This window comes from Lepisma saccharinum, chromosome 28 (assembly GCF_977018435.1).
Source record: "Lepisma saccharinum chromosome 28, izLepSacc3.1, whole genome shotgun sequence".
In the NCBI taxonomy this organism is placed as follows: Eukaryota; Metazoa; Arthropoda; class Insecta; order Zygentoma; family Lepismatidae; genus Lepisma; species Lepisma saccharinum.
This window is the reverse complement of record NC_139256.1, coordinates 7,405,667-7,477,755: the sequence shown is the minus strand read 5'-3', so window position 1 is coordinate 7,477,755 and position 72,089 is coordinate 7,405,667.

Sequence of the window (72,089 nt, the reverse complement as noted above, 5' to 3'; positions counted from 1 at the left end):
CTCTCGATTCGCTTTGTTAAGGTTGGCAAACGTGCGACGGTTGGGAGGGAAGGACTGCAACTCGTAACTTTCGATTTGTTCCATGATGGCTATTTATTATATGTTAATCTCCACGACGGCAGTGGTCGCGGCTCCTGCAAAATCAACCACCTCCCTCTTTTTGTTTGTCACTGCTAATTCTATGTTGTCTATGCGATTACGATATACAGGAAAGTATATCGGTGGGGAGGGTGTGTAGATAATTGGCTCCATGAACTCAGAGTTTGGTTTGAACGTAACGATAATACCTGTCTGCTTGTGACTCCCTGGGATGCCGTTAGAGGATTTGGTGATCATATCTTGATTATTTTTTTACAGAGCAGTTCGGGTAGGTAGTTATTTATAGACCCCACCCCAATTTTTTTGTTGTGTGTTCATGGCGATGGTCGTACCTAATGCGGCGGCCCGTTCGCCCAGCGAGACGTCTCTGCTGACGAGTCTCCCGAAAGCTGCGTGCTCTAACTTTCTGTCAGCACCATGACGTACATCGAGATCGGTATTGGTATTGTAGGCAATATCGTGATCCTTGCATGCAGCATCCAGGGGATTCACACCCTTGTCGCCTCTTTTTAGTCGCTGTTCGAGTTTGGTACCGGGACCGCGGTACTGGTAACCTGGCAAGTGCATCTTGAAGGGTAGCTTGTTGATGATGTCGTTCACGAGACCTCGACCTTCGGCCACGTTCCAAAATTTCGGAGGTAGGGTGTTGATGATTTTGATGAGGTACCCTATGCCTTTGTCGTCATTCACAATGAAGTTGGCAAGCTTGGAGCTAACCATGTCCACAATTCCTACCTTCTCGTTGCAAAAGTTGCTGTTGCCTGCATTCTCCTCTCCTGCAATAACCAACAACCTGTCTATGAGCTTGCGCACGTCGTCAACCCACACAAACTCTTTGGGCAGGTTGTTGTAGAGTTTGACGCCGCTGCCTGTTTTGACCTGGTTCCATATCGGCTTGATGAGGTTCTTGTATTTTTTCGCCGCTGCTAGATTTGACGCGATTCTGCGTAGCGTCGTTGTTTTGGTACAAGGCATCCGTCATGATCAAAATTTCCTTGTAACTTTGGTAATCTTCGTCTGTGTAATCTCTTGGCTGCTTTTTTTTGGTGATGAGTTCCCACAGTCCAACCGTACCGGGATACCTGTTCCAGCTGTTTTTCTCACCCAAATTGACTTTCACGTTGTCACCCTCGAACCTGACTTTCGATTTTCCGATTTTCCAAACCACGCCCTCGTTGAGTTCCATGGTTGGGTACAATCCGAAAACCTCGTCTTTCTCGAACTAAACTCAACGACCTGTTGATTAATCAATTTTCGGAACGTTGCTCTTCTTGCTGGAACAGTGACGATTTCGGATTCGCGACGATCGACATGACGAGGAAACCCAACGACGGAAAATACAGAAACAAAATTAACGACTTTCTAAACGTTGCAACGTTGTTATTTTTCAGGAGAAAAATTCAAGCCAGTTCGACAACTGCAAGATTAAGAACATTTACCTCAAAAATAGCAGGAACGAAGTTTTCCCACGTGAGAACTACAACCTAAACATCGCAGAAGAGGACTACCTGAAACTGTACGAGGCGTACACAGCTTACAAACGAGTGACTTCAGGTAACGTGGACGTGTACTACAATCCAAACGAGTTCATAGCTCGCAGACCCATGTTCATCATCAACGCATCTAAAAGAAAGCAGGTGGTTGTTAACGATCGCACCAACATCAAGATTGTGTGCGAGTTCCACGATGCCTTGCCTGCCGACACTCTGTGTAGCGTCATCCTCATCGCGGAGAAAACTTTTGTGTATGATGTCAGGAACGAGCGAGTAACCGAACAGTTTTAAGAAAAAAAATATATACTGACCAAAAATCCTTTGTTAATCTGCAACGCTGTGTCCAGGATGTACTGCAAGAAGTAGAGGTTGATAATAAAACATCTTCTTACAATATATATACGCACTGCCTGTCAACACCTTGTTTTGTGGTGAATCTGAAAATATAATAAAATTAAATCATGCTTGAGCGCGCAATATTGATACGGCCTAGTGAGTTGGCAACATTAGTAGACCCAAATGGAGAATTCTGCGACCGAAAATGAGGCTCGGTGAGGCTCGCCTTAATAGTTTGCTCTTGTAAGGCATAAGCCTTATTTTCTCGCAGTGTTGCCAACATCTTACTCGAAAAAATCACCAAGGTTTCTCTCCACGTTCCACTACATAGGATATCCTCGGGCAAGACATCGTGAAACTCGCAGACGATCTTGATGTTGGTTCGATCGTTGACCACAACCTTCTTTCTCTTAGATGTGTTGATGACGGTCATGGGTCTCCATGCTTTGAATTCGCTGGGCGTGTAGTACATGTCCACGCTTCCCTCGGTCACGCGTTTGTAAGCCGAGAACGCTTCGTAAAGTTTGAGGTAATCGTTTTTTTTTGGTCACGTCGAGGTTGTAATTCTCGTGCGGGAACACTTCGTTTCTACTGTTCTTCGGATAAACATTCTTGATCTTGCAGTCGTCAAACTTGCTGGAATCTTTTTCCTGATTTTTGTCCCTCCCAGTCTGAAAAAGCACTACGATGAAATCTGGCATGTCGAACTGTATGTTGTTGAACTGCGTCGCATCAGTGCATCAGTGCATCGTTGTTGTTGGCAGCTCTTCGAAACATGATTCTCAGTCCTCTCTTCCACATAATCTCCTTGTAGTCCGAGAAGAATCCCGGAAGCAAACGCATGGGAAAGAGCACCGTGTGACTTCTCGTCGATATTTTGGTTCCCGCTTCGAATCCCCCGGCCTGGTAGTACGCTGCGTCTGTTTTGGATAATTTCAACGTTCCCACTGCCGTCGACGTGATGCCTGGATAATCTATTCTGTCGATGACGGTGTTGTGTTTCCTCACCTCCACCTGCGAGAACAGGTGAGGCACAAAGTTGTCCACAAGTATCAAGTTTGCTGCTGCGGGAAACGCGTCTCCACTTTCTTTCTTCACCACATCGAATTGAAGGTAGAGGTCCGCTCTGTGAGGATAAACAAACCCGTCGCCTACGTCCACGTCGTATTCGATCTCTCTGTTCGCTTCGTTCAAATTTCCAAACATAGGTTCTATTCATATTTTTACTGATGTATAGACATACATGATGAATCAGCAAACATATTTTTTCTAAGTCTTGCCGTTTCCAAAATAACCTTATTTCCACTCACCATTTTCGATTTCCGAGCATAGGTTCTATTCATATTTTATTCACGTATAGGCGAACGTGATGAATCCGAAAACAGATTTCTCCTAAGTCTTACCGTTTCCAAGATAACCCCACTTCCGGTTGCTATTTTCGATTTCCGAACATAGATTCTATTCATACTTTTTCTCACATATAGGTGTACATGACGAATCTGCAAACAGATTCTTGCTAAGTCTTACTGTTTCCAAAATAACCCTATTTCCGGTCGCTATTTTGGATTTCCGAGCATAGGTACTATTCATACATTTACTCACGTATAGGCGTACGTGATGAATCCCCAAACAGATTTCTCCTAAGTTTTACCGTTTCCAAGATAACCCCACTTCCGGTCGCTATTTTGGATTTCCGAGCATAGGTTCTATTCATACTTTTTCTCACATATAGGCGTACGTGATGAATCTGCAAACAGATTTCTCCTAAGTCTTACCGTTTCCAAGATAACGCTACTTCCGGTCGCCATTTTGGATTTCCGAACATAGGTTCTATTCATACTTTTTCTCACGTATAGGTGTACATGATGAATCACCAAACAGATTTCTCCTAAGTGTTACTGTTTCCAAGATAACCCCACTTCCGGTCGCTATTTTGAATTTCCGAACATAGGTTCTATTCATATTTTTTCTCACATATAGGTGTACATGACGAATCCGCAAACAGATTTCTCCTAAGTCTTACTGTTTCCAAGATAATACCACTTCCGGTCGCTATTTTGGATTTCCGAGCATAGGTTCTATTTATACTTTTACTCACATATAGACGTACGTGATGAAACCACAAACAGATTTCTCCTAAGTTTTACTGTTTCCAAGATAACCCCACTTCCGGTCGTCATTTTGGATTTCCGAACATAGGTTCTATCATACTTTTTCTCACGTATAGGTGTACGTGATGAATCAGCAAACAGATTTTTCCTAAGTTTTACTGTTTCCTAGATAACCCCACTTCCGGTCGCCATTTTGGATTTCCGAACATAGGTTCTATTCATACTTTTTCTCACATATAGGCGTACGTGATGAATCCGCAAACAAATTTCTCCTAAGTCTTACCGTTTCCAAGATAACACCACTTCCGGTCGCCATTTTGGATTTCCGAACATAGGTTCTATTCATACTTTTTCTCACATATAGGTGTACATGATGAAACCACAAACAGATTTCTCCTAAGTTTTACTGTTTCCAAAATAACCCCACTTCCGGTCGCCATTTTGGATTTCTGAGCATAGGTTCTATTCATACTTTTTCTCACATATAGGCGTACGTGATGAATCCGCAAACAGATTTTTTGCTAAGTCATAAATTGGAGGGTTCTATGACAACCTATATTAATTCTCGTAAGAGAACAGAACGTGTCCTACGGGGCAAGTTAAGAGGGCATGTGCATGGCCAAAGTAGCAGCTGGCCTCTCTCTTTTCAACATGAACTTGGGAGTGGCGCAAATTCCACGCCGGAACAGGCGTTCTGCCCGGCACGGAAGTTGATGTTTATCGCAGCGTTACAAATCCAGCCAGTTGTACGGAAGCTAATCTTCACGTGTATTTTTCACGAGACACGCTAAACGCCACGTGCATACGCAAGATCATGGCCTTGCGTAAAAAATCAAAAAATTAAAAAAAACAATAAGACTTTACCGCCAGGCAAACTGCTCGAAATAGACGCCAAACAGAACACAGCTAAATTGATGATGAATAGCATGTATGGTCAGATGTACGAATTTAAAAACATTCCAGAAGAGATTCGCCCGCACGTCAATCAATTCTACGTTCGAAGGCCGTACGGGAAAACCTTTACGTTTTTGGTTGGGCACCACGCCAGGGGGGGGGGGGCCAGGAATCCTAAAAAACAACAATTATTATTATTTTGTCTGTTTGCTTGCGTCACAATACACGCGCACGCGTGTGTGTGTGTGTGTGTGGCACATCGTTCCCCCGAGAGAGGTTTACAAAAGTTACGATATACAAACATTGGCCCCCGGGAGTTGGAAAATTACGATATGGCGCATTCGCTCATTACTGTTGCCAGCCATAAATCTCTTTCTCTTTTCATCTTACAGCAACGTTGGCATCTCTATTTTTTTAGTTGTAAGTAAATTGCCAACACACTCTAGTTAATAATGCTACATATTATACGCACACACGCACGCACATACTATATTACCATCCACCCATATCTCTCTTTTACGGCAGTACATATTTGTTGCCGGCTCTCTTTGTTTAGTATATGTAGGTTGGCAAAAATTGCTTTATGCACTGTAAGGCAAGCCTCAAGCAAGGTTGCCAGCTCCTTGCTTTAGGTTAGGTTAGACCAAAAAAGCTGTAGGTAGGCTGTCGGTTGTTTAACTCTTCCCCCTCTCTCTCTCCTCTCTCTTTTTTGTAAAAAGCTATGGCAAAAATACCAGTAGGTTGGCAACCTTGCTTTATGCACTGTAAGGCAAGTCTTAAGTAAACTTGCCAGCTCCTTGCTTTAGGCTAGGTTAGACCTGGTTAGGTTAGGTTAGGTTAGGTTAGGTTAGGTTAGGTTAGGTTAGAGTGGGTTAGGTTAGGTTAGGTTAGGTTAGAGTAGGTTAGGTTAGGTTAGGTTAGGTTAGGTTAGGTTAGGTTAGAGTGGGTTAGGTTAGGTTAGGTTAGGTTGGGTGTTGGCAGCTGTCGGTTGTTTAACTCTTCCCTCTCTCTCTCCTCTCTCTCTCTCTCTCTCTCCTCTCTCTCTCACCTCTTTCTCTCCTCTCTCTTTTTTGTAAAAGGCCATGGCAAAAATACCAGTAGGTTGGCAATTTTGCTTTATGCACTGTAAAACAAGCCTCAAGCAAGATTGCCAGCTTCTTGCTTTAGGTTAGGTTAGACCAAGACAAAAACCTTGGTGATTTTTTTCAAGTGAGGAGTTAACAACACTGCGAGTCCCATTTTCGGTTGCAGAACTCTCAAGCAAGATTGCCAGCTCCTTGCTTTAGGTTAGGTTAGACCAAAAAAAACCTTGGTGATTTTTTCGAGTAAGAAGTTGGCAACACTGCGAGCCCCCTGAGCCCCACTTACGGTTTGTGAACTCTCAAGCAAAATTGCCAACTCCTTGCTGTTTTAGGTTAGGTTAGACCAAAAAACCTTGGTGATTTTTTCGAGTGAGGAGCTGGCAACACTGCGAGCCCCCTGAGCCCCAAATGATGTTCTTCAACCGGCCCACTTCATCTACTCTTGCTATCAACTTTTTGGTACAAATTCACATCCTACTTCTAGTTTTGTGCTTACTAAGAATAATGACAATGTTAGTAATGTACATAATAATCCGCATTGTCATCTGGATCAAAGCGTTAATTCTCCTTGTATGTGGTGTGATTTTAACCCACAAATATCAGAACCTAACCCACAAAATGATTGTGTTAGTAATATCTATCGTGATGCAAGTGTACCATGTTCAGTTTCGAACAATCACGTTGATCCTCATTCTTCTGTAAATGGTTCGAGATTGCATAACTGTAGTAACACAGGGCTAAACGGAGCAAATCATATTTGCTATAATCGACCGTATAGTTTGAGAGGAAGAAGTGATCATCCTATAACTAGAAATACATGCAATGGAGAAGGAAATGCAAGAAGTGGACGTTTAAAATTAAGTGAATTATCTCAATTGCCTAAGTTCTCGGGAAAGATAGAACAACAATCAGCGAGAGAATATATTGAGCAGCTGGATAACATATTAAATGTTGTAGGAGTGCCAACAGAAATGAAACTGCAAAGTATCCAACAATGCTTCACTGGGAGAGCTGGTTATTGGTTTCGGACTCATAAATATTACTTTAATTCTTATGATCAGTTTGTACAAGAATTCATTAATCAGTTTGCTTCTTTGGAAGTTATCCAATCACAACTCTCCGTATTGAGGAATCGCAAATACGATCCCAGTGTACATGGCAGTTTAGAGACTTTTGCTTTAAAAACTCACTCTAGTTATTGCAATTTGGTTGAAAATCCTCAAGATATAGATGTTGTGCAGTTAATACTTAGCCAATTACCTGATAATATTGCCAATCACATTACTTGTCACGAAATTCATTCAGTAGATCAACTAACTAGCATGTTAAGAAGATTAGATGTAATAAAATTTAGTAGAAAGGGGCTTGTTGTTCTTCCTAATGAAGACAACGAACGTGAAAATATTCCAAAGGTTTTTAAGAACTTGGAACAAAATAGAGGCAAGTTAAATGTGCGGCAAGTTAATGTTCGACGTTCGAAGACCACTAGTGTTTGTACTCAGACTCCAACTAGTGGTGAGGTAGAAGCCAATGCTGGTATCAATCAAGGTTACGAAAATCGGCAGGGAAACAATCTTCGAGGTCGATATTTCAACAATTTTAGGCGAACCTCTAATAATTATGGACATCATGGAAATTTTACTGCACGAAACAATTATAATAGCTTCAGATCTAGAAATGGAGGACAATTCCGAAATAATTACAGGCAAAATAATTCTCGTTCACCTACAGGACAATTTAATGATGAAAATTTGCTCAATCAATCGCGATTCTATTACATGAATGAAAATCGCAGTGCTAATAATAATACAATGCCATATCAGCGTTTTCCTGCAAATTCAAATTCATTAAATTCTCAACCTGAAGCAGCAAGTTTGGTATCACAAATTAATTCTGATTCTACAAGAATGGCAAATCGTGAACAAAATATTTCGCGAATAGATCAAGTACAAGGATCAATACAGCAACAAATTCCTAACTCTGCCTCTTTAAATTAGTTGCGCAGAAGGAAGTGCCTCAGTCCCTCTGCTGTCCTGTTAAGAGGCAACGTTCAATTGATGATAGTGTTAGTGAAGAAGATCGTATTAATGTTGTAAATAATGCGAGTTCATCTTTCAAAGCGTTTGAAATAAACTTTCTGTTAGAATGGTTCGACGATGAACCCGACTGGACTTTTAATGAGGATGGTGTTCCTATTCCTGTAACGGAAGTTCCAATCATTCATGGACTCATATGTAAATTACCTATTACTTGTATAATAGACTCTGGAAGTCAAGCAAATGTTTTAAATTACGAAGTTTGGTGCAAAATAACATCATTGATTGGTAATCTTAGATTAGACAAGGTTGAAGATATCAGATTGTCTGGATTTGTTGGAAGTAAAAGGTGCAAGATTGCTGGTTGCAAAACGATAAGCCTTCAAATTGATGATGAATATTTTCCTATGGAATTCTTTATTATAAAGGAACTTAACGCTGATGTTATTTTGGGAGTTCCATTCTTACGAAAGTATAAGGCTATAGTAGATCTCAGGTCACAGCACATAAGTTTAGTAAGTTCTTCAGGTAAGGAAATTTGTGCTTCATTAACTAATGAAGATTCTAATTTGTTACACTCTAAATGTGATGAATATTGTAGCTCTACGATTAAGAATGAACCTCAATCCAAAACAAATAAATTGAAGTGTTGTGGATTGTTAAATTATGTGCCTGTATCAGATATCGAATACATGCCTTCTAAGAGCGACATTTACAATAAAGTGTTTGAAATTAACGACATAAATGAAGTACAAAAACAAGATTTACTTTCACTTTTATGTAAGTATCATAACCAATTTTCCGATAGACCAAGACATGCAAATGTAGAGGTATATAAGATACAATTGGACATAGAAATACCTGTATCTACTGCACCATATCCCATTCCGATTTCTAGAAGAAAACCTTTGGAAGAAGAACTTGCTAAATGGGAAAGTTGGGGCATAATTTACCAACAATCTTCGCCATATTTAAATCCTTTGCACATAGTCCCGAAACAGGGGGGTCTGTGGAGGCCAGTTGTGGATTTTAGGAATTTAAATAAGCATGTTATTAGTCCGCAAGTTAGAGTGGAACCAATCAATGAAATGTTGCAACGCTTTTTAGGAGCGCAGTATTTTTCTTCTATTGACTTATCTTGTGGATATTTTCAGATCCCGTTAAGTCCGGATTCATATATTTATACTGCTTTTTCATATCGTGGAAGACAGTATCTTTTTAGATATCTTCCTTTTGGTATAAAGTCTGCAGTTTCTGTTTTCCAAGACAGAATGAATAAGATATTCACAAGGGAATTTAATGATTACGTTGTTTGCTACTTGGATGACCTCTTGATCTTCAGTAAAACTTGGCAGGAACATTTACGGCATATAGAAGCTGTAATTCAGAAACTCAAGGAGGCTAATATGTCAATTAAGTTTTCGAAGTGCAAATTTTCATGTAAGGAAATTTCTTTTCTTGGCCATATAGTTTCTGGAAGCCAAATTAAAGTTGATCCAAGCAAGAATTCTGCAATAATAAATTTTCCGACACCTAATAACAAAAGAGCTCTTCGTAAATTCCTTGGCTTGGTCAACTGGAGACGAAAATTTATAAATAAATTTGCAGAGACTGCTCAGCCTCTTTATGAACTTCTGAAATCTGATGTTCCTTGGATGTGGAAGGAATTGCATTCAAAGGTATTTGAGAAGTTACGTGAGTTAGTTATATCTCCCAAGGGTTTAGCACAACCTGATTTTTCAAAACCTTTCAACATAAATGTAGATGGCTCGAAGAAGGGGATCGGTGCGGTTTTATGGCAAAATGGCGACACTTCAGGAGAGGATCTCAAAATTATACAATATGCAAGCAGAGTTCTTCGCGGTAATGAGGTGACTTATAGTACGCACGAGATCGAATGTTTGGCAATTCTTTTTGCTTTTGAAAAATTTTATATATATGTTGCTGGAACCAAAGTTCATTTGTATACTGATCACAAATCATTATCATGGCTGGAGTCTGCGAAGTCATTAAATCAGAGACTCAACAGATGGTCCTTAAAACTACAAGGATTTGATTATTCCGTGCATCATATACCTGGAACTTGCAACCAAGCTGCCGATACTCTTAGTAGGTATCCTGATTTATCTACAGGCGTTCCTCTCATCAATGAATTATACATTAATTATTTGAATCTAGATATTGTTGATGAGGACACAGTTGACTTATGGAAGGAGAGTCAAAGACTGGATCAATACTGTTCTGAAATTATATGTCATTTAAAGGAAGGCAATACTCCGAAAGGATCCAAAGAGATTTACACATTCCATGACGGTCTTCTGTTTCTGAAGCACTTTCCAGACGATAAGTGGAAATTGGTAGTTCCAAGGGAGTTGGTACCTAAAATTTTACATCGGCTTCACGATAAGCAAGGACATTTTGGATATTTTAAGGTTCATAATAAATGCAAAGATTATTTTTATTGGCCAAAAATGAAAGATACTATTAAGGAATATCTCAGAAACTGCTTAACATGTGCAAAGACTAAGCAGGCAGTCTTAAAAATTGATAAAGAACTTTTGCATGTACATACTACAACCCCTCACAGTATGCTTTCTATAGACCTTATTGGGCCTTTAACGAAGTCACAAGGTCACAGCTTTATTTTAACAATTGTGGACGTTATGTCGAAATTTATAATGGCTTACCCTTTGAGAAAAGCTACAACCAAGGAAATTATAAATAAGTTCCAACTGCAATATTTTTATCATTATCCACTTTCTAAAGTAATTTTGTCTGACAATGGATCTCAATTTCGATCAGTTGAATGGAAGAGTTTTGTAGAATCGAATGGAATAAAACATGTTACAACATCAGTGTATTCACCTTTCGCCAACCCAATTGAGCGATACAATAAGGAAATAATCAGGCTACTAAGACTATACACAAAGGATAATCATCAGCAGTGGTTTAAACACTTAAGTGTAATCATTGGACTTTTAAACAGTTCGGTATCTGAGGTTACAGGATTTACGCCGAATGAATTGTTTCTTCATGATAATGTCAAGAATACAGTATTTCATCAAATTAATTGGCCATCTGAACTGGAGAAGGTGACATGGCAGAATAAATGTCTAATGGCAAAAACAAGAATGAAGAAAAGGGCCATAACCAAAACGAAGAGAGATGATGGAAGGAGTATCACAATCGCAGTCAACGATATTGTTCTTGTTAAAAACCACGAGAAGAGCAGCTTTCTTAATAAGAAAATTCACAAATTTCTGGATTTATGGTTAGGTCCTTACTTAGTTAAAAATGTTAAGAACAATTATGTGGAACTTATGTCTCTAGATGGGAAGAAATCTGTAAATAAGCAAAATTTGTCTAATGTAAAGAAGTTTAATTGTTCAGCCGATAGGAAAACAGAGTTGCTTAAATTTGCTTAAATAATTCTTGAATGTAGTTAGGTTAAGGTAACTACGGACACTTCTACAATGAAAAATGTTGGATATTTGCATATTCAAGAATATTGTCTTTAGTTTAATGTACTGAATGCATGCAACTAAAACAAAATGAATATATCAGTCAAGTTTGATTCACGGAGATCATAGTGAACTGAATTAATATTGTTTGAAAAAAAAATATATTTAGAAAAATGCAATGTTCACAAGTTTGTAACTAAATGTAAAATTTTCGATATTTACAGAACTTAAATAAGTCGAAAATTTTCACCCGGAAGGGGTGCGTATTGTGACTGACCAAAAGATGTTCATTTATTTCATTTATATTTATTGTTTAATTTTGTGTTTAAAATGCATTATGATATTTATGTTGTTATTAATTACTATTTTGTTATGTTCCAAAACGTTGTTGAATTAATAAGATGTATAATTAATTATTGATAATGTGAAATTACGATGTATAAATTTCTATACATATTTTGAGCATAGCAACGAAAAAACAAAAGACAGTAGATCAATAAGTAAAAAATATATTAAAAGTATATATAGTGACGTCCGAGTTTTCTTTGAATTTAACAAACTGTAAGTAGATTTGGATAAAGATAAATACTAGGATGTTTCGTTGAAGTGTGTGTGAAAGACTTGCTTCAAAGGCCAAGACGAAGATGGAGGGACAACGTTGAGATGGACCTAAAGGAAATCGGTAGGGATGAAAAAGAGTATATAGATCTTGCTCAAGATAGGGACAGATGGAAGACCTGTGTTGCTGCAACCATGAACCTTCGGGTTTAAGAAGGCTAGAGAGTTAGTTAGTTAGTTGGAGTTAACAAGAAAACATTAATTATGTTTTGTAGTTTCGAGGAACACTAATTTAATTGTAATATACTTTTATGAATAGCAGATAGAATAGTGCAATATGGTTTCAACACATGGGTAGAAGCATAAAAGCGATATATCAAGAAAGACGGTGTGATCCGGTCACTATGAAACCTGCTCACCACACAAAGGGTCCCCGGTTCGATTCTCACTGATTTTTTAAGGATAGAATGCCAACTAATGCAAGCTTGTAAAATTTTTCTTGCATATTTGATGACAAATGTATTTATTTTTAATAGAAATTGCAAATTGTTTTAAACTGCTCAATACAAAACTACTTTAATAAAGTTGAAACCATAAAATGAAACATGAATAAAGTAAACGTAATAATAAAAATTGGAAATAGTGTATTATTTAAATCTAGTGTTTGCATAGAATTGATGTAACTAACATATATTATTTTCTTGTGAATCATAGGTTTAGTGAGGAAGCTATGCTTTTAAAGCTTGCCTCTAAATCCATAAACAGACGCAAACGTTAATGTTGTAATTGTTAGTAGCCTCGTGGGAAGCTGTCATTTCATAAAGTGCTGTCTCTTGAAATTTTCCATTTATATTTCTTCAGTTTGTAATAAAATAATAATTGATTTATGTTGTTTTATACCTTGAAAAATTATGTAGTTTTAGGCGTTGTATACATGCAGTGAGCGAATAAGATATCGACTTTGTATCACTACACTCATCATTCCCTATTCACATACAAACGTTTCTTAAAAATGTAATGAATATCATAAATATCTTAGTTTAAAAAAACTTAAGGTGGGAATGATGTGTTAAGTCTCAAATTTGACCTCAAAATATTTAATTTTTGAAGTTTTTCTTGCAACGCCACCATCAACTGAGCATGTATTTTCTGGACATGCTGATTCATATTAGACGTTAAACAAATCTGTTAATCTTGCATCGCATTTATTGAGTGTCTGCATTGTGTACTTACATTGTTCCCAGCACGTGAAAGCAGACACGAAGGAAGCGGGTTTGATTCGTACGAACTCCTGGATGAACTCCACAGTCAGATCACTCTCAGCATTTGAAGGGAGCAACGCACATAGCAGAACTGCGAGAGACACGCAGAAGACCATTTTGAAAAAAAATTCTCCAAACCTCACAACAGTTTATATACAGATGGCACCTTGTATTAAGAAATCCATAACGAGTTCGTGTATTAGAGGACCTTAGATTAGAATGGGAACCGCTGTTCTTAGGGACCATTACACCATTAAGCATTTCCTTTGTGCATGAACTTGGCGTGATGATGTGATTATGGAAAATTACAGGTTCCTTGTCTTCAACTGCTGCAAAATACGTGTCGCATTTACGGTGTTGAGAAAATATTTACTTGCCATGGAAGTAAGATAAATTTTGCATGAGTCAGCGGGTGTTTTCACTTGAAGAACAAAAACCTTTGCGTCAAAGGTTGTAGTTTAGAAAATGGCCCTGACGAAAATGCTGCATATGCTGTTTGTGAAAGAATCCTCTTTTCTGGAAGCTCATAATAAAGTTATTGTGGGTGTTCCATGAAAGCCAACACATTTCTGTATGCAAGCCAAATGTATGAAGTCTTCATTTAGGAAAAGTTGACCCGTGTAACTAAAACGTTCGTCTAATCTTCCAAATAAGGTTGTTCTTTGATATTTCATATACTGAGTTACATTTTAATATTTTCTGTATAATTTCTGTTGTATGGAAGGCGCGGATAGTAGCTCTAATTTCTCCTTCTCGAGAAACTCCTACAACAAAGAACTGAAATACAAAATGTAAGACTACCTACATCTAAGAAAAACAAAAGAGCAAATAAATATTTTGTGAACAGGGCTTTCTGTAACGAAGAATTTTAACAGCGACGTCTATCTAAATTTATTCATTTAAGAGATATGACCGTAAACTAAACTGAAGCACAAAATCCAATATGGCGGATGTATATTTCAAAATGGCAGCTGTGTTTTTTTTACTTTGCATTGATTAATGAGGAAGCCTTGAACTTTTAAATTCAAGCGTCTGCCTCAGCACAATAGTGTACTAAAAGCTCAAACAACATACGGTGTTAATCACGGATCCTGTAGCTTTCTTCAACCCCTCGCTGTTTTAAGGCCATCCAAGCCGTGACGAGTCTCCTCGCTTCCCCGCTAGATGTCCTTCACTTCATCCGCCTTGTTGCAGCCAATCTAATTAAGAAGGGAGGAATACGACATTTCTTGCATTCAATCTGCCTTCAGGCTCTTCGTTCTTAAGCCGGATTTCCTGTCGGTTAACCTACGATTCCTGCGTGACGGATCCTTTGTAATGAAATTAGTGTCTCGTCCGACGGCACTCGCAAATACCCATGCCTCCGGCAGTTGCCACGGCCACTCTCCAGTTCTTAATGCGACTTCAGAAGTAGTGTTCAATATATTTCTAACAGGAACGCGCACTGAACTTTCGTTTGTCTCATTTATTGAAAGCACATTTAGAGTTAATGAATGAAATTTGGTGCTGGTTGGATGTAGATGTGCTCAAACCCAACAAGAACCCCTGAATTCAACATTCATATGACTGACGCTGCAATCATAAGCGTAACTTGGGACCTAACTTTGGGGGCCAGAACAGAAAATATTTTTATCCCATAAGAATCATGTTCAGAACAGTTTTGTTAAATAACAATTACATTTGCGAAATCATAAAAAATACTCTTTATTACTTTGCTCCTCATATCACAGGACGGGACACAATGGTTCGGATCCCACTTTAAACTGTAGGTCTAGTCCCGATCAGCACCTGAAAATTTTGGGGGTGGGGGTGGGAAAGTGCCCCACTTGCCCCCGCCAAATAAGGGCTATGACTGCAATTATAGTGGTTGAATAGAAATGTATATAAATTTATTTAACTAAATTCATAAAATTCGAGTTGAGCATAAAGGCATTTTTTACAATACATGGCTCTTTGTCTACAATAGGAAAGATTTATGTTGCAATGTCTTCGAGATTTAACCAATTCTTTGTAATATCACCAAACAGATTTTCTAATTTGTTGTATCTGGCTATTCATTTATTTTTTTTTGTGGAATAAAAAGTGCCATTTCAAATAACTTTTAAAAGCTTATAGTGTTGAAAAAATGGAGAATTAAGCACTTAACGACATTTTTTAAAAAGTTTGGAATCATTTCCCCAAGTCTCGATAGCGACGGAATTTTTTTTCTCCGATACCAGTACCAACTTTTCTGGATCCCTCACACCGCTATCAATCGCAATTACATGATTTTCGATCTTGGATTTAGAGGCACAATCTTCACTGTACGATATACAGTATGCAATATTCTTATTCGTACACGGATTTTCAAAGAAAATGCTTTAATATCTGAAAGGAAATACACTCTTTTGAAATTGTTTCTTTACAATTCAATAACTAATATCATTAGGTACATAAAATCTCACCCAAATTCTGTATAACCAATGACAATAATAAATTAAATGAAACTGAAAGAGAAACATGCCATTTTTTGTACAACTTTTCTATTCGTACACTTAATACTATAAAATAAAAAAGTATATTCAGAGCAAATTGACTGACAGTTCTAATACTTTGATGCGTATCCTTTGACTTTAATTACTGCTTGACACCTGTTCTTCATAGAATTAACCAGTTTCCGACATGTTTCAGAGCTTATTTTATTCCACTCGGCTTGCATAACAGTTTCCAACTCTTGTTTGGACTTGACGCCTGCTTTATGGACTCGCCTCTTCAAAATTGCCCATAAATGCTCAATAGGATTAAAGTCTGGACTTTGAGCTGGTGTTTGTAGTAGTTTGGGCACATTCCATATTAGCCAATTCATGTTAACTCGCGCCTTATGCTTACTGTCATTGTCTTGTTGGAATCTGTAGATAGGCGGCATGTCTACTCTGCTTTACATTGTTCTTCTATGTCCAAATAGACATATGCATCCATGATACCATAAATAAACTGGATGGTACCAACACCTTTGGACGACATTCAGCCCCAAATCATTAATGACCCACCACCGTTTTAACTGTTGGAACTGTGTTGATGTGATCATTGTCTATATTTGATTTTCTCCAGACCTTATTTATTCCATCTGACACGTATATATTAATCTTGGACTCATCTGACCATATGACACTATCCCAAAATTCCTGGTCCTTGTGGATGTGCTCTTTGGCGAATGAAAGTCTATTCCTGCGATTCACCTTATTTACATACGGTCTCTTTCGTGGTATTCTGCCATGATATCCATGCTTCCACAAGGCACGTCGGACAGTTTGATCGGACATCATGTTGCCAGCAACATTTTCTACTAACGGTCGTAACTGAGGACCATTTAGTCGGGGGTTTTCTCGCACTCTTTTTAAAGTAAAGCATTCATCACGTTTATTCAACCGTCTATCATTTGGTTTTCTCGGCACATTCTGTGTTGAACCTTCCTCTCTAAATTTGTTTATTATGTATTGCACTGTGGAGTGTGATTTATTGACTGTTTGTCCAATTTTTCTTAACGAATAACCTCTAAGGGCCAAATTTATAATAACATTCTTCAGATCGGGACTAAGTTCCTTCACCTTGCCCATTTCGAACACGCTGATAGATAGACGATAGGCCTACAACAATACTTACGCCAGCATTCCGCTTGACGGGGAGCGCGCCTGCATGTTCAAACTTGTTACGAAGTTGCAAATTGCACGAAATCGCCCGAATAGCGGTGGCGCTGTATGCGAAGAAGATTGAAACTCTTGCCTGTACGAATAACAATGCTGCATGAAACAGAGTGTTTTTCTCTTTTCACACAAATTATATGCTCTGTTTATACACTTTCAACATACATTTCTATTGACATTTGTTGGTGAAACCTTCATTAACATTAATTTCCAGGTACATATGAAAATGATTATATTTACTAGTAGATATGACACGCCCAGGCCAGGATTCGAACCCGGGACCCCAGGCGTCGTAGCGCGATGTGCTAACTACTCCGCCATAGGGGCCGGCTACTACAGAAGAACAAGAATTCAAATTCAAAATGCGAATAGAAGATTTTCAAAACACAATTTATTGAGCACTTGCTTGCTTTCAAAATGTTTATTTTCAAAAGATTCAATTCAAGTAAAACATTTTGGTGAAGTTTCTATGTCGTATATGCGAAAAATTAAATTACACACTGTAATGATCCTGAGAGATCATACTGATTAGTAACACTAATCTTTATTTACTCTGTGTAATATGTAACCATTGTTATTATGGTCAAAGTTATTTTATTTACTTGTTCAATGTTACATGTGTTAATAAATGTTTTCATAATTGTGTCATATTCTGTTTATCAGTAGTAATTTCTTATTATACTGTTAATAAGACCCTACGTGGTCGCAAGGAATTTACAATATTAATCTTGTAATTGTACGTATATTAACGTTTAGCACACGTTTAATACAGGGTGTCCCACGAACGGCGCAACTGGGAATTAAGAGTGACGTTACTTTGTAACCGAAACCTGTACATACATAAGTCATACACCAAATGTTAGCCCTGTCCAAGTAGATATTTTTAAACATAGAAACAACAAACGGGGTGCAGTGTTGTTCATGCAGTGTTGCCAAATGTAAGTGAAAGTGTAAATTTATTTTTCCTCAAAGCATGGAAAATTGCATGTCAAACATTCGTACGGAAATTTGGACGTCAATTTCCACCATCTATAGTTCAGAGAAGAAAACGGATCGTTTTCGCGTATAGCCAATCCTGAAATGCCTCGTAAAGGCGTACCGGTCCAAATGGGTGTTTTAATAAAATTATGAGGTACAGTGGCAACACTGTTGATGTTTGAAGGCAACAAAAGGTGTGTTTAGTGATGGTCTATGACATGGAAATACTGGAAACAGGAAAAAAGGAAAATTTTCATTTTCTTTTTTTCCTGTTTCCAGTATTTCCATGTCATAGACCATCACTAAATTTTCATTTTCTTTTTTCCTGTTTCCAGTATTTCCATGTCATAGACCATCACTAAACACACCTTTTGTTGCCTTCAAACATCAACAGTGTTGCCACTGTACCTCATAATTTTATTAAAACACCCATTTGGACCGGTACGCCTTTACGAGGCATTTCAGGATTGGCTATACGCGAAAACGATCCGTTTTCTTCTCTGAACTATAGATGGCGAAATAGTCCACCTATCCAAGGTGGAAATTGACGTCCAAATTTCCGTACGAATGTTAGACATGCAATTTTCCATGCTTTGAGGAAAAATAAATTTACACTTTCACTTACATTTGGCAACACTGCATGAACAACACTGCACCCCGTTTGTTGTTTCTATGTTTAAAAATATCTACTTGGACAGGGCTAACATTTGCTGTATTACTTATGTATGTACAGGTTTCGGTTACAAAGTAACGTCACTCTTAATTCCCAGTTGCGCCGTTCGTGGGACACCCTGTATTATAAAAGGTATTTATCCTTTTTGCCTTGAGCAAGTAGTTTAATCTACTGCCGTAGAGATGGCATTGCCTGCTATCGCACGGTTCCACGTAGTTCGCGTGAACTGCGGTAGAGGCGCTACTCTGAACCGAGGCTATATAACCGACCGCACAGCAGAAAAATCTCAGTAGACTTCCAGCGTAACTGAGGATCAGTTAGTTCGTATGAACTTTCCAGCCTGATCATTACCAGTGCGTAGTTAGAGATCGGTTAGTTCATTGAACTCTCCAGCCTAATTATTGCCTATTTTTGTGGGAGCAGGAAAAGGTTTGTTATCGATTTTGCCTTGACTCATCTCATTCAACAGGTCGCTAGGTGTCGTGGCTTGCCGCGAGTTGATAGCTTCCTGGAGATGAGGCCTTGCTCGTAGAAGAGGTTTATTATCGAAAAATCTCAGTAGTTAGAGATCGGTTAGTTCATTGAAGTCTCCAGCCTAATTATTTCCTATTTTTGTGGGAACAGGAAAAGGTTTATTATCCATTTTGCATTGACTCATCTCACTCAAAAGGTCGCTAGGTGCCGTGGCTTATGCGAGTTGATAGCTTCCTGGAGATGAGGTCTTGCTCGAAAAGGTATTATCCATTTTCTTCAGTTGGCTTTCAGGTCTGCTCACGATAAGATCTCTCTTAAGAACTGACCTGGACGAAAAGTTGCACTCCGCCCACAGGCGAGAGGGCTTGGACTCTGCCCATGGGTAAGAGAACCCACTTCCCCTTCGGGGGAGAGAAGTTACCACTCCGCTTACGAGCGAGAGAGAAACAAACTCCACTTTAGGGTGAGAGGACCCACTCCGCTTTGCGAGAGGTTTCCTCCACTATCAACCAGCGGTACCCCGCCTGGGGGTTGAGGCGTTGGGTTACTAGGCAACCGCTCATGAGGTTTACCGTCCTGTACCCCGTTGTCGTTAACACTGGGCGTTAAAGAAACGGTAATTGTAATTACAGGCGTTGTCGTTTACTGCTTAAACTGCTGGTCTTTATTAGGCCGTATACGACAAGGGTAGGGGTGTAGCTTTGACTGTAAAATTACAGGTCAGATAAAGTACGACGGTTATCGTGAGGGTGACTTTAATAGATGCCCTTGTTCCTCAAAAGTCTACAGTTCCCTGTAAAAAGCCTGCAGCTACAGAAGACAACGCAAGTTAAAGACTGCACATTCCTAACGTGTGTTGGAGTTACAGTTACGACTGCAGAGGGCAGCAGCCGCAGTGTTCCTGTTCCCAATTTACGGCAGTTTTCAGAAGCCATTTTCCCCATTGTGTTGCAGTAGATTAGCCAAGTGAATGTAATATCCTACACGGGCGTGTGCTAAACTTACACCGTTTACAGTTGCTATAAGTGTATCCAACTGCGGTTATTAAACTTTCTCTAACTTTAGACAGTGTAATTTTTCCCGAACCCTGCGTTAAATAGTCTCATGACACCGCTGGAGAAAAGTTAGTAAGATGGGCAAAACTTTGCAGTGCGTTTGGACCTACTGATTGATTGTTGCCAAAATAGTTGGGTTGCGTCTCGGCAGACGTACTCGTGTAGGTGTAGTAGGCACACGGAGAACGTTGCAACGCGTATTTTGAACAAATGATTTTTGTAATAAATTTGTAACCATTTATTAATATCCACATTAGTTTTTCTTAATTTCCTGGAGGTATGCTTTAAAATACCAGTGTCAATACACATCAATTTTTTGCTTCAAAGGTTCTAAAATCACCGACAATTATAATTCCACATATAATTTATTTTATGTAGTATTTTATTAAAATTGTACACTAGCCTCACTTAGCAGTTTCTTCTTTACACATCGTATTTGCAAAAGATGCAATTCAACCTACATGACTGGAGTACAATAATGTCATGATTTCTATGCCTTACTGTAATATAATTTTAATTCTAATTCATGGAGATGAAAAAGCTTCTAACCACGTGTAGTGAAAAATATATGTATCAATATATATTACTTAAAACGCACCATATTACTAAAGTCGTTGACTATGTGCGAATGCTTACATATTTTGGAAAAATTTCTAATTGATAACCATAAGTTTTTTTTTTATTTACCATTTATTTGACCTATTTTATCTACTAAATCTAATCTTTAAATTGAAGAAGTTTATTTACTTGGACATTTATATCCTTTCGGTATCCTTATTTAATATGCTTGTCCATGTCAAACCAATATATATTGATGTGTGACTCGATTTGGGGATCTTGAGTCACAAGGGATGTAACTAATTATGCAAGAGGTTTCCATTTTACAATGTTGATTTGCCTATTCTGTCAAGGAAAAGAAAGAAGAGGAATGACAGCTGATTTCTCACACTTACCTAGATCCGACCGTGTTGTTAATCCATGAAAAGTCCTTGGTTCGAGGTGCAACTTAATGAAGCGTCTCGCACCTTAAGTTATACGCGCCCCGAACTTTCACGATCCCGCGCTCACTGTATAACTTTTACAGATTCGGCTCTGCATCACTCTTCAATATACAGGGTGTACCAAAAGTCCCATTACCCCCTCTTTGAATTGTAGACAAACCTGCAAAAATGTTATTTTAACAGCATGGGTATGATGAGAGGATGATATACCATTAAATCAGACCAATGGCCACCATTTACTCTGTGTGCACACCGCCATTTTCATGGCACAGTATTATTCGCCTCCAGGTGCGATGTGAAATCCTCTGTAACTTGGCTGGCGTGAAGGAAGCAAACGCACTGCGAACAGCTTCTTGGAAGTTCCCCAGTTGTCTGATAACGATTATGTGCGACTTTCTGTTTGATGTGCCCCCATAGCGCATTATCACAAGATGTCAGATTTGGACTTCGGGGTGGCCATTTTAAAGGTGCTGGTAAATTTGACGATCCTCGTCCAATCCGTTTGTCTCTGAACACATCATTGAGGAATTCTCTTAAAATGGCCACCCCGAAATCCAGATCTGACATCTTATGTTACGGAGAATTTCACATCGCACCTGGAGGCAAATAATACTGTGCCATGAAAATGGCGGTGTGCACACAGATCCTCTGGAGTAAATAGTGATCATTGGTCTGATTTAATGGTATACCATCCTCTCATCATACGCATGCTGTTAAAATAACATTTTGCAGGTTTGTCTACAATTCAAAGGTGGGGTAATGGGACTTTTGGTACACCCTGTATATACACAAGACCTACCTTGGTTTCCATATTTCAAAGCATCATTTATTTAATTTGTATATTTGTATGTATTCAGTACTAATACAACACTATTGATCATTGAATTGAATATTTATTTATGTTCCTCCAATATTTATGTTTAGTGATGATAAAATATTTACCTAATTAATTGTTTTTAGAATAATCAATTTCATTTATGAATTCATTCATGAAATACAACATGTGTAATAGATGAAGTTGATATATTTGTCTAATTATTTGCTTATTCATTTAGCATTATCAATAACGCAAAGCACATTGCAACATTTTGTGAAGGCTTATGCAGATAGGGCCCTACACACTCTGAATCTCGGCTAATTTGGAGGTGGTGTGTTTCTTGTAAGTCACTTCCTTCTTCACAATTTTATCATATATCACAATACTAGGAATTTATTCAACATCTATGTAGGCTACATGTCCTTGTTCCATCATGAACTTTATATTCAATTGAAATATGCCTTTCGAATGTTTGCTGATGTTACTAAAGCTTCTAAAATAATATTAAAAAACAAGTTTTATAGAAAAACGACCTAATCAATCGGCAACGTTGTGTACTTGTACGACTAAAAATATATTGAATGCATGAAACTCGGGTAAATGAGACTAATGCTAATGTCACGTGTGCGTCACACAAACCGTTAAACGTTCAAGCTATTACAAACTGCCATATATACCGGCTACTTCATTAGTTACAACTGTAATGTCATGTTTCGTCAGATTTTTTTAAAAATAATAAAATACATTTTGTCATTTATATGTTTCTCCAATATGTAATATAGGCAATGTGCAACTCAAGATTTTCAAGTCCTAACAGTTGAGATATATAGTGAAAAATACAGCAATTATAATGCAGTACTGTAAACCGACCATCACTCCCATGTATGATGTTTGTTTGCTCTTTTTTGTCTGAATTCTCAGGAGACATTTAGTCTGTTAACATTGAGGGGTTTGAATTGTTAGGAGACATTTTAATATAGTCTTCTATCATTGATGGGTTTGAATTGTTAGGAGATATTTTAATATAGTCTGTTAACACTGATGGGTTTGAATTGTTAGGAGACATTTTAATATAGTCTGCTAGTATTGATGGGTTTGAATTGTTAGGATATATTTTAATATAGTCTGTTAACACTGATGGGTTTGAATAGTCAAGACGCATTTTAATATAGTCTGTTATCATTGATAGGTTTGAATTGTCAGGAGAGATTTTAATATAGCCTGCTGACATTGATGGGTTTCATTGTCCTTGGCATTTTCCATGCCTGTCATAACTTGATGAAGATGTTTACTACGTTCGTCATAGCAGTACCTCAATTTTTGCAGAAAATGTTGAGATGTGAGAGCAAGAAATGGAATCTTTAAGTACATATCTCGTTCTATTGAATTTCATCATAATAATTTTGCACACACAGTACTACTTCTTTCTGATTTCCACTAGTTCAGTCTTCTTGTTTGAGGAAGATTGTTCGTTACCGTCCTGAAAGCTTGACATGTTACTTAAGCAAATCAGGTTGCTGGAAATATGATGTGCTTGTATCTTCACGTTCCTAAAGTCTAGAAACGAATTTAGAATACATGAAATTCCCCTTACCTTTAAATTGGGTAGAATTGCTAATGCGCACCCTAGTGAGGTCCAAAGTGAATTAGACACCCTCCTCCAGTCTGGGAAAAGGGTGTGGGGTACATTTACCCCCGCGTTCGAAGGTCCAGGGAAGAAGAGGCCAAAGAGGAGGATAGACGATTCTTATAGCCTGACAAGTTAAGTCCCGATATGCGCAGATCACTGCGGAGCACTTCGTCTTACGTCATCCTCCCCACCACTCTTCTACTCACTGGTCTGGCGTTGAGAGTACCAGTGGTGCCAACTCAGCAAAATTAAGCTAAAACAAATATGACAAACAATTTTCACTGTTTAGCGTGACGGTGCATGCAGGCTCCTATCAGTTGGTTCATTTTATTTAATCCGGCCTTTGAGAATGCGTGCGGTGCGCCGATCGTAAACTGTAGTATTACGCACGTGCGTTAAGGTTTATAACGAAGAGAAACTACAGGGCGAATGACTTCATTTTCTGAATGCGACATCGAGCAGTGTCCACTTTTTTTTTTTGTTATATATTTTTTTAAACCGAGTGGGGTGGTGGTTCGTTTGTTTATCGTACAACAATCATCACGAGAAGGCAATCTGATAACACGCTTTTGCCTGTGTTCTTTTCTAAAGCATTGAAATGTTCATGCTCTTTACTCTTGACTGCAAGATTCTTACTTTGAAAGAGATGGACTTATGGACGAGCGTGTAGATGAACTGATAATTAGACTTGGTGAAGCCGATTCAAACACGGACACAGATTCATCGGTAGACACAGACTCGGATGAGTGGGAGAGTGAAACTGATGAAGGAGAGCTGGAAAACATTTAGAAGGTAAGCTCAGTTCTATCGTTTATATATTTTTCATTTATCTATCGTTTTATTTCATACATTTCTTATGCTGGTAAGAAATATCCCTAATATAAGTTAATTCATTTAAGGTTTAAAGGGAAAATATCAAAATGTATTTAGAATTTAGCGCAATCAATAGGTAGCGTAGGTGACGGGATACTAATTCATGCCTTTCACATTCAAATTTCGTTGAAAATTCTCGGAGGATTCAGCTCCCTCCAGTTTGTAACACTGCGAATGAACGTCGCCGCAGACAATGGAGTGGGGAAATGTGATGTGAGGTGCGCAAACAATGGATTGCAGCGTCTTGTTTTTAAACTTGTCAAGTTATAGCAGAGTTAACTTGTTTCCTGTTTCAGACTCTTCACAGGACTACTCAGATATCTCCATTTCGGTAAACAACTAAACGGTTGAAATTTGATTGTAGACATATTAAATGCTGGGCTAGTACGATATAAATTATCTTGATTCGTCCGTCTGTCCTTCCGAGTGGAAATGAATGTTGCTAGCTGAATATAAAAGCTAGTACAGTTGGGAGCTGAGAAGACTGCGAGACTGAGGAATGCGAAACTGACCTGCCTGTTGTCGCCGTGTGCAGCCAGCTCGTCTTCCTTTCAGTGGCAGCGGCATAAATAAAAAAGGCATGGTACGAAAACGCATTGCAAATGAATGGAACATATTACATAGTAACATGTGAAAGCAATACTAATAATGGAGTAAAACTTCACAAATCAAAGCAATCTGCATCCAACGTGACTAAGAAAGTAAGGGTGTGTGCGGGCTTTTTTGTGTATTTCCTAGCTTCTTGTTAATGCTTTTTTCCTGGACATGGATCAATTAATTTTAGCTTATGCCGGATAGTACAGGTTCTCCCTCGTTTGTATTTACATTTTGGTATGTAGCATCGCTTTTCTGCAACTTTCGGATTATGGAACATGAAGTTCTAATGTCTCGGCCACAGAGATTTATCCACCAACTACGCCCTAACACCCCACACAATTTTTATAAAAGGACAAATTTATGGTCATTTTGGCTCTAAGTATACCTTTTCACACACATAAACACAAACTTACACCCCTCAAATAAAAAAATAAAATCTGAATAAACCTTTGCTCAACCCCCGAGCCGGCTTTCCCGCTTTTCGTTGGATGTTAATTCTATTGATAGTTAACCTTCAGCGACCCAGTTTACTAGATATAGTATGCTCTATACATATACATTTACTTATACACACACGCCAGAAAATTCATTCGATTTTTAAAACAAATTTATTTCCGAAAACACGGAAGAAGTGTGAATTCCTATGCCGTTGCTGGTCTTTGAGATGTCCCGTGGCTGACATCATCCGTGGAGGTTCACGAATGGTTCCGAACTTTTCCGAACGCCAGACTGCACCTCACACTGTAAGTCCCAATTCCATTATCAGATTCTCACCCTTTCCTACAGGGACTTCTGCATGTCTGGCAACACTGAAAAATTGAACACCAAGTCGAAGCTTCCCTCACCACACTTCCTCTCCGTTCACCCCCGAACCTCACACCGCACTGGCAGTCTTCTCAGCTCCCAACTGTACCTGCATCATTCTTTTGAAAAGAACCATCATTTTTTTATATTCTTCTAGGATTCTTTATTAAATGAAGGACTCGGGTATGAATCGTGGTAAGTGACAAAATGCAGGTTTCGAGATATTGAAAGTTCATGTTTTTTTTTAAAAAAAAAATCTGATTACAGCATATATGATTCACTTGTATGTTTACTATCATACACATACAAACATGATATTTCATCCGAATTATTTTTTTTTCTGTGGTACTATATGAGATTTGTTTGAGGGTTGTTCAAGAAATTGTTGTAGTTACCATGCTTTACATGCAACGATATTATCAAAATGAGTGATCAGATACAGCTTTATTCAAGCTAACTTGTGAAGTCAGTTCAATAATAACATTTCGACATTAGACTTTTTATAGCAACCATAGCAATTTGTAACACAAAAATGAAAGCCTTTAATAATAATAATTTTATTCAATAAACAATAACCTGAGCTACTTGTTGTAACAAGTTTTTGCTTTCCTATGTCTATGACTGAACTGAACACCATTAGAAAAGTAGATTTCATCGTTCTATTACGTTAGTACTTAAAAAAATAAGTTCTAAATGCTTGTGATTAAAAATAACTTCCTTATATCTATATGGAGATCAATATTTTTTTAAAAAATGTTTATATATGAGCGGTTTTTCATCTTCACATATCTACTTCACACACACAGAGGCTCTATGTATATTACCTCAGCATGCCAAGCAGAATGCGATTCACAAGCCTCTCTTGATACAAATCTGTGTTACGTAGACTATCCAAATTGCATACAATGGCAATATTAGATTTTTTGTGATTCAATTAGCAATTTATACATAAAATAAGGATGGCCTCTTTTTCTTCGAAAAATTGAAAATCTAAAAATCATTTTTTCGAAAATGAAAAATGGAAGTACGAATTTTTTTTTGAAAAGTGAAAAACGATTTTTTTCGAAAAATGAAAAACGAAAAACGATTTTTTTTCGAAAAACGAAAAACCGAAAAAAATCATTTTCGAAAATCGAAAATCAATTTTTTTTCGAAAAGACCATCCCTAGTTTAAATTTCTATCTTCAAGATAACAATTACCGCCCCCGTGGTGGAGCGGTTCGGAAATCGCGCAACGAAGCCAGGGGTCCCGGGTTCGAACCTCGGCCTGGGCATGGATGTTTTTGAGTGCTTATTCATCAATTTCATCATATCATCACTCATCTCCATCTTCGCAAAAAAAGCCAAAAGTGACACAAGACGCGAAGTAAAATAAAGCAAATCAAAAGACACAATTATGACCTTGTAACTTTCTGTTGTTTTTATTTTAACTTGACATGTTTGTAAAGAATGATTTCATATGTACACAAGGCTTAAGTTTTTAATAGTTTTCACTGATATTTACATCATATGGATTAAAATAGTTATAATTTCGAACCAAGAAGAAGACATATTTGCAATATCAACAATCATAAATACGAAAGTTAATTAAATTACAAATACGTTATTAGGTCCACCATAAAAATATTATAACTTTTAAAATGCGCATTACAGAATTATGAAAGAAATATGTTACAAAAAAACTAAACTGTTTCAAATAATTGATATGATTCAGATCAAATTACATATTTCCTAAGTGTAATAGATTTTGACATTGCTTGTAAGGCATGGTATCTTAAAGAAGCCTTAAATACGCCTACCCAATTAAAAATCAAACGAATTTCTATGTGACTACAGTTATTTATATCTAGTAGAAGAAAAGTATGTGCTTCTCTACTAGATCGCAGTTCACATCCAGGTACGAGAGTAAAATTTAATTCGGAACTGCCATTATGAGCAATGCTGCATGTAAACAATGGTATCTACAGTAGATACCACGTTTTACATGAAATAGAATGTACGTGGCCATGCACAGTTTTAGTCACATTTTCGATTGGCAACCCCTTCATTTCTCCTCCATTACTTATTCCGGGTCATTATGGTGATCATATACACGTTATAACTCGTTCTCATCTTTGCTGTGGCCTCAATACTCGCGAACTTTCTGAGACACTTTGCAATTCAGTAACCGCCGTTTCGCCGCCATCTTTGCTACTTACCATACTTTACATGAAACAACTGGTAGGTACCATAACTTTCAACACGTCTAGGTCTGTCATCTGTTGACGAAACGAAACACTTTGAGTACGATTCGACTCCATTTACGATGGCGATGCACATTGTAACTCCAAAATGACCAAAATGTCACTTTCCATGTTTTACACCCGCCCTTCAAATATAAAGTCTGTCTCAAAAGTAGTGACAATTAATTCTTATCAAAAGTAGTGACAATTAATTCTTATCAAAACAAACATGCCACTTACTTATTCATGTGGTGATCTCCCTTAAACTACAACCCTCGACAATGAACTCCCAGTGTTTTTTTCGTTCGTCATAACACGTCTGGGATTAATTTTCTCGGAGGCTGTTGAAAGTCTGTGTCATAGCCCCTTGGATGTTTTGGAAGGGTCCTGTAATGTTGGTCCTTCAACTTCATTTTGATCTTGTGGAATAGATAAAAGTCACAGGGGGCTAGATCTGGACTATATGTAGGCTGTGGGAGCAGTGGAACGTTGTGTGAGGCCAGAACCGTACAGACAGGGCAGTGTAGCAGGGTGCATTGTCATGGTGCACCATACAATGTGATGGCATCCCCGTCCCACACACACACACATACGAAAAATAAATGCAACGTACCAAGGGATATTTTGTGCGGAAGAACAGGAGAATCGAGATCTATTTGATTTCATTTGAACATCATTTATTTTATTTTTTGTACAAGGTTCTATACAAACAAATTCCGTCTTAAATTTTAATGATGCCTTAAAATTAAAATTTTAACAGTTATATGGTAGTACAGTATTAAAACCTGGCAATATTGGAATATATAGTCACATTTGAAATGGAAAATGTACACCATGCTACAAATCATAACGAAAACCTTAGAATTGAAGTCTATACGAAATAAACAGCACAAGAAGAACTCTCCAAAACATACAGTAATACGAATACCTCAAGATAAACATTTTACACTTTTTCACGAATTCGTTGTGAGTAGTCAACTATCAATATTAAGTTTAAACATTTTATGCAATAACAAACACATGCTGATCACAATATCAAATTAAGTCGCTGGACGTAAACTGTGTTAGTATAAACGTGTAACTACGTAAGGCACTCACATGGCATATTCGAGCTGCCTTCAAAAGCATGCAGCGTCTTTCATTATAGTTGTACACATTTAAGTTTTTTTTCTGAAATATATTCCTGTACCAGATGCACCATAATCTTACCACAACAGTTTTATTGTTGATTTATTCCTTTTATCTTGTATTATATGTAAGAAAAGTAATTAATTCCCGTTAAAAATTCTAGGGTGTTCGGGAAAAGACACTTAAGTCACAAACTGCGATGTTCTGTTGTTTTCATTTAAGTCAAAATGAATCAATTAAGGAAAATATTTAAAAAAAATTATTGGGCATGTGTAAAGATTCTTAGCAGTGATGATCCAACATATATATCATGTATGTAATGTTTGATATTAAAAACACAACCATATATGTATAACTAACTGTATGTTGTAAAATTGCATTTTTTGACTGTTTTCACGGCTTTTTCAACTTTTTCCCGAACATCCTAGAATCATAAAAGCATATTATCTACAATTACAACGACTCATTTTCATGGTTAACGTTACAAATACCCTCCATGTCATATTGATACGTCGATATATTTACTGTACTATACATATGCCCATGTTGCGACAAATAAACGAACTGTATACATTAAAATACCAGACATTAATAGTTCATTGTTAACGCAACAATAACTTTAAAATTATAATTAAACTGTGACTTGAACGTGCATTAAACCACTTTGGTAAATTTACTTTTAAACCACTTTTTCAGGGTGTCTACAAAAATAAGAAATCCAAAATTCTTGACTTTTTCATGACGTTTTCTTGACCTTCCCCCATTTTCATAACATTTATTTAATTGCCCCCTACTTAGGTATAGTTAGAAATTAAGAAAATATATATTTTTATTCAATGATTAACCTCTATCATAAGGCTGGTTAAGATGAAAACTGAAGCTGTACTGTAACAAGAGATTTAGACTTGCTTAATTATTAATGCATATAAAAATTAATGTTTCATACTTCATCCTGGATGGGGAATGGGCACATTACTTTATTCAATATTTTTTTCAAAACTTCACGCATACAAGAATATAATTCTTAAGAAAGAAAGTGAGCAAATCTTAACCACTACTCAATACAATTTTAGATTTCCAAATATTCCATTTTATCTAATTGCAGTACAGGTATGTAACAATGGAAATTCACTATACTGTGAAAAATGTCGACACTTCTTGACCACAAAGATTATTTCTTGACTTTCTTGAGAGATAGAGGAAAGGGGGCTAAATTGGACCTGTAGTTTAAAGGGGGGGGGTCGGATGCATTGGGTTATGTGCCTTAACTAGGAATCAAACCGGGGACCCTTTGATTTCAAACTAAAAGCTGCACGAACAATACAAACTGTGATTTAATTTCGAGTATGTTCTCATGGTGTGAATTGGTGAGGAAGAAGATAATTGGTCTTGCCGAGGCTGTCCGTGGATAATCAGGGATAATGATTATCAACAGGAAATGTATCAAAGCCACTAGACTATAACTAAAAAATAGTTCATGTTACGCAATATGAAACGTACTTTCGTGTGGCCGATTGATGAAACGCATGCTTGGTATAATCAAATAGGATTATTATCGCAACAAGGCAATGCATTCCATCTGCTCTAATTGGCAACCAAATTATAACTTACACATGCTTTCCGCAATTAATTCTCTCATCTACAATTACGCATGATTAGGATAAACCACTTGCCGTTTACAATGGAAACATTTTCTCCAGCAGAAGCTCGGATGGTGAAATTTGAGTCGATTTGTGTATCGATTTCGTGCTGTCTATCACAAATATACACACTTTTTAAGGCGTTGTCAGGAACAATATAGGGTAGCCAGATTTCTAAAATAAAAAAAAAACGGGACATATAGACATTGATATAGTTAAATTTATTTTTATAACATTTTTATACATTACAATATCAAATGCAGTTTAAAGCATTGTTAATTCCGAATTTTTAACATTTTGACAAAATATAGCCTATTAATATTTGAGTGACCACTTGGCGTCCTTTAAGAAGACCTTTGTTTAGAATAATCACTACTATAAGAACACTTTCTTTTGGCATGACGAAATATAATAAAACTTTTTACATCACCTAAACCCTGAATATTATCCACTGCACTCTGATTCCATTGGCCAAGAAAAGAAACAAGTGATAGCGTATTAGAACCAGAACTGCCTTTGCCAGTCGCTTCTTATTCAACATATCGACAATGAGCAGTTCTACTCCAATGTTAACATGAGGGTTGAGTGGTAAATGGTAATTAGTATCCAATTAGGTTAGTTATAAATTGTTATTAATTTGTTGTTGTATGAAATGATTTTGAAATTTGAATTCGTTTTTTCTTTAGCTAAATACGGACAACATTTTCCGGAACAGCGGAGCATTTCTTTAAAAAAGGGGACAATCCCGTATATATGTAGTGTTCTAAAATATTCAAACGTCTATGTGGAATACACATTTGGTGATTAGTGAACGAAATTTATTAGAGTGTTAGATCACATGACTTGCACTACATTTTATTGAGTGAGGGTATAATTTTATTTTATTTTATTTTTGTTACTTAGAGTCGCTTTTCTACCACTTATGGCTTATCGCGACGATGAGGATGAGTGATGTGATGAAAATGATGAAGGAACATTCACAATGAATAGCCATGGTCAGGCATGGTCAGGACCCCTGTCTTACTAGCGCGCTCTGTTAACTACCGAAGCCTGCAGAGGATTTAGAAGCAGTGCATGGAAAGGGATGAAGTTAATAATTTTGTGACCACGATAACTGTCGTAATGTTACAGATTTTGAATTGAAAATTAAGTAACAGCTTATAATTATAATTCTCTTAATGTTAGTGACAGTGGTTCTTTATTAGCTGGCAATGTTAATTGGTCACTAACCATTGTGTAGTGATTTTTAACTATACTTATTCGAACAGCACGTTTAGAGAGCACTTCTTCCCTCGTCTTGAGGTGAACAAATTTATTTTCGCCGGTGGTGAGGATCGAACCAATAACAGACCTTTGATTTTACTACAAATTTGGAATTCACTACTACTCCTTGCTTAACCTCTACTACTATTTCTATTTTTTGAAGATAGGGACCATTTGTGCTTGAATTCTACATTGGGATGACTTACAGGGTTTTGTGTCATTGCTATGAAGGCTGCTAGATTTGCCTCAGTTTCGAATTTGATTCTTTGTGTAGTGGGTCCCGGGTTCGAATCGCGGCATGGACATGGGCGTCGTGAATGTTCTTTCACCAATTTCATCATATCATCACTCATCCTCATCTACACGATTAGTCAAAAGGGGCAGATATTCTGGCACTGAATGGAGTGATGTCACACAATGGCTTCAATGGATGATATTCAGCGAACAACTTCCCTCACAATTTCTTGCGCGAAAACACGCCCGCCGCCATGATTCCACGGCATACGTTCCGGAGCGTGTTGAAAACACTCGCAGCTTTTGTGGCAGTGATTCAAGGTACAAATATAACGATTACATGCCAAATGTAGTCTTTCACGTTTCGCAAAGACTCTTAACAATGACCAGAGTATCTAAAAAGCTGCTATTTGCCACACAACAACGTTGTATAAAGCTATGTAACATACGAAAGGAAATACTATGGAAAGGAGCCTGTTTCTCATGGAATTAATCGGGCCTATATTCAATAGTGCAGTCGCTAATACTATCCCTTTGTAATCGAAGGATCCACAATTCCATTCCCGGTGGAGGGAATTAATATATATATACATATATATATATATATATACAGGGAGTCCATAAAGTCCTGCAAAAAACTAAAACTCTATAACTTTTTAGCTGTTGTGTTTAACAATACACATTTTTTGGGTGAGAAGGGTGGAAGTTTAAAGTTTTGTTCTGGCCACACTGCTCAGTGATGCTTGCACTGGTAATCACGTGATCATGTGACTTAAGATGGCTTCCATCCAGAAAAAGGCACAGTGTGTTCTGTGGTTTGCAGAGTTAAAATCTTGTGTTTCAGTACAGAGAAAGTTCCAGACAACATATTGGAAACCACCCCCAGCAAATTCAAGTATCAAGAGATGGTATGAAAAGTTCAAGGCAACGGGAAGTGTGTCAGATTTGCCACGCAGTGGAAGGCCAGGATCGAGTGACGATGTGATTCAGTCAGTGCAGGACAGCGTGCATCGGAGTCCAATGAAATCGCTGAAACAAAGATCACTGGAACTGGAGTGAACATTACACAAGATCGTACGCAAGAAGGTGAAGGCCCGCCCCTACAAGTTAAAATTTGTTCGGCAGTTTCTTAACAAACAATTTCAAGGTAGATGTATTGGCCGAAGAGGGCCCACACCTTGGCCTGCAAGATCACCAGACTTAACACCTTACGATTATTGGTTGTAGGGACATGTAAAGACCGAGGTGTATTCACAGAAACCAGCTAATCTGGATGACCTAAAAGAAAAAATGAGAGATGTGATTCTGAATATCCCAGGAGAGCACCATCAGCACGCAATTCTCGGTTTCACAAAAAGACTGCAACAGTGTTTGGACGTGAATGGTGCACAATTGGAGATTTGGCGATGAGCCTAACAAGCAGGAAATAAACTTTGAACCTTGCTGTAAGTACACACAAAATATTTTGTTAATAAACTTAATAGTTTTCAAGTTATAGAGTTTTAGTTTCTTGCAGGACTTTATGGACTCCCTGTATATATATATATATATATATATATAGATGCGTGACAAGGTTTTGACGAGGTACAAGGGATGTCACTTAGAGATGTGGCAGTAAACCAATGTTCAACTGAGTTGTGTTTCTGATGAGCTTGGAAATTACGGTGCCACTACTTCCCTCTGTCGATCAGGAAGAGCCACTCGGTAGTTGCAAGCTGGATTCTATCTAGCCGAAGGAATTGTGTTATTGTCACTGCCTTGATTGGAGCAGTGTGCTCGAGTTAACTTGGTTTTTGCTTTAGAAGATATGCTGAAAAGTGGATACAAATATACGCATACTGCGAAAGCATAAGCAGTATTTCAAATTTTCTGTGAACATTATTAGAGATCGTACAGCAACCACACGAGTTGCAAAGCATGCGAATGTGAAGAGTAACACGAAAGTCGTATAACGCTAGCCATAAGCACAGAACTTGCCTTTTATGGCCTCCCCGATGGCGCAGTGGTAGCGTCGTCGCCTTGAAATCTAGGGGTCCCGGGTTCGATACCCGCTGGAGGCACATAGTGGTTCGGATCGCACTTTAAACTGTAGGTCCAGTCCCCGATTAGCCTTACTGTGCATAAAGTGGATTTAAAACACCAATTCACTCACTCAGTACTTGCCTTTTAAATACGATTCATATTTCACCACGCATTGAAAAAATCACGCCATCTTGACCACCGAAGAAACTGTATGAAGGTATGATGTTCTCTCACAATTAATACATAAACAATGGCATACACACATATATACACAAAGCATCCATTTACCAAAAGGAAACTTCATTTGAAAATATTCAATAATACAAATAGAAATATTAAATATCGGGTTATTTTCATGCTTGTAGCATTTGCTTCGCTTCACGCTTGCTATAGCTCGCTGGACCATGCGGTTTTGGCCAGATTTCCCATCATGCTCTGCGCCGCTGACATCACATTGAATATCATCCATTCAAATAGAAACCATTTATTCTTCTTTCCTGAACTTTTCTTCCTTCTGCACTTCATCTCAAAGTGCAACAGATAGACCAACAGTCGAAGCTGTATGTCTCTCATTGGCTAGAAGAAGAAAAGAAAAATAGATTACTATGACTATTGTTACCTTGAACGTGATTTGATGTTGTCGATCTTAAATTGACAACGCTACCAATGCATTATCATCTACAACTGATAAGTAATACAGTGAACTCTCTTTCATAATTCGAATTACTAATTCGAACAGAAGTTTATTCCCCTTGAAACCATCTTTAATGACGCGAAGCTTTTGTTAATTCGAATTACAGATAATTCGAACGTTTTTCGTATTTCCTTGGAGTTCGAATTAAAAATAATCCGATGTATATGTTCATTTGTTACACTTGTAATACGAAGAATAACAAAATCCGTTGCTGATTTTTTTGTATAATATGGTTGGATGTTTGATGCTCAAATTCACATAGGTTGATTTGCCTAATGTGGAATAAAGGGGAAATTCGCCAACAATAAAAGAAAGTTATAATTGTTCTGGTTCTGAGGATCCATGTTACTTTCCTGGGTAAGGCATAAGCAGTGGCGTGCCCAGGATGTTGGTAAGGGGAGAAATATGACCGCAAATCGTGCGGTGGCTCAGTCGGTAACGCGTCTGACTACCATGCTCAAGGTCCCGGGTTCGATCCCCGGCCGGTTCAAATCCGGGAACTTTTCTAACGGTGGAAGCGGCCCCGGCGCCTACCCAGCGTCGAATAACATGGGTACCTGGGGGAAACCCTGGGGGGTAAAGGCGGTCAGGGGCGTGATGCTGATCACATCACCCCCATTCACGACCGGATCAAGAAAGTGTGGGGCGTTACCCCCACACCCCCTATACGCCTTCATGGCGTGGTGCTATGCACAGGGGAATACTTTACTTTTTTTTTACTTTACTTTACTTTTTTATAAATTTCAACCCTTTCTTGAATTTGATGTCCTTTTTAAGGAATGTTATTCCAAGGGGTGTTATACCCACACCAACCCCTTAAGCACGTCACTGGGCATTGTATTTGCCCCATCATCCATTTCTTCATTTGATCATTCATTCTCATCTTCGCGATTGACCCAAGATTTGGAAAAAGCGACGCAAGAAAACAAAGTAGAGGGAAAGCAAGAAAACCTGTAATTAATTGATTTGCTTTACTTTGCTTGTCTCCCACATTCCACTAATCGCGAAGATGAGGATGAACGGTGATGGGATGAGATGAATGATGAGATAATCACAAACATATAGGGACGACACAACACAATGCCTGCAGAGGATCATGCTGGACGTGAGTTCAGACGCCAGGGCCTGAAAAATGCAGTCCAGGGTGTACTGCGTGGAAACGAGGTTGATATTTGGGTGTCTGCAAGAAGGGTCACCCGGACCTCCTTGGTAACGTCGACGCCTTGTAATCAAGGGGTCCCGGGTTCGATACCCGGTGAAGACACGTATTTAAACTGCTTGTCCAGTCCCGATTAGCCTATGTGTGCATAATGTGTACTTAAAACAAAAAATCAAACTCAAGAAAGACCACCCCTTACTCCAGAAGAAAATAAATATTGCGTTGAATTTTGTTCAAAAGTTCAAGTCCAGATAGGTTAACTGATACTGGAAGAAAAGAAAAGAAATTCTGAATATTTTTAATAAAGAAATTCCTTTATTTTCCCAACAGATAAGAAGCTATATTCATCTATATGCAACAGAGCAGATTGGACTGGTGGCTATCTTGCTGACGTCATATCTAGAAGATCCACAATCCCTTTTTTGTAAGTAGCTCATAATCTTAAGTTTCACCTAAAGTAGAATCCAAAAACCTTATTGATCACATGGCAATACCGGCTAAACGAAATGTGTCCTCTACCTTGAATGTATGTGTTCACACTACCGACCCACTCGCGACTTCGCACTCCATCTGTTGAGGACTTTTGTCTACAATACAGGGTGAGAATAAAGTCTTTCCCTGATTAAAAAAGTACGGTAGGTAGTTTTTGGAAATAGCACGAAAACTCGTAAAGGTTTGTTATTTTTGACACAGCTTTTTTTTTGTTTTGGAAATGTTGGTTGCTTTCTTTAAAAAAAAAAACATCAACATGCGTATTATTTGTTGCACGGAGAATGTCTGAATGGTGCTCAACATCTATTCATCCATCGTCGCTAACACGAAGCAGTTTGTGTAAAATGTTAACTACTGTGCTTTGAGGGATTTCAAGTTTTCTCGAAGCACAACGAGTTGATTTCTGAGGACTGCGTTGAAACGTGCTACGTACTGCTACCACAGTCACTCACAGCAGGCCTATACGGGTTCTGGGCAGTCCACCAACATTACCAGTGTCCTTAAACATTTCATATCATAATTTGCTGCTTTTAACATATTAAGGGTTTCGTCCATACTCAATTCTGAAAACTGTCTTTGCACTGTCAGTAGTAATCTACTTTCGTGGTACCACAGAAGATTACGGCTCGTTTCGCCTTATTGCATTTTCACAATTTCGCGTGATTTATGTGACACTAACTTTCTAAGGCGAAACGGGACATCCCATTTCGCCTTATACTGTTTCGAATTACGCACAAAAAAATTCCCACCAGGGAATATTATCGACATGAAGGGTCATTGTTATTAATGTATTATTAACCTAACCTAACCTAACCGACAGGACAATGAGAGCCAAGTTAGGCAACATCACAAGCTCTGCTCTCCCATTATGAATTACCCATCAAGTCGATAATATTCCCAGGTGGGAAATTTTTTGTGTGTAAGGGTAAACAGGATAAGGAGAAATGGGATGTCCCGTTTCGCCTTAGAAAGTTAGTGTCACATAAATCATTTGAAATTCTATTGGAGGAGATGAAAACGCAATAAGGCGAAACGGGAGGACACGCCACAGAACACAGTGCACTTTCTCCTTCATTAACGCCATGTTGAAATAGATAAGTCGGGTTATGTGATGCCACAACATTAGTCTTTCTGTCTGTCATAGTTTTCAGACATGATATTTCTTTATCAGGAAAAGAATTTTCAACCGGTATAGTACATAGCGATCCATTGAAGTGTAGACCGCCGCGTCAGTGTTTGCACTATCTGCAAGCGAGGCGCTCGCGGCCGTTTGTTGTCACTGTAGGCCGTGAATCAAGCGCGCAAGTTTTCGTAACTATACTAATGTCCAAAATTAAAGCAACAAACGGAAATTCTTTCCCGTGTGTCCATTTGACCACATAATACGATCAGGTGATAGTAATATTTATGATGTCATAGACAACTGGTCTAAGATAGAAAATAAACTAACCTTAATGTGCCAGGATTCAGGGGAATCCATCCCCCACCAAGGCCAATGGCGCATCCCCCTAAAATCATGTCATGCGTTTCCCCCAAATCTTATCATTCGCGCCCTTAAACCATATCGTAATCCCCACAAAATATTTAATTACGACAGCGTGTCTAACGAAAGTAACTTTTTGCTTAGCTTTACTGAACATTATAATTGATCTGCCCCTCCTCCCTAAACAGGGGTGCCATCACTCAACATCACCCCTAAAATCGTTCATCATAATCGAAAATATCGCGTGAATCCCACTTTAAACTATAGTTTCAGTCACGATTAGCCTTAGAGTGCATAAAGTGGACTTAAAAAACCAAATCGATCAATCGAGAATATCGCCTGTCTTGTAATGCAGCTTTAGTATAAAAACTTCACATTCATCTCATCAAAGCGCCAAACGCACATTATAGCAACAAATTATTGCGAGCGAAGCGAGCAAGAAAATTTTTACATCCATTTCTTTGCAGGCTTTGAAGAATATTAATTTAATTGGGTGTCAATACTTTCTTAAGATGCAGAGATATTTAGTCTTTTCCTTTTCCAGCTTTTCCTTTGGCACATTCGGGGTCGAAAACGTGTGGATGCCTTATCGCTAAATACAGTCTCCAAAATGTAATGTTCGAACTCTCTCTCTCCACTACAGAAATCCCTTCACAATCTAAGATTTAACACTTTATCAAGAGCTTTCTATCTCCCCCTTTAAATTTCATACTCAATCCTACCACCAAAATTTCCATGCCAATTTTAGACTTACTGTTAATATTAAAGAGTAGATATTGCCTCCTCCAAAAAAATAATTCTCAGTCTTCACACCGGAATTTCTGCAACAGTCTAAGACAATAGCAATGCACAAGAATTGGATATCCCCTTCAATTTAATGCTCAATCCCTCTCTAACTAAAGTACTCGCCATAATCTAAGACCTCGAGTTGGATACTGTCCCCCCAAAGTTTAATTCAGAATCCCCCTCAGAACCCACCGGGTTGGCCGCGGTGGCTCAGTCGGTAACGCGTCTGACTACCATGCTAAAGGTCCCGGGTTCGATCCCCGGCCGGTTCAAATCCGGGAACTTTTCTAACGATGGAAACGGCCCCGGCGCCCACCCAGCGTCGAATAACATGGGTACCTGGGGGAAACCCTGGGGGGTAAAGGCGGTCAGGGGCGTGATGCTGATCACATCACCCCCACTCACGACCGGATCAAGAAAGTGTGGGGCGTTACCCCCACACCCCCTATACGCCTTCATGGCGTGGTGCTAAGCACAGGGGAGCACTTTACCTTTTATCCCCCTCAGAACCCACGCCCCAATTAAGGCCTAATATGTACGAGTTCGATATATCCCCTTTCGATAATGCCCGAAACATTTTCATTTCTTAATCTAATGGATTAAATATGGTGCATTTAAGGTGTAAAATTTTTACATATATTTTGGAAAAGATATAAATGTTGAATTCTATATTATTTGAAGGGAAAAAATCCCCTCCAAAAAATCTCGATGGCGCAACCTGCGCCAAAGAAAAAAACCTGTGGGCACCCCTGCCAGGATTTATCAACAAAAAAATCACGATAGCAACAGGTTAAACTTGGCAAATTTATCAACAAAAAAAATCACACGAGGAAAGGATTTCTGTTTGTTGCTTTAATTTTGGACACTAGTGTAGTTTAAAGAGTGATTTATTTGCTGAAACTGGACGCCTTCCTTGTCCACACATTTTTGACACCTCTTCATGAGATTATCCATAACTCGCTGCAGTTCCCGTTGATTAATGTTGGTAATTTATCGACTTTGAACTTCACGTGCCGATGGATCTAGAAAGCTGAATGTCTAAGGGTGTGTTTCTCTTATGACGTAAGCATCTACTGAGAAGGGATTGTATTTTCAAGTTTTCTGGCCTACGGGGCTGGTCTGTAAACATATTAAAATAAAAACGTTTTACACTCTCCCTCTCTTAAGGGTTAAATTTCTGAAAATCCCTTCTCAGTGGATGCTTACGTCATAAGAGGAGTCAGTGAGTGAGGTCAGATTTTTTTATACGTATATTATTGTCCAAGAGTCCAATGAAAACCTTAAAAGTCCCATAAGAATTGTAGGGTAGACTGTATACAGTTCAAATTTACAAGAGGTATCAATTGTTGTTTACAAAACTACCCCAAGGCTGCAACACTATGAGGTTTACCCTCAAATCCAATTTTACAGCACCATCCATTATGTAACAAAATCATCCCGTTCGTACAACAGCACAAAGATCTTGGAGTCATTTTCGACAGCTGCCACTATATAGATTACAGTTGTACATAACTTCGAGAGCCATGAAAACCCTTGGGCTAATTTACAGATATCACACATGTTTCTGCCCTCAAAACCTACTTTACAACGTGCGTTGTACCTATTCTTGAATATGGTTCCTGTATTTGGTCAATGGCCTGTAATAACAATATAAAGAGAACAAACAAGGTGGTAAATTTCTTTATCAGAATTGTCAAACACAGATGTCCAGCCCTTGCAAACTTTTTCAAACATGAAATTCTATCCACTCTTCAAATTCACGATCCTTCCCTTCGCCGTCAAGTTTCAGATCTAACATTTCTTTTCAAAATCATGAATGGACAACTCTTCACTAACGAACTCTTGCCACATCTTCACATCCGGATCCCACGTACCAACAGCAAATGCAACAACTTCTTTTACACAAAAGCCTCGAGGCTATCCCTAGAACAAAGGTCATTTCTCTATAGGCTACAAACAAGGTACAATACACTAATTGATCCTCCAGGCTTTCATCTATCTAAGTAGACTTTCAGAAATGCGTGCATCAAGCAGTTGAAGAGAAATTAATATTTGTTATACCCTAGTTATTGTTTTATTATTGTTCTCTTTTTATTTTATTATTCTTGTTATATATGTGTGCCTGCTTCTCATTTGTTAATTTCTATTTTTCTCTCTGTTGATATCCTGATATTAAATGGATTCTCTCTGCATTCAGGATTTCTCAAATAAATAAATAAATAAAAAAAGTGAGCTTCAAAATGTCATTTTTGTTACTTTGAAGATTGCGCCTCCTATACACACTTGCACCAGTGAAGAGGAGTGGTTTCCTGCCGTCTGTCACCCTAAAACTTGCAGAAATTTCTTGACAAACGAAAATTCAATATCTCTGTGCATGCTTACCACACCAGCAAGTTTACTAATGGAGGAGAAGGTTCGACAATGGCCTCAGTTCGCATGTAGATGGGTGGAAAGGCCTTCGCAGTGGTTCATAAGTGACTGCACGTGGGCCCCCGGCACTAACTCAAAGTTGAAAACATATGCAGATCAGCAATAGATCTGTGCTCAAATGCAACAAACTGTGCAACCCTACATACATAATTCTACTGGATAAGAAGGTTTTCAGTTCACTTTTCCTTGTATTAAGATAATGCGAAAAAATCAAATATGTGTTCTGCTTTTACTTGCGTTTCCTCTGGAATTCTGCCTGAAATCCTTGAGAAGTTTATCTTAGATAAGCAGATGCTTCTCTGTAGGTGCTGAACATTTTTGAACCGTGGTATTTAAAAATTCTATTTGATCTTCCCCCGTCCACAAGACTCCTGAAATTCCTTCAGACAACCCGCTCCATTATTTACACGTGCTTGCGTTCAGCAGCTTTCCAGTTCCCTCGCATCAGCTTCGGAAATTAAATCTGCCTTCTGAGAGTATTGGAGGAATAGCCCTGAACACTGAACACACGTTCCGCCTTAGATGAACACAGGGTGAGCCACCATCAGCAGATAACCATTGCCTTTTAATTTAGTCCGCTCATAAGAAGATACACAAGTTAGCAGTGTTTGGCGTGTAAATTAATTCAAACTAATTTAGTCTCTTTAGATGCATGCGAACCTCGAAATGCATCAGGATTGATGTGCTTTCAATGCCTCAATTGGCACGGTTAAAAGTATTTTACTTTCATTTATTAGTTCGTGCCTAACCTCGATTAATTCATTTTTAGGAGATCTCGTGGAACAGAAACTAAATTCAGTTAGATAAAGTGCCCAAATAAGAGACACTATTTGTTAACTGTCTAGATGACGCTGTAAATGGATATTTTTAATCTAAATGCATAGAATAGATATAACATCTTGTCTTTTTTTTAGAATTCACAATAAAATTTTCAGATAATTATTATTATTTACATTTTTTAAAAAACAAATTAAAAAGAACGGCGTTTTAGAAAAGGTTCCAAGTAAGAGATACGTGAATTAGTTACATTTATTTGTAAACATAGACAAGAAAATATCATTACCGGGCTGAACATTGAAGAAATACGTAGCACCTAACATATGTACACTTTAATAAATTAAAGATCATTTTAAAATTGAAGGGATCAGCGCAATCTAACTCCTACAAACAGCAAATTCTTATTGTTTATTGGCATTTTCCAGGTTAAATTGATTTTTTCTAAATACAATTATTATACAATTAATTTGTTGATCCTTCATTTGACATTTGCGCTGTTTGGAGCAAGTTGCACAAATGAAATGTTTTTCGTCAGAAAAGATTGACGTAATATGTCTTCGTTATAAACTAAATCTTTATTTATTCATTTTTATGTGCAAGGGCAAATATGATTTATTTGATAAAATCAGTTTAGTTATTTCTATATAGTTTAATATTGTAATATGATAGCAAAGTATTTCTCCCTCGTTTTCTTATTGGATGTTTATGTTAGGAGTGGGGGAACCACGCTACGTGTTTTTTGGCGATGTAAAAACTTCCACGTTGGCCTTTTTAATTATTGCCAACCACAATTATACAATATAACGTTATATAAATTATCAGTTTTTTTGTGTTATTTTATGTTATGAGTTTGTATTATTGTAAGATAGAACAATCTGTTATGCTGCGCCTCGCGCTTGAGGTAAGCAGTTGAGGTCTTGCTATTAACTGTGAAGGCGGTGCGCGGACTCTCGTGTTAAATAAGTTGCTTATCACTGCTTACGAGCGTGCAGGACCCAACAAATTATAATTTTAACTTGTGAGAATCAGTATGTACGCGCTCGATACGTGAATAAAGATTTTGGACATTTTAATTATAAAGTATTTGGATTTTATTTGACGTGATGTGCAGCAATTCGTTGGTTACCTTCCAGCCGGAGCAAGGAGCAGTGTTTTGCCAGATTCGTGACTCCTTACCGGGAGTTGCGATTGTGGTGGCACGTTGCAGATACTATCTATGAATAGGAACCCTCTTATTAGGGAACGCAATGAATGAAAATGAAACTGCTGTCTCAGGTCAAAATTGCAGTATATCCTATTATATGTAACATTTTGTCAGCAATTTGATATAATTAATAATAAATTTGTTGTAGCTTACCTTCACTGATGCTCTTTTCGTCAATAGAAAGCCTCACAAAAATTCAGTCTGACAACACGGTGTGCCCACAGCTTCGTGACGTCAGCCAAAGACCACGACGTCTTATGCTGACAAATGGTAGAATATACTGGAGACGTTGACCAAATATGTCTTATTAGCTAACTGTCTGTTATTTGGGTACTTTACCTTATCCTTTGATGCATCTATATACAGGGTGTACAGCTATGTTTTTAATGGTACCGGGACTTTATGAACACCCTGTATATATTTTGATGCACCAAAATGCAATCATTAGTAGTGTGTGGACAGCAATATGTTACTGGAAGTTCCTTGAGTTTAAATTGGCTTCATTGAAACCAATAAAATTATATTAATTACCATTATCATTACTATTTGTGGTAGTGTTTACTAAAAATTTTCTTTGTATTCAGATTATTTGACGCCACATTTCCACTGATAGAAACATGTCTCAAAACCAAGAAAACGTGTTGCAAAAACTTGTCCCATTAACTCGCATCCGTTTATTTGTTCATTGTTGAGAAGGTATGGGGACATTCAGAACAATAATTTAATCCCAAGAATAATCAAATTCAAGATATTTACCCAAGAATGCATTACATCTTAAAAATCTACTTTGGATTCTCTTTCATAACAATGTTGGTTTTTGTTCATGATCACTTTGTTTAGTGATTGTTGTCGCTACAATGAATTTTGAGGCCATAGCATGAAGCGCAACTGCAAAACGTAAACCGATATCAAATTTTGATCGAGCTTATTGGCAATGACAGCAGCGGTTTGAGTGGTAATTGTTTGGTTGGTTATTTAATTTTAGGTGCGTCAGCACTCAGGCTACACATTACACAGGCCCAGCCCCTTACCATAACTAAAATAGCATAACTGTAATGTCGAAGCACTAAAATATACTTACTTGGGTTAAAAGTTGAGGCTGCAAAGGGGCACTCAGCACACATAAGGGCAAAATACCCACAGCCCTACGAGGATTATACTGGCCGTGGGCCCAGACGCCAGAGACTCGTTAGTCTGCAATATGTAGTCCAGAGTGTACTACGTGGAAGTGAGATTGACAGTTGGGTGTGGGAATGATGTTTGTGGACTCACCTTCTCTCGGGTTGAGGTGGCAACTCCTTTGACTGCCGCCACTTGCACAGCCGGCCTCATTGGTAGTGGGCCTCTCTCACCATGGCGATCTTCATGATGTGGCTGATGTAGCTGAAGAGCTTCAACCAAGCGGCCTGCAGCTCTTCCGACCACTGCTCCTCCAGCGACGGCTTGATGGCCTGGATGAACTGAGGTCCCACCAGCTGCGGAGAGAGGAAGACAAGCTTGTAATGAAACAGTCTCATAAGTTGAAGACCTATAAATTGCCAAAAAAAGACCTATAAAAAGACCTAAAAATATAAAAAAAGGACGTATAAATGTGATCCAAATTAATTAATAACTTCAGTTTTAATTATATATTTAATGAATAAAACAATTTCTGGTGGTATGGAACACACAGTGCGAAAAACTATATGAATGAAATGCATCTTATTTCAGTCCAAAAATGTTTTTTCTCTCGTTTCAGGGATGGTTCAAATATATTTATTTATTAATTTTTAAATCTTTTTACTACAGAAAGGATGTTTAAGAGGTGATGAACTGATGATGATTCGAATTGAGAATGGGCAGGAAATACCTAGTCGAAAGAAGGTGAAGTTGCAAAAAAAGGCTAAAAGACCTAACAAAAAGGCTAAAAAAGGACCAATAAGCCAAGAAACGCCGAAAAAGGCAAAAAAGGACAAATAAAACCCACCTTTTTCTGGCCTACAATGACCCAAAATGAACATATTTGGACCTCGTCTTCGGACACTAGGAGAAAAAAGGATTTTTCCTCAACTTCCGAGCACTACTCATAAGGTTATCGCCATGAGCGTAACTTGAGACCTAATTTTGAGGGGCAGAATTCAACTTGGGTCTAATTTTGAGGGGCTAGAATCACACCTTGGGCTTAACTTTGGGGGAAGAGACTGGAAAAGTTTTCCATCCCATAAAAACAGCGTCCAGGAATATTTGCTAAATAACTGTGAGCTGTGACGTTTTCGAAATTACAAATATTACTCTTTATTACGTTGCTCCTCAGGGCCCCTAACTTGCAAATTTTAACAAACCCGAAATTTTTTTGTGGGCCAAGGGCCCCCGCCAAGTTACACTTATTGTTATCGCCCACCCAGAACCTCCGAGTGGAAAATTTCATGTGCCTTTCCGAGGGTAGTCCGCCCGTGTACCATGGAACATTTTCGATGCTTGGCGAGAGTGGCCGAGCATGCTTGCCGGAGTTAAGCGAAGAGACGCGGAATTACACGAGAGGGCAATTGAAGGCTCCAGAAATGTGGCACTTCTGTCCCGCGCGTTTCGCTATAGTGGGTGTTAAACCATTTGATTTCAATAGAAGCAGACAACAGAAGTTCTGTTGCCGCGTCTCAGTGGGCATTAAGCTTTATTATAATTAAGGGCAGGGTAGATGAACCTAAAATTAATTTTTACAAATGGTCTAAGAAAGCCATGAATCCAACTAACATAAAGCTTCAACTTTGAAATATGATCTTAAGAAAATTAATTATTAATTAATACAAGATTGGATTAAAATAAATTAATTCTTCCTAAAGAAGGCTCTACTGGTAACAGCATGGATAACTATGCAATATATTCTAATAATAGCCGACTGCACCATGTCGCCACAGATTTTAAAATTCGGCTAACAACAGTGAAAATATTTATAACTGCAAGTTTGTTATTTTGATTTAATTATACAGTTGATACAGAATACAAATGAAACATTAAAAAACATTGTACTCTTTGTTTCAATAGAAAGGTAATGTAAATTTACATAACCGAACTCGAAATATTCGTATCAATCCATAAGATTATATTTTATTTAAAGCCTCTCTGATGATTCATGTTGACCAGTTCATTCATTTGTTTATCTCAGTTGTCTCAACCCCTGTGGTATGTAAATACTGCACAGTGTTGTGCTATGCAAACCTCCTGAGGTATTCAGGATATAGGAAGTTCCATCAGCCTATGGAGTCGGCTGTTTGCAAGAGAGGTAGTAAAAATCACGATTCGGCATGGAGGAAGGTCTCCATGGCCTGGGTGATATAGAGGTGAGACAGACTGACATTTGATTTGGATTGAGGAGAGAGAGGAGCTGAGAGAAAGGAGTTGAGGGAAAGTGAGGAGAGTCCTGGTCAACCTGCAAGAAGCCTAGAGAGGACTTAGTTTAATTTATTCTTCGAATTTATCATCACTCTTCAGATAGACAGGTAATTATCCTATCCCAGCCATGATTCAGGTTCAAAGGTTCATAAAACTCAATCAGTGACCATTGTCTTTTCTAATTGTTAAGCTGTTTAGGTTTAGTTGTGCCTTTCGCACTGCCCAGCATCTCCACCACGAATCATTCTACAGAATGATGGGGATCAGAACCAGTCACTCCCACGATTAATTAATAGGTGATGTAACTTATTCATTAAAAAAATACATTTCTTTAGCACTGCATTTGAAAATTCAGGCGCCCTGTATTTTTATACTTCTGATTAAGGGTATATTTCTGCATAGGCCAGAGTAATCGGATTGTACAATTTTGCACATGCAGCGTTTTGTTTGCTCACAGAATACAGGCCTTCCCACTTCTGTGGCGAAGTGGTAGACCGCGCTGCGACGTAAAGGGTCCCGAGTTCGAATCCCGGCCTGTGCATGGGTGTTCTTTGTGAGTGTCCCTTCATCAATTTCATGACCGCAATTAGTGGCGAAAAGCTAATTAAAATAAACCACATCAATCAGACTGTAGGCCAAAGGTGGACCTTTAAACTAGGGCTGAGCCGATATCACTTTGAACCGTTACCTATAACGATACTTGTATAATTCCAATTTAAGGGGCGATGAATAAATTAACCCAACAAACGATGCTCTCTTGCAATAATGCATCACAATTTCAATCGATCAGATTTTTCAAATATGAGAAAAATATTTGCCCCGCACCTCCACCACGTAACGAACCTTGAAGTTCGTGGGATCTTAAGAGCACCTAGAATGTTAACCAGTTAATCGATGGGGTGATGTAAACTACTCATCATTCATCCTCTTGATGAGACCACTCGTCATTGACATGACGAGTTATTGCTTGGCATGCGAAAGGTACAAATTACACAAAGGAATTAAACTACTGAAAAGACAATGGCAACTCGTTGGATTTTGTGAACCGTTGAACCTGTATCATGGCTGGGTGTAGGATAATTACCTGTCTAACTGAAGTCTCTGAGCTGAATGAAAATAGCGAAGTCCTCTGTAAGCTTCTAACTTGTTGACCAAAGCGTGCTTCCACTCTCGACCTCCTGCCTTGCTGACCTCCTCTCTCTACCAACTCAATTCCCAAAGTCCAGTCACTTCCCAGCTTGTCTCACCTCTATATTCCCTGGCCATCGAGCTCAGTAGTGGGGTTTATGGTACGGACAGCACAACTTTTAAGTGTAGAAAAGGCGAGGCTATTTGATTGAACAATCAGATTTGCTTATACTTAAAACAAAGCCAAGAGAGGCCTATACCCCAATTCTTCAGGTGTGATATGCTCTGATTTTTAAGAAATTCTGAATTTCTAGTGTAGAAAAGGCGAGGGCTCAACAGATAGATTTACCCGTACTTAAGACAATGCCAAGAGGGGCCTATACCCCAATTCTTCCAGTGTGATATGCTCTTAATTTTAAGAATTTTGAATTCTAGTGTAGAAAGGGTGAAAGCCTCTCAGACAGATTTGCTTATACTTAAAATTATGCCAAGTTCCCATATGATCTTATTGCTTATAGTGTGTTTTTCTGTCAAAATCCCAGGAATTGAATTTTAGTGTAGCTCAGATTGATTCTGCCATGTATATTAATATAAAGCTTATAGTTACTGGGTTCTGAGGCCCAGTGGAGTGTGGTGCATAGCCCCATGGTTTTTATTGCCTTGCAATCAGGAGGCCTCTGGGTTTGAGTCCTGATAAAATGTGAAGCCTCTCCTGATGGCAAAATGTTAATATTGTTGCTTTGTAAGCAAAAGGCTCGGGTTTGAGTCCTGATAAAATGTAAAGCCTCTCCTGATGGCAAAATGTTAATATTGTTGTCTTGTAAACAAGGGGCTTTGGGTTCGAGTCCTGATAAAATATTTAAGATTGAAAACATGTGGCAAAATAATATGTCCACAAGTGAGATTTTGAGAATAGTTGATATACAACTCCCAGATCTGAAAACCTGGTAAAAAGTGTTTTACAATAATATATTGTACAAAAAACTGAATTTTCTTATTTTCTCATGTTTTATAACCACCTCCTCAATACAATAGGAGAAGAGCGGGTAAGCATAGTTAATTGTTTGCGTGCTTTGCTGGCACGCAAGAGACACGCTAGAAGGGAGCATTAATGATTTTTCTGTATGATTCACTGAAGGGGGGGCATTAATCTTTCTGTGCGTGTAACATGTCTGTAACAAGGAAAATGTAACAAAGATTATTGAGATAAAAACATATTTTCACACAGTGGCAATGAACTGTACCCCCCTCGTGCTGAAAGCAATTCTATTCTGATAATATGAGCCTAGGCAAAGACTTAGAAAATATTATGGCAGTTCAAAATCCAATTTTGTCTGCATAAGGGTCTCAGAACCCAGTAAAATGTGGGCATATTCCATTTGGAGACGTGTTAATATTGTGGCATTGTAATCAGAGGCTTTGGGTTCGAGTCCTGATATAAGATTGAAATATATGCAACTGCCCACACATAAGATATTCACTGCTAGCTGATAAACAGTTGAGGTTTGTATGTTGTACATCAGCAAAACTATCACCAAAACCTAGTTACTGCTGTTGTTTGGGTATAAAAGCACCAGCTCAGCCATTAACTGCTGAACCCAACTGATATTTTTATTAAGTATAAAGTTTGGAATTGAAGCCCAGAAAATCTTATATAATAAACAACAAGAAAAAATGCCAAAACAAAAATATTGCAATCAGTGTAATAAAAATATATCTAGTTCTCATTGGGCTAGGCATTGCCGTATTTGTAACTCTAGGAAATGCAGAAAGGCCATGAAAATATGTCCAAGATGCCATAAAATATTAAGCAAGGCATATTACAAATGGCATAAGTGTAATTCTTATGTACAGTCATCAGCATTGCCCTCACAACCATCTACATCTGGTCTGAAAAGGAAGCATGAAGCACCTGTTAATGCTGGACCTGCAAAGCAGCCACGCTATGCACCCATCCGTAGCAGTTTTAACGGCCAATTAAGGGATCACCGGTTTGTATCAGAGCCAAGATGTGGCATTGAGAATTTCTTGAACAGTATAAATCCTAATCTCCAGGCAATTCTTAATGCACAAAATGGCTCTTATAAGCTCTCCCTCAAATTGTTTGTACAATATAAGAAGCCAAATGGCACAAAATTTACACAGCCCCACATAACAGAAACTGTACCTGTATATTCAAATGCAAATTCAGACACAATAATAGGCAATTTGATAGATCAATTAAATATCAAACACTCTGAATTTGCAGCAAAAGAGTCCGGATGGAGCCTATGCGGTTCATCACACAAGTTATATGTTCATATTTCTGAATTCAGCCCATTACAAGGATCTACATATTTGCCATTACCTGCCAATATCAAAAACAAAAGAGCCGTGGTCAATATAAAAAACACCGACCAGAAATGCTTTTTGTGGTGTATATTAGCTGCTTTGTATCCAGTTTCAAGGAATCCTCAGAGAATAAGTTATTACAAACAGCATGAATATGATTTTGACGATGTAATGGAGGGTTTGGAATATCCAATGTCTATTCAGAATATTGACAAATTTGAAAAAAGGGCCAGGCACATCAATGGCAAACAATTATCTATTAATGTATTTATTTGTTCCACTGGCAATTGCCCGATAGCACCTCTCAGAATCAGTACACTTGATGATGAATCTGCAATTCCGATTGATCTGCTCTTAATTGAAGGGGATGATACATGCCATTACACTCTAATACATAATCTTGAAGCTTTAGTGAGAACACAACTAGACAAAACTCATACAATATTCAAGTTGTGCAGAAGATGCTTAACTGTATTTGATGGTCAAAAAATGGTGAAGGGGGTTCGTGAAGAGAGTGCAGAAATTGCTAAAAACAAGTTAATTGAGCATCTGAAATACTGTGGGAACCATAAACCTGTTCATATGGTGATGCCCAATCCAAGTGAAAATTGCAAATTCAAAAAATTTGAAGCCTTGTTGGAACACCCTGCATTTATTGTCTATGATTTCGAATCGAACCTCAAACCTATTGCATTCTGTAGCCCAGATCCAGAAGAATCTTCAAGTACACCATACCAGCAACATGAGCCTTCCAGCTTTTGTTTTGTGGTTATACGGGATGGTGTTGTTATTAAAGAATATTCATACATGGGACCAAATGCCATCAAAGAATTTGCACATAGAATAGAAAATGTGTGCCGTGACATAGCATCTAATATTTTGTTGAAATCAAAACCTATGTTGCCTTTAACAGAGAAACAGATTGAGGATTTCAACAATACAGAAAAATGCCCGGTATGTGATTCTGAATTTTCAGATACAAATATCAAGGTACATCACCATTCTCATACAGATGGTCGATATAAACAGGCCCTGTGTAATAGCTGTAATATTCAGATCAAGAGACCAAGATTTATCCCCATATTTTGCCATGGAGCATCCAATTATGATTTCCATCATCTGATCAGGTACGAGGGGTTTGAGAAGCAGAATTTAAATATTTTAGCTGAAAATGATGAAAAATATATATCTATTAGCAAGATAATTAAAGTTGATGGTGTTTCTATTCAATTAAGATTTCTTGATTCTTACAGATTTTTACCTGCTGGCCTGGCTACACTGGCCTCTCAATTATCTGATGATGACTTGAAAATCACACGTGCCTTGTTTCCAGATCAGGACCTGAAATTAATTAGGCGGAAGGGTGTATATCCATACGACAATGTTACAGATTTTTCTAAATTTGATGAGTGTTCCCTGCCACCACAAGAAGCATTTTATAGCAAAATCAGAGCATCTGGAATTACTGATGAAGATTATCACCATGCCAAATTGATGTGGAACAGTTTTAAATGCAAGACATTTGGTGATTATCACATGGCTTATTTGAAACTTGATGTTACTCTCTCAGTTGATATATTGCAAACATTCAGAAAATCTTCCATGCAAAATTATGGACTGGACCCAGTGTATTTTTACAGTGCCCCTGGTCTAGCATGGGCCGCAATGTTTTTCAACACCAAAAAGCAATTGGATCTGATCCACGATCAAGATAAGTATCTGTTTATGGAGAAATGTATAAGAGGAGGGATGGTGCAATGTTCCCAGAGATATGCCAGAGCAAATAACAAGCATATGCCTGATTATGATCCAGCACGGCCATCAAATTATATACTTTATGTAGATGCAAACAACCTCTATGGTCATGCTATGATGGATAAACTGCCATATGCAGGGCTTGAGTGGGTCGAAGATTTCAAAATTGAAGATCTTCAGGACTTTGATGACAGTGAATATGGCCTCTTCTTAGAGACTGATCTGATAATTCCAGATCATTTGCACAACAAATTTTCTGATCTGCCCCCAATTCCCGAGGTTCAGTGCTCACCTGGCTCTAAACAGAAGAAGCTCATGATGACTCTGGAGCCAAAACAGGGATATGTCACATATTACAAAAACCTCCAGTTCCTGATGAAACATGGTGTTCAAGTGACCAAAGTTGGCAAAGTTTTGAGGTTCAGGCACTCAGAATGGTTGAAACCATACATTGACACAAATACAGAGCTTCGAACATCTGCAAAAAGCCAATTTGATAAGAGCTTGTTTAAATTGATGGTGAATTCAGTGTATGGCAAAACAATTGAAAATGTCAGAAAACATACCGATGTTAAAATAATTACTGACCCCAGCCGGAGCAAAAAATTGGTTGCAAAGCCTAATTTCAATTACAGAAGAATTTATGATGAGCACATGGCACTTTTCAACATGATGAAAACAAAGATTAAGTTTGATAAACCTATTTATGAAGGGGCTGCGATATTGGAATCGTCCAAATTACATATGTTAACATTGTATTATGATGTGTTGAAACCTTTTTATGGTGATCGTGTAAAATTATTGTACATGGACACGGATAGTTTTATTCTTGATATTCAAACAGAAGATGTTTATCAAGATATGTCACAGCCTGAATTGTTTCAATACTTTGATACCAGTGAACATACAATAATTCAACCCCACAACAAAAAGGTGCCTGGCAAGTTAAAAGATGAGACACTTGGTGATGTTATTGTGAAATTTGCTGGGTTAAGTGCCAAGATGTACACTTTTGAGACATGTAGTGGCACTGTTGCCAAAAAGGCCAAGGGTATTGGCAGAGTGACTGTTGAAAAAGATCTTGTATTTGAAGATTATAAAAATTGCATCAAATCCCAGAATTCAATCAGAACATCAGAAAATAGAATTCAGAGTGAGAATCACTTGCTGACTAGCAATATTGTAAGAAAAGTGGCCCTGGACCCACATGATGATAAGAGATGCATTTTGTCATGCGGCATGCATACTTTACCTTGGGGGCATTGTGATTTGAAAAGTGGCAATCAATGCCCAATTACAGAGCATGATTTGAAATAAATAAACATGCCTATGAACTTATTTGGGTTCAAAAAACAGGCTATTATGGACCTGCCGACACCTTATCAATAACAAATGCTGACAACAAACCGAAAATCACCAGTGTAGAGTTAGAGGATTTTACAGACCCCAATACATTAGAAACAGCCTATGCTGAAGATGATGGATCTCTGGAATTTAAAATACAAATAGGGGACAAATTATATTTAGAAAATCCTGCAGTATCAGCTGCTGAACACCCTATAGTTGCAATATTCCTGTTTACATATTATGTCTAGACAAATTATAGTTGATGAATTACACAGACAGGCCCGACATAATTATAAGAGACTCCCAGTAGTCACAAAAGGCATAGATGATTTATGGCAAAGCGACTTGATTGAGTTGTCAAGTGGACAGTTGAAAAACTTAGACAAAATCAACAAGGGCTACAAGTATCTACTCACTGTAATAGATACATTTTCAAAATTTGCCTGGGCTGTGCCACTCAAATCCAAGACTGGAAAATGTGTTACAGAAGCCATCAGGACAATCATCAATCATTCAGGAAGATCACCGCGCTATTTGCAAACAGATAATGGCAAAGAATTTTATAATTCAGTGTTTCAACAATTTATTAAAAGCCAGGCAATAAAACATTACTCGAGTTACAGTGATCTCAAAGCCTCAATTGTAGAGAGATTCAACAGAACCCTAAAAAATCTTATGTATAAACAATTTACACTGCAGGGTAATTATAAATGGCTTACAATCCTTCCAGAACTTCTACATAAATATAACAACTCTGTCCATTCCACAATCAACATGAAACCCTCTGAAGTAACTTCATCTGATGAGCAAAAATTGATCAGGACTGTTTATTATCCTAGATACCAGCCAACAACAAGAAGGGCCAAATACAGGGTGGGTGATCAAGTAAGAATCAGCAAATATAAGCACTTATTCAAGAGAGGCTTTACAAGAAACTGGAGCACCGAATTATTTACAGTAGTTCAAGTTAAACCCGGGACCCTTAACACATATATAATAAAAGATCACCGAGGAGAAATTCTCAAAGGCAGGTTCTATGAACAAGAGCTCAGCAAAACTAAACAGCCTGACACATATCTCATAGAAAAAATTATCCGCAGAAAAGGCAACAAGTTACTTGTCAAATGGCTGGGTCATCCAGAAAACAGCTGGATCGATGCAGACAAAGTGATAATATGAACACCTGGGATGTTATAAAAAGGCTGCCAGAACCTGAACAACAGAATAAGAGAAATGGCAACTTGCTGCCTGATAATATTAGGTGTCTTATTGTTGGGCCATCAGCTTGTGGTAAAACTACACTAATGGTTGATAATTTTTTATTGGCCCCCAACTGGTTAGACTGGAAAAACAGGCACTTGTATGTCTTCTCTAAGAGCTTGGAACAATTAAAATATCAGCAGCTGATGAAGCTATATGATGGATTGGATATTGCCACTTTTGAATCAGATGTTAAGCCACTTCACGAATGTCTCGATAATTCTGTTGTTGTGTTTGATGACGTTATACTGGATAATCAAAACAAGGTTAGAAATTTCTTTACACAGGGGCGGCACAAAAACATTGATTGCTTCTACCTGGCACAGACTTTTTCAAAAATACCGAAGCAGCTGATCCGAGACAACAGCAATTTTATATGTGTGTTTCATCAAGATCATACCAACCTCAAACACATACATGATGAATATGTAGGTGGTGACTTGAGCTACAATGATTTTTCCAAGTTTTGCAGCAGGTGCTGGAACCAGGACAGTTATGGGTTTGTCACAATTGATATGACAAGAACACCTAATAGTGGCAAATACAGGAATAAAATCAACGATTTTCTAGACGTTGAGACGTATATAAATAACCATGAAACGACCAGTCATTGATGATCTTAAGTTAAGAGATTATCTTGTAAAAAGATTTAAGGGATGGAAATCAGAGAACCGAGGAATTTATGAAAAACACAAACAAACAGAACAGCCTGTAATTGATGCTATTAATAATTTAGGTAAGAATATCAAAACTGTTACAGAGCAAAATCAAGATTTGATCACAGAGCTTGTACCTGTAGCTGCAAGGAACATATTAGATTATCCATTCACCCCACTTTCCAGTATTCATACACCTAGTCCTATTGCCCCTCGAAGAATTGAAGCTAGTCAAGATCCTATTGAATTGGGTCTTCTTGCTCAAAAATATTTAACCACACCTAAAGACAACAAAGATGAGGTGTTTGGCTTATATGCTGACACAGAGCTTGACGGCAGCATCATTCATAGAATTGGCAATTTCAGGGTAACATTTATGGGAGATGATATAATTGTTTATTCAGAATCTCGTCTCGGAGAAAAAGGTGCTTTTGTTAAGTACACCGGCACACCTGGGTTGTGGGAACTGATAACTAGGAAAAGGCCTGGCAGCTATACAGATCAAGATTATGAGGATTACAAAGAAATATTAATAAAATCAGATGCTCTATACCAGAACAATGATCCCACACAAAAAAGAGTCAAGTCTAGCAGTGGGGCAAAATACAATAATTTAATCAAGCCCATATGGTCACAGATCAAGACTGGCAGTGGAATCAAACAATACAACACCCTGCCTAAAGAATTTGTGTGGGTTGATGATGTCAGGAAACTTGTGGATAGGTTGCTGGTGATAGCTGGGGAGGAAAATGCTGGGAACCACAATTTTTACAATGAAAAGGTTGGAATTATGGACATGATAAGCACAAAATTGTCTAATTTTATAGTGAATGACCCTAAGGGGATTGGATATCTCATAAAAATTATTAATACTCTACCACCTAAATTTTGGAATATTTCTGAGGGTCGGGGCTTGGTTAATGACATTATAAACAAGTTGCCATTTGAACTACACATTCCAGGCTATCAGTATTGTGGTCCCGGTACAAAATTGGATCATAGATTAAACAGAGGGGATCCTGGTGTAAATCCTTTAGATGCTGCTTGTAGAGACCATGACATAGCATACAACACACATACTGATCTTGACAAGAGACATGTTGCAGACAAGAAATTAGAAGAGGCTGCATTTGGCAGATTTGTAAGCAAAGATGCTTCTTTAAGTGAGAGAATATCAGCATTGGGAACCACCATAGCTATGAGCACCAAACAAAAACTGGGGTGGGGGTTGTAAATAATAAACCTACAATGAAGGCCAAGGGTGTTATGTATCAAATACCTTATGCAGGTCTCAAATCTCTTAAAACTATTGACAGTCTTTTAACCAAAAAGCAGCGGAAGAAAAAAAGCTCTTGTCTTGCAAAGGGACATGGTATGAAATTGTTGCTTAGTACCCCCCAATTAAAAAAATTACAGCAATCAAGAAAAAAATTGCATACAGGGGGTTTCATATTTACCATCCCTGCCATCTTAGCTGCTCTCGGGGCTGTTGGGAGCTTGGCTGGGGGATCAGCTGCCATAGCAAAAACAGTAATAGATGCCAAGAAAAATAGGGCAGAATTAGATGAGCAGAGGCGCCATAACCTGGCCATGGAGAAAAAAGGCAAAGGTGTTAAGAGAGCCATGAATAAGTTTAAAAAAAACAAGAGCCGCTTACAAACCAAGATATTGAAGCTTTAATCAAGCCACTGGGCATCAAACATTTTAGAGGTGTGTACATGTCTGATTCTTTACCGGAACAACCACTCAACAAAGAGTGTGGCATTGTTAATTTGGATGAGTACAAAAATCAGGGCACTCACTGGATCTGTTATCTTAAATATTTAAACGATGAGGCATTTGTGTTTGATTCATTTGGAGGTGTTCCACCTGAAAATTTAGTAAAATATCTAAAATCAGCTAATCTTTATTACAATAATGCCCGTGTTCAAAACTTCAAAGATGTTAATTGCGGACATTTGTGTTTATCTGTTCTTAGATATATGTCTCAAATAAATAAACCATCAATTGAAAATTTTCAAAAGGCCTTGTGGTATCTGAAACATCATGGGGGTATTCCATCTCACCAGCCAAAATTCAATATTGAAACTCAAATTACATGATGACATAGTGTATCCCAAAACAATAGCTCTCAGAGCATTTTACGGCATGTACTTGATCCCTAATATTACACACCACAACAACAAAATTGCAGTTGGGGATCAAAAAATTGTCATCACTCCGGGGCAGTATAATCTGTCCACTTTAAATGCTCAGTTACCCAGAGGTGTAGTGTTAAGTCAAAATTCTGTCACTCACAGAGTAGAGATTGTATCTGCTACAGAAACAGTGGATCTGGTTACTATAGGAGAGCTGTTAGGCTTTGAGAACAACACAAAACTTGAACCGGCCATCAAACACACTGCTATGAATATACCCAAATTCTTAGCCATAGAGACTCTGAATATTCACTGTAATGTGGCGGAGGGTATGATCACCAAATCAAATGGCATAGGCACTCACAAACAAACCGGCATCATTGCAACATTCAAACCTAATTCCGAATTCATGGAGCCCATCATCTACAATCCATCCCCAACATTATATTTTCCTGTGTGCCATAATAGAATAGATTACATTGAATTGATGGTCACTAATGAAAAAGAAGAATTAGTTGATTTTGCTGGAGCCACAACAACTGCTATCATAGAGATTAACATTTAAATAAAAATACATACAATGGAAAATATTGAGAGTTATGAGCTACAATCATTCCCCCCAAACAGGAGGACATTTGCAAATTTAAATCAACCCAACACAGAGATTGAGGTTGATCTTGATGTAGGGGATGGATTTATACACCCTCACAGAGCAGATCTATACATCAAATTTGATGTTGTAAAGCTCGATGGAACAGATTATCCGGCAAATTCAAATATAAGACTTGTAGACAATTTTGTACCGCATCTGTTCTCTGAAATTGAGATCAGAAAGCATGGCGTTGTTATAAACAGAGTGGATTATCCCGGCATTACCTCAACAGCTTTGGCCACTCTAAAATTATCCAAAACCGAGGCTTCATACTACAGAATCGGTGGATTTGAAGCTGGTGATAAGATATTAACCAAGAGCCACACTGTACTGTTCCCCATGCGCCTATTGCCAGGATTCTTCTCGGATTACAAAGAAATTATGTGGAAGGGCGGGTTAAGAATTACATTTAGAAGAGCTGCAAATGATAACAATGCTTTGATGAGGTACAGCACATTAAACCCTACAGGAGAAGCTTTGCCTAATACCTTACCAGATGCAGGCAAATGCATTATTCAGACTATGGAGCTAAGAATCCCTGTTGTTGAATATGAGGCCAGTTATGCTCTTAAATACAAAGCAGATATCCTAAAAAATCCACAGATTCCTCTGCAATTTTATACATATCAATGCGTACAGAAGCCCGCATCTGGCACATATTATGAGTTTGATGCTACAAACTCATTCTCCAGCATACAATATGACATGCCTGATTTTGTGGTGGTACTGTTTCAGACTGGGAGACACAATAATCAGGAAAAAAATTCAAGTAAATTTGATAGCTGCAACATCAAGAATATATATCTTAAAAATGGCAGAAATGAGGTTTTTCCTAGAGAAAATTATAATTTAGACATGTCCAAGGATGATTTCCTCAAATTATATGAAGCTTTTTCGGCTTTCAAAAGAGTCACTACTGGCAATACTGACCTGTACTACACACCAGATGAATTCAAAACACAGAGACCCATGTTTGTAATTAACACTTCAAAAAGGAAACAAGTTGTGGTTAATGACAGGACAAACATTAAAATTATCTGTGAATTTCACGAGGCTTTACCTGAAGACACAATATGCAGTGTTATTCTCATCGGTGAAAAATCATATATTTATGATGTGAGAAATGAGAGAGTCACAGAGCAGTTCTAGAAGCACGATTCAAACACAGAGGCCCTTGATTACAAAACAATAATACCAACACTTTGCTGTCAGAGAGGCCCCAGACACTCTACCAGCTTTGAAACCTCAACTGTATTATCAGCTAGCAGTGAATATCTTATGTGTGGGCAGTTGCATATATTTCAATCTTATATCAGGACTCGAACCCAAAGCCTCTGATTACAATGCCACAATATTAACACGTCTCCAAATGGAATATGCCCACATTTTACTGGGTTCTGAGACCCTTATGCAGACAAAATTGGATTTTGAACTGCCATAATATTTTCTAAGTCTTTGCCTAGGCTCATATTATCAGAATAGAATTGCTTTCAGCACGAGGGGGGTACAGTTCATTGCCACTGTGTGAAAATATGTTTTTATCTCAATAATCTTTGTTACATTTTCCTTGTTACAGACATGTTACACGCACAGAAAGATTAATGCCCCCCCTTCAGTGAATCATACAGAAAAATCATTAATGCTCCCTTCTAGCGTGTCTCTTGCGTGCCAGCAAAGCACGCAAACAATTAACTATGCTTACCCGCTCTTCTCCTATTGTATTGAGGAGGTGGTTATAAAACATGAGAAAATAAGAAAATTCAGTTTTTTGTACAATATATTATTGTAAAACACTTTTTACCAGGTTTTCAGATCTGGGAGTTGTATATCAACTATTCTCAAAATCTCACTTGTGGACATATTATTTTGCCACATGTTTTCAATCTTAAATATTTTATCAGGACTCGAACCCAAAGCCCCTTGTTTACAAGACAACAATATTAACATTTTGCCATCAGGAGAGGCTTTACATTTTATCAGGACTCAAACCCGAGCCTTTTGCTTACAAAGCAACAATATTAACATTTTGCCATCAGGAGAGGCTTCACATTTTATCAGGACTCAAACCCAGAGGCCTCCTGATTGCAAGGCAATAAAAACCATGGGGCTATGCACCACACTCCACTGGGCCTCAGAACCCAGTAACTATAAGCTTTATATTAATATACATGGCAGAATCAATCTGAGCTACACTAAAATTCAATTCCTGGGATTTTGACAGAAAAACACACTATAAGCAATAAGATCATATGGGAACTTGGCATAATTTTAAGTATAAGCAAATCTGTCTGAGAGGCTTTCACCCTTTCTACACTAGAATTCAAAATTCTTAAAATTAAGAGCATATCACACTGGAAGAATTGGGGTATAGGCCCCTCTTGGCATTGTCTTAAGTACGGGTAAATCTATCTGTTGAGCCCTCGCCTTTTCTACACTAGAAATTCAGAATTTCTTAAAAATCAGAGCATATCACACCTGAAAAATTGGGGTATAGGCCTCTCTTGGCTTTGTTTTAAGTATAAGCAAATCTGATTGTTCAATCAAATAGCCTCGCCTTTTCTATACTTAAAAGTTGTGCTGTCCGTACCGTAAACCCCACTACTGAGCTCTTCCTCGATGCCGAATCGCCGAATCGTGTTTATTATAATTGCTACCATGCAAACCGCTGACACCAAACCCAGAAGTGTTACCTATTTCCTGAATGCTCAGGAGGTTTGCATGGCACAACACAATGCATTGTAAACATGCCTAAGAGGCTTGAGACAGCTGAGAGAAAAACAAGTGAATGCCCTGGTCAACTTGAAGCGTTCAGAGAGACTTAATAAAATAAACATTCAATCCTATAGATTGATACGAAGCTAAGAGCGAGGCGATCGTGCTCCCCTCCCCCCACCCCCAATGTTACACGCCTGTTGAAACCCAGTTATGCAGGTCGGGACAACAAAAGTCTAAAGTTGGAAAGGAAAAGGGGGATTAGCCCAGGTATTTGAATTTCCAGGAATATGCTACGTACAAAGGCCGTGTCCGAAAGGTGCAAGCCCGTACTTGAAGCGAGCATCCTCCGAGTGTGGTCTTGGAGTGCGGTCTTCAAGTCGTGCACTTCGACTGCAGCGCCAAATACGATCAGTAGATAAAACTGAGCACTCGTTGTTTTCCTCGCGTTTTAAACACTTATTTTTCACCATAGAAATCACATAGCATTTTCAAATGTTCGTACACATACATATCCACACATTAGAAGAACTATAACCAACAACTTGCTGGCCCATAACGTTTATTTAACCTGTGTTGCTGCCTTTCTACCTCCGTGATTTTAAACAAATGAACAACGAGTGTGGAAACCACGTGATCTCGTCACCAACCATCTGCACTGTGAGCTATGCACTTGCGTGCTTCTGTTCTTGGAGCTTTCGAACTGCACTAGGTGACGTCACTTCCGCCTAGACCATACTTCAAGTCTGTACTTTGTACCTTTCGGACAGCGCCCTGCGACACGTCCACCACGTGGGCGATGACTATTTGATGACTGCGGGAGGTCTCTAAACCAGTGTTGCCACATGCAGGAAAATTTCCCTTTTGCAGGGAAATTCGGACCGAAATTTTAGCCAAAAGGGAAAAGGGAATTTCGCTGAAAAATACCACAATTGGAGGGAAATTTTAAGGTCATCTGACTAAATTAATACAGTTTATGTTAATTTCATATCCACATTTTTATGTTATTTATTTATTTTGCTATTCCTACTTGTTTCTGCTCCTTTACGTTTACTGTACGTTGCTTTTATCCATCTTTGGATGCATAGTAACGATGTGGATTTAGCTTTACGATTAAATGGATTCCTGACAATGATTCAAGCCTGAGACATCTGGTCAGGAAGTGATGAAACTGACATTTGAAATTTAAAAAAAATATTATTTATTCAAACGAATAACGAATTCAACGGAATTCTTAACTACGTACTACTACTGCTTCCAACACCACCACTAACAATGCTGCTACTACTACTACTACTAATAATAATTATTATTATTATATAATTTGCTTAGGTGAAGGGAAAAATTGGTCCAAAAAGGGAAATTTTGCCCCTTGGAAAGTGAAATTGTGCCCTCATATTATGGCAACACTGCTCTAAACAGAGAAATGTTCACAATACACCAGGTGCCTCGTGCGTGGCTACCGGGACCTTATTGGGATTATTGTGACACGAGACCGCATCTGTAGGAACAAAGCCTGGTATCCTTCGAAAGAACTCCTATGGGGATCATTTTACGTTACCCTTGATTTGCAAGATACTTGACCGCGAGTCTTATCTGCGGATGATTCTTTGTCACGTACTTGCTGTTCACGGAACGTGAGTCCACGTTCAACTAACAAATGCAGAAATACGTATTTTCATTTTCTTCAAAGCCAAATGTAAGTTGGAAAAGGTGAACGAACGGTTCCAAAGAAACAAATGTTGGTTCTGGCCGCGCTTCTAGCGACTCAAAAACAATGGTATCAGCTGGTATCGGTGAAAAAATTTCAACCGATACTTTCCGAGGGCACCTTTTCAACACAAAATTACGCTTAAATAAGCTGAAGAAGTACAAAAGTATCGACAAACAATTCCTTTATAAAGTTGTGAAACATAAATGTAGTTCAAGCAAAAAATATTCAGCGAACATTCTTCTTTGACTACGAAACAGACCCCAGCGTCACCTGAGAGCTTCGCATTGGCTTCAAAATGTATTTGGTTTTCTGACTGAAACCACTATGAGGACTTTTCTTGTATTTCCAGTGTTAATACAAGAATTTGGCTTTCTACATTGCCCGTGCAACTGACACATTTCATAATGCGGTTCAACGTTTTAACGTGCATATTTCGAACCTTGTTCTGCGGTCGACTGCACACAGCGACGGTTAATGAGTATGCGGAAGGTAACCGATACACCACGAATAACGGTTTTGGGCGTGGAGGTAGGACCAGAAGCGATATCCGTTCGACGAGAACAGTACGTCGAGATGCCGCATGTGTCGCCCCAGTCGCACAGCGATGCTCGCATTGTAATTAAGAATTGAATCATCTGCATATAACGATCTGTGTTTAAGATCTTCTATGAAAATTCCATATTCAAGTTTTTACGATTAAATTAAATGCTTTCTAATGTCTAAAAATATTGATATGTTATAATGAGGTCTCGGATAATTATGCATATGCATATTGTATGAAAATAAGTTGATGTTGTGCATATTTATGTACCACAACTAACACCCAGCATATACTGTATTTATTTTTCTTCTCCTCGCTTCTCTTTTCTTTATCTTTTCTCTGTCTTTCTTCTTTCCTGGATTGTTTGAAATGTGGCAAGTAGGTCCTTCTCACCTCAAAATTCTACATACAAATGGACAACCTGTGGATGATCTGGAACTTGATGGGTCTGACTTTGTTGCCCAAAAAATACAGTCCACTTGTATCTTGCGAAGTGCAACGTGTGTTTTCTGAATATAAGACTATTCTAGCTGAAAACAGATGGAGCTTCAAGTTCGAAAATTTGAGACATCATGTTGTTATCAAATGCACGATTTTGATCTGTAATGTATTGTGTTTCATTTAACGCTGAAAAAAATGTGTGTAGCGAATGAGCATTCAAAACACTGCATATTTATTGCCTGGCATGTAATCTTTCATAGTTTGTAATATACAGCATTTATAAATTAAACGGGTTTTTAAAGTGCATATTTTACACTTTTTAGTGCATTTTATGCGTTTTTTAGTGCATAACTATCCAAGCTCTAGTTATAATAAAAGGGTTTGTTATTTAAACAACAAATTTAGTGTAAAAGCTTCTAAGTTGTAAATTTATAGATTTACATAATGCAATTCATCAGAATTTGATTTCATTTTTATTATTTTGCGTCGCTTTTTTCCACGTTTGGCTAATTGCGGCGATGAAGTGATGAAGGAACACTAACAAAGAATGCGCAGGCCGGGATTCGAACCGGGCGTCGTACTAACAACTCCGCCACGAAGGTAGGCGTAATCCATCTCGACCAGTAGATACGTTATGAAAAGTTCAAGAACTCCCATGAAAGTTATGACAGTTGTCATGTATTTCGTCTAAAACTGTGAATTTTTCAGCCTTCAGGATGGTGTCGTCACCATGTAATGAAACGATCCCATGTTCAATGCGGGTTCGATACCCGGTGGAGGCACAAGTGGTTCGGATCCCACTTTAAAATGTAGGTCCAGTCCCGATTAGCCTTACCGTGCATAAAGTGGACTTAAAACACCAACTCAAACCAAACCATGTTCAATGTCCGATAGAGTCACATGGTTTGGAAGGCTACAGCCGGATTGCGCACACTTTTCTGGTTTTATCAGTGGTATCTGATAAGCCGTTGACAAGCTGTCACAATGTACAGAATTGCGAACAAAAAAATGAGACGATGTTGTCAGATGTAAAATGTTCTCAAGCCGTTCTTACTTCTGTTGTGTTTGTTTGCTTGTGTGTGTGTGTGGACTTACACGTGTTTTTGCATTCATTAACCTAACCTAACCTAACTTTTGAGTTTGAGTAAATTGGTATGATTTACTATTTTATTTCTAATTTCTCTCTCTCTTCTTGTCTAAAGAAAGAAACAGTTTTGCTCACAGACTATAAAGCTATCAAAGTGGCAACGTTGGATCAAAATCTGTGCGCAAAACAGGTCAGTGAGATTTGTGCGCAATCCTGGATCTAAAGTGTGCGCAATTCGATTGCGGCGGTTTGGAACCCACTTTAAACTGTAGTTCCAGTCCTGATTGTCTGTAGTAGACTTGAAAACTCAAAGCTCTGAATTCATCGTCAAATGTAGCTGAGGACCATTTTAGAGTCTCGTGTGGAGAATTTCCTTAAGCGAGAAATGAAATGCAACCCACGCAGACAGCAGCACAATCGTGTATCTCCATCCTTGTTCTCAAGAGAGGAAAGATACCGCCTCATGACGTTTGAGGTCGTTCGGAGGACGGAAAAAGGAACCGGGAAACTGCTGAAGAGATTTTTCCTTATGTTTTCCATATCCGGGAACGTTGATGCGATAAAAGTACGTCTCGCAGGAAGAAGGGAACGGATGTTCACGGGAGCGGAAATGACAAAGGTGTTCTCTTTCCGCCCAAGGCGCGTGCCTTGTGAGGGGCGTCGCACAAGAACACCCCCGGCTCCGTTGCGGGAGAAGGATTCATAACACGGTCGAAGACGGAAAGGAGAACTTCGCAGAAAATTGCATGAATTTTCCGCACAAAAGATCAAAGAACGAAATAGCGTTACGTTGGAATTGGCTAGGAACGAGCAGAAAGTTTTCTCCATGTCTTCTTTGAATGTCGGTTATTTGACTTTTCTGCTTTCTACGTTAATAGCGACGATGAGGTTCGTCGTTTTGCTTCTACATACCTGGGACCTGTGGCTTCGTAGCGCGTTATGCTTTCGTTTTGTTTATTTTACTTCGATTTTTTGTCATTTGTGGCTAATCGCGAAGATTGTGGTTTTAAGTCCCTTTTATGCACAGAAAGGCTAATCGGGACAGGATCTACAGTTTAAAGTAGGATCCGAACCACTGTGCCATGCGTCTCCACCGGGAATCGAACCCGGGACCATTTCATTACAAGGCGACGACGTTACCACTACGCCATCGGGAAGGCGCCTCGCGAAGATGACGATGAGTGATGCCGGCCTCCGTGACTAAGTGGTCAGCACAACGCTCTACGTCGCCAGGGGTACCAGGTTTGAATCCCAAACTGGGCGTTCTTTGTATCTCTTCATCAATTTCATCATATCATCACTCATCCTCATCTTCACGATTAGCCAAAAGCGGCAGAAATGTGAAGTAAATAAACTAAATCAATGAAGGATGAGTGACAATGAAATTGAGGAAGGGCCAATCGCAAAAGCACATTAGGCCCGGATTGGAACCCGGATCCTCTTGCGTCGTAGAGCCTTATGCTAACCACTACGCCACGCAGCCTCGGTTTGGTTTTCTTGCTTATGGATTTTAAATCATCTGGTAATTGTAAATGATCTGAACTCGATCCTATTCATGTTGAAACATGTTCACTTTACGCACAGATAGACTAATCGGGACTGGCTCTACAGTTTAAAGTGAGATCTGAATCGCTACGTTCTTCCACCGGGTATTCATTTCACATTACAAGCCGACGATGTTACCACTACTCCATCAGGGAGGCCCATTTATACGAGATATTCAAATATTGAACCCTATTAATTAGAAATTATCGATTAGTACCTGTTGGCCCCCACCATGTACTTGGATCCAACATGGCGGCCAAGACATTTTTCTGATATCTGCCAAGTAGGTGTTGGCAACACTTGTCTTCGAGTGCGCATCAATCATGGCTGTATGACGTCGTTTGTGTAGGCAGAATTATTCTTTTCATCTGCTCGACATGGAATGTGTTATGCATCTAACATGTGTGTGCGTTATTAAACCTGTATTTTACGTAAGGTGAGTGTCCTTTTCAAACTCACACCTACCCAACCACCGAAAGTTTTTGGATACAAATCGGAACGGGGCTCGCTCCCCGACAGTACCCATGGAGCATATCACGTTCACTTAGTATATGCAGCTACAAGTTGTTCACTATATTCTACCTTCCATAACCGCCCTGTTTCGCCGACTAATTCAAGAGGGAAATAGTACGACCTGTCATATTCCGAGGGATAGAAGAGTACTAAGTTTAGAGGGTGTTTTTTGTTGTTTTAAGTCCACTTTATGCACAGAAAGGCTAATCGGAACTGGGCCCTACAGTTTAAAGTGGGATCCGAACATCAAAGCGATGACGTTACCACTATGTCATCGGGGGAGGGTAAGAAAAAGCGAAGAAATGCATTACCAAAGTACAGGGTGTTCCACTTAAAAATAGCTCGGCTTCGATCAACATGTACATGCCAAGGATCATGAAAACAAATGAAGTTTGTGTACTGATGACCTTGAGTACCTACCACGGTTCAGATTACAATGGACTATTCCATTTTACTGGTGCAATATAGCCGTCATTTGCCTCACAGACAAATGTCTTTGAGCCGCGCTACTTTTAACCGGGACACCCTGTATATAGAGTTCCGTCCAGGATTCAATACTTCATGGTTAACAGAAAGTAACACAGTCTGTGCCGGAGTCAACCTTACGCAAACATAAAACCCCATTTCGTTCCACAATGAAATCCGTAACGAAGCTCGACAAGTCAATAGGAGCTGGCATTGCAATATTTATCCACTTTACGAATAAAAAGAGATGACTAGAAATGAGTCTCTTTGGGAAGAAAATGAAAAATTAATCTTCTTCGTATTTTTCTCTTGAAACCACGTTATTACAGGATTTATAGAAAGGTTCTCTATTCGGTCCACGGCGACACAGAAAAATATTAGTTTGCATTAACAAAACACATTTCGTTACGCTTTGCGGTCAGCTTAAAGAAACAAAAATAGTCGCATTTACTAAATTTGGCAATTTTGACGAAACATTTCGATAACTCCGAGCAAATGTGCATGATAGCTGAAAGAATTTGGTTCTGGTTAGAATCATATGTTTGACTATTGAAACAAATGATTGGTTACCAGAAACTAATTTTTCATTACTAAAAAAATGTAGAATAATAGTTATGAGGTACATTGTTTACAATTAGAAACTTGTTATGCACTAGCTTTGGGAAACAAGGATTTGTAGAGTAATAAGCAGACTTAGATTACAATTTCAGACTGTTAGTTCAGTGCTGAATTTCAGGTAATGCCCTGTTCAGCACGACGTCAGATTTTTCGGACTGTTTTCCATTGATTCGAGAAACCAATCCCCGGTGTAGGTATGTACTGATTCGTTACGTTATCGAAATTAAAAAAATATATTCTGTTTTTTAGATGTCAGAACTTCATTCTAAGTCCAAATTATGGCTAGAAGAAATGTGAATTTTTGATTTGAAATAAAATTTTTCTGTTTCCATTACTCCTACCCGTAGCTAGAATTACTTTAGGATAAAAATAAATTAGTAGGGTGAAGTAAATTAGATGCGCGAAATCGCGAAATGTGAAAAAAAAGATGCAATTTTGAACATTCTGCACGTAACTTCACCCCCAATGATGAAATATGCATGAGTTTTATTCGCGAAGTAATGCGAAATGTGTGCTTTTCCACGAAATGAACGCTTTTTCGCGAAATAACCGTGAAATATCATCAAATTAAGTAGAAAACACGCAAAAACCGGCAATCGAGGTTTTGCGCGCAAACTGTCGATTTGTAACGAAACGTTTGCCTAAAGTTTCCTACCACTTGCAGCTGGAGAACGTTTTATCTTCGATCACATCAGGAAGACGCTGCAAATTGGGATTCCCATGCACATAATCTCAGTTCGAAATCTTCGCTCCCTGTCAAGCTGCATTCCCTTCTTCCCCCGAATGTCTACTCAACTTCCAGTTTCATTGAAGTTGCTAGCTGTAGCAGCGATAAGATTATCTGTTCCCGCACATCAAGGGAAACAGTGGTGTCATTTGTGTTCAGTCATGAATGGATTTTGTTTATCATTATGTGATTTCCAACATGTGTTTGTGTATGTGCAATAGTGATTATTTTATTTGTTGGACAGCAAGGATATCCTTTAAATACAGCTCACCGCTCACGAGAAGATACCCAAACGAGGGGTGACGGGGAGCGGGTGTGAAAGGAAGGACCGGTCCATTTGCAAATTTTAGGGGTAGCAGAAAGCATTTCACTGCGGTTTTTCGAAGTGCGTGGGAGTTGATTTATGTCAATCACGCAGAGCGTGTGTCCGCAGCATCAGTTTGCTGCTTTTCTTTCAGTGGCCAGAATACTTTTGTATTGCTTATCCTGTGCATTATTTAGACTGCATTTCAAATAATTTTAAAAGAATATACGGCAACGACTTTAGGGTTACCAGATGACAAACTTTAAAAAAGAAGGCATTTTTAGATTGCAAAATGTTGTTAACTTTTGACAAAGACACACGTTTTGAGTTTACTGGTGTTTTGGTGGGTTTATAGATCACAAAATAATTTTACACAGTTTCCGTATAACTAATAATAGGCCTCGTTGTAGGCAGATGTCTGAATATTCTAATATTTATTTACTATGCTCCTAATATTATACGGTTGTGAAGCTTGGTCTCTTACTTTAAAAGAATACCATAAATTGACATTCTGCCTCGGAGTTTTTCTTCCAGCCCTAAAGTCAGGAAACCGTTTTTGTAAGACGTCACTAAAAACACATTTGCATTTTGGCATGGTTCAGATCGCTGATCGACAGAACTTCACTTCTCCACTGCCATGTAACAACTAAGAGTACAACAGTTAAAAAATACTGTTTATTTCTGAATTCTGTCATGAAACTCAAATCAAAGTAAGCCGCGGCGAATTGTATATTCTTACCTATTGTCAGAAACTCCCGGGTTACAGACATCGCGGTAGATGTCACAAATGCTTTTGAATCAAAACCTCACGCGGCGCGGCGGTGACAACAGAAGAGACGCAAAGGTCCAACAATTTTTATTTGTTGCAAGAAAAGTTTATTTTCTTTGCGCTTTCAACTGAGAGTGTTGTATTTCTTTACTTTGAAATTGAAAACTGAAACAATATTAACAATTGTTTACAAATAACATTTTGTTACTAATCTTGAAGTTAAGCAGTTGTCTACACCGCAAATAATAGGATATTTCCAAATTTTCCTAAAAACCCACCCGGAGCATTTTTAGTACCCGAAAAACAGGATTTGTCCCTGTAAAAGAGAAATTCTGGTAACCCTAAACGACTTGCACCGGTTACAGCGAGCCCACATGTGTTTTTCACTCAGGATGCACACCCCCGACCCTAATAGTGGAGTCGCCTGCCGCTACGTCACTTCACTTCCGTCAGGGATCTTCTCCTGAGCGGTCAGCTGTACATACAATGAATAAATCACTTGAGATATGCAATTTAGAAATGAAGTGATTTTGTGTTGATGTTTTCTTTTTGGTTGGACAGCTAAGTACTTGTGTATGTGTACAGTATATAAAAATGAATAGCTCTTTTGTATGTTGTTTCCTCTGATAATGAAAAAGTGTGTGCCATTTTTTTCACCGTTGGTATATACCGCTGATCTAACATTTTATTTACCGCTCTCCTCAGTTTTTATTTACCATAAATTTGTCTCCCTATAAATTAGTATTCATATTCTCCAAGCTCATGACGATGAACATAAATTTTTTAAAAATCAAAGTTGTTATAATACTATACCCCGTCCCAGCTAACTGTGGAGCCGCACAGCGCCAGAGAAGCGAGGCAAATCAAGTGACCAGAGCGAAGCAGTACAAGCTGCTGGGAAGGCAGTCGCTTTCCCGCACTCCACGCAATTCCGTCTCTCTCGCGTCTTCATTGGTGGAGCCATCTCGCGTCACGACTTGCGCAGAGACTTCTTTTCGTTTGCCTGCTCCACAGTTACCTGGGACAGAGTATAATAGCAACATTAATGTCATAAATCATTCCTAAATTTGCGCGAAGAAATGTGTGTTTTAAAAATGACGTTATATACTCGTATTCCGTGTTCTTTGAGTCGATTAAAAAGAAAAATTAGTCTTCATCTATAAACTGGTGCAGCTATTTAACTTTATTACAGAAATCCAAGCGATTTAATGACATGCAATGACATCATAATTTACCAGTTCAACTGTAAGGAAGGAACAACCGAGAAAATGGTAACCTCAAGTTTAAATCTAACATTTCGCCTGAGTGTATGCAACCCACAATTGTTAACTGCTAATATGGTTGCCTGTATGAAATGCGTTGGTAACTGTGTGTGGTACTTCAACTTTAAACCTAATACGTAGCATATTTCCATGTTAATACATATTTTCCACAATTAAGCCAGGACATTGCCGGGTACGTAAAAAGTAAACAGAACTACAGGGTGATTCAGAAGTAATGGTGTAAAATAAAATCTTTTTTATTCCGATATGAAATGACACACCGCAACCATATTGACATGAAATGAATATACAATTATCCAATTTCTTATTTCATCATTACAAGTGCTTAATATGGGCACCATTGGTGACACGGCAGACATCAAGACGGTTCTCAAGTTCTGTCCAGACACGTCTCGGCATATCCTCAGAAATCGACTCCCCTGCTTTAGTTCGTCAAGGTTGTGGCGTAAGAGGCAGATACACTGGGTCCTTGACGTATCCCCCAGAAAGAAATCGCTGTACTGTCGCGATAGACCCTGGACGAGCAAATTTCAACAAGCAAAATGCTTTCTCTTGCTGCGATGTCGCCATCTTGAGACACTGCGCCACTAGCGCTCCTAACGGCCTTTAGTTACACTATCTTACATAAACAAACTCTTGGGCCTCCCCGATGGCGCAGTTGTAGCGTCGTCGCCTTGTAATCACGGGGTCCCGGGTTCGATACCCGGTGGAGACACATGACCCAGTGGTTCGGATACCACTTTAAACTGTAGGACCGGTCCCGATTAGCCTTACTGTGCATAATGCGGACTTAAAACACCAACTCAACATAAACAAACGCTTATGAACGCTCCTTCATTTCCTTCCGTGATTGGCCGCTTACTGTTTTAGTACTCTCGCTAGAGATATTTCTATTTGCACAATCACTTCTGAACAGAGGCGTCGCCTGAAGGGGATTCACGGAGCACATGAACCCCCAACCGAAAATGGAAAATGTTCAATTTGTTTTCTATTCTGCACAATAAAACACTACATTTCAATATATGTATTTTACAAAGCAGCATTATTCGTTCATAAAGTCTTGAGAATTCTTCAAATTTCCCAATTTCCCCCGATGAAAAGAACAGCTCACCAGATTAGGCAGCGAGAGCCCGGCGCACATCTGGCGCTATGAACTCCCGCTGCTGTATTCTTCCTGTGTTGTAGCTCTACCGAAGGAGCCGAGAGAAACCAAGGGAGAAAACTGGAGACCGGAGCACGTGCGCCTTCCGAAAGAACGCTCAACAGATGGCAGCAATGTTCAG